General features: G+C 37.5%; 1 protein-coding gene across 1 annotated transcript; it reads left to right on the forward strand.

Moving 5' to 3' along the window:
* Window positions 1–19,166: 19,166 nt before the first annotated feature.
* Window positions 19,167–55,628, forward strand: IL1RL2 (interleukin 1 receptor like 2). Its single transcript, XM_078147377.1, is given in 13 exon segments — window positions 19,167–20,185; window positions 21,467–21,532; window positions 21,535–21,697; window positions 26,517–26,724; window positions 33,876–34,038; window positions 37,381–37,452; window positions 41,012–41,135; window positions 42,126–42,265; window positions 44,057–44,200; window positions 53,196–53,357; window positions 55,195–55,446; window positions 55,449–55,520; window positions 55,523–55,628. Coding segments are annotated over 13 exon segments (1,707 nt in total). The 5' UTR covers window positions 19,167–20,121; the 3' UTR covers window positions 55,600–55,628.
* Window positions 55,629–63,917: the final 8,289 nt, after the last annotated feature.

A 63,917-nucleotide genomic window follows, 5' to 3' on the forward strand; every position in this document is an offset into this window, starting at 1 on the left:
GAAGAAAGGGAATTGGCTCTCCAAAGAAGCTTCTCTTTCATTCATGACAGAAAAAGAGAGAAGAGAGAGAGAAAGAGAAGAGAAAAAGAAGATAATGATGACCATAAATTATGATCATAATGAAGAAAAGGTTGCATGATGTATCATAGAGATTCACTCTAGAAAAATGCTAATATTTCTAATACCTTCTGAGATTTCATCACAGAATGGAAAGAACATTGGAGGACTGTGATTAAAGAAATGGTTGACTCCAGTTTTAAAGCTAGGTCTGGGAGTCTGGTCAAGTAACATACCTTCTCTGGAACTTGGTTTGATCATCTGTGGGGCAATTAGATAATGGCTGAGTCCTTCCAAACTCTCTAAATCCGTGGTTCTAAAATATGCTTATATAGCTTTCATGGTTTATTTACATAGGAAATGTAATATGTCACAAACCAAGATGGCAATTAGATATTTCTTCCCTGAGATCATTTAGTGGATATTTAATAGAATTGATAGATATTTGATAAAGTTGTAAACTTGGTATCACGAAGACCTGAGTTAAAATCTTTCCTCAGTAACTTACTGGCTGTATAACTATGGAAAACTTTTTTCAGTCTTAGTTTCCTTATCTGTAAGTTGGGGATAATAATAGCACCAACAGAATTATTATAAGAATTAAATGAGATAATATGTGTAAAGCACTTGCAGACTTAAAATATCAGTCACTAGAGCTCTATTAAGATGACTCTCATAGAGTCACAATTAAATGGAATATTATTGGTCCAGCTATTAAGTCTATTACTAAATTGAACTTTTCCTGGTCGTTATATATTTTTTAAAAAAACATCATTGCCTTAACCCTTTTGAATAAATGCCTTTCAAATGCCTTTCAAATGTATCTCGGTGATGACATGTCATAAATACTGGTGATCAGATCTCCTTTTAGTGGTATGAAGTAATTTCTCTGAACATCATTCATTCATTTATTCTATAAGCATTTATTAAGTACCTACTTGAATATGAGGATAATAAAACATGTTCTGCAGTTACTCAGGAACATGAGAATGAAGTCACATAGGCTATGCGAAGTGTGTTGGAATGGACCCTGATGATCTGATTTCAAGTCACAATTACCACTTACTTGAAATATTCTTTTCACATGTATAGGTCCTAGCTTCCCTAATTGTAAAATGAAGGAATGACATACCCTAGTTGCAAAATGAGAGAATGACATTAGATAATGTCTATGGGCTCTTCTAGCTCTAACATTCTGTGAAGCCCAATGGATATTTTACATTTAAGGTATTAATAATATACTATCTATTTTGCATGATTAATAAAAAGCATTTTGCAAACCTAAAAACATTATTTCAACATATATTTTGTTTCTTCCTTTCTTTTCTTTCTCCCTTAGTTATCTCAATAGTCACATAAGATCAAAGATTATCACAATGAAAATTACTCCACAATTTATATATCCCTACCCTAATACTCTTTAATGGTAACAACTACATACTATGCAGTTCCATATGATTTCCCAAAAGGCATCTCAAATGAATCAGTTTTCAAAGGAACTCATTATATTGTCTCCAACTCTATCAATTTTCCAAACTTCCATATTTCTGTCACTAATACCAGCATCCTTTGCCTCCTGAGCTTTGTAAACGTAAAGACATATTTGATTCTTCCTTTTCTTAGATTCACAAATCCAGTCAATTACCAAATTTTGTCAGGTCTCTCTCCCAAAATATGTCACGTATGTCCTTTTCTTCCTTTCCCTCTGCACTGACGCTTGGCCAAGGCCTCATCCTTTCTCACCTGGATTGCTGCCATTGCCTCCTAATTGATTTCTGTGCCTCAGAATCTATCCTTCTTCATCTGTCCTCTGCATGGTGCCAAATTGATATTCCTGAAACTTGAATTTAACCCTATCTCCACTAACTTCATGTCATTGCCTCTGGGAATACAAAACCCTTAGTCTGGTATTCAAAACTATACATAATCTGGCACTCATCTACCCATCCAATCCCATTTCAAATTATTTCCCTTGACTGTTTTAGGCAAATGGTATTACTAACTAGTTAGGCTGCTCTTCAGAAATCATTCTTTGTTTATGGAAACTTATGAAACTTTATAGCATAGCAGGACCTGTAGTGGTGGTTATGCCACCACCGATGCGGAAAAGAGTTGTTTATAATTTTTTTTTTTACAACCCTCAATTTTTCAAATTCTTTTTATCCTTCTGACTTGATCGTTAAAACACAGGAGGTCCTTTTGCTTAGTATCTCCCTAAATTTTCTTCAAATTTTTTTATCTCTTCACTACTTCTTATTGTTATGTGAGGTGATGCTGCTCCTCACCTTGTTCCATAAGATGTTATAAATAAGTTTATATGATAAGCCAAAGTTGTCCTTATCTGCAGTATAATGTTAATTGGCAAGGAGATCTAGCATCTACAGACCAAAGTGAGTTTTAAGCTATTTTTGCCTCTTTGTATACATGGGTTAAACTTATCTGGTGGGGAAAAATCATAAAAATCTGAGCCTATGTTTATTCTTTTGTCCGTTCCTGTGTTTTTAGGCACTAAGAGCCCATTTAAACAGGTCATATTAAAGTCGTCTATATTTCATGCTACATCTTTTTTTTTCTCATAGTTTGATATTTATTTAAGCTTTCTTCTAAATAGATGTGAAATGATTCTCACATCGGAAACTGGTCATTTTCTGTCTGTTAAACTATAATCAACTTCATTAGTTGTTGTTCACTATATCCTTATTCTCTTCTTAAAGAATTTGTATAGTTTTATGGCTGCTGAATAGCCTATAGACTCAATATCTCATTTTTTTTATTCCTGATCCATGTTTCCCAACATATTTGTGCCACCTTCCTCAATGTCCATATTTACACTGAAGTTACTGAATATTAAAGCACCTGTTGATTTTATTGGAGGGTCTTATTCAGTTATTTGTAGAATTTTTCCACTTTCTCATCTTTTGCAACAGATATTGGTGCCTAAGTGGTAATAAACTTCCATGGTGATCTTTTTGCAAATGCATATATTTGTATATTAATGACAAAACCTTCTAGGAAGAGCTAGAAAGAGAAATTCCATTCAAAATAACTATAGAAGCTATAAAATATTTAGGAGTGTACCTGCCAAGATATTCCAATGAACTATATTAATCTATAAAACATTCATTATGGAAATTTAAACCAAAATAAATATTAATTGCTCATGAGTAGATCAAGCCAATCTATTTTTTAAAATTCATTCATCTATTTAGTGCCATACCCATCAAACTAACCCAAGGTTTGCTTTATAGAGCTAGAAAAATAACAGTAATAAAATTCCTAAAAAAGAAATAAAAGAATCTCAAAGACAATAATGGGGGAAAAAAGTAAGAAGAAAGAGTATCTAACAGTATTAGATTTCAGATCATATCATTGGAGCAGCTAGGTGGCACAGTGGATAAGAGCTCTAGCCTTGGAGTTAGGAGGACCTGAGTTCAAATCCGGCCTCAGACATTTGACACTAGCTGTGTGAGCCTGGGTAAGTCACTTAACCCTTACTGCCTACCAAAAAGAAAAAAAAAGTTATCATTAAAATGATTTGCTACTTGTTTAAAAAATTGGTTGATCGGCAAAATAGATTAGGCACATAACATATAGAAGCAAATGAATAAGTAGCATAGTGTTCAATTAATCCAAAGACCCCAGTGAATGAGGCAAGTACTCACTATTTGACAAAAATTACTGAATTCCAGGAAAGCTGTCTGGTAGAAATTAGGTATAGACCAAATCTCCCACCATAAACAAAGATAAACTCCAAATGAGTATATGATATAAAGGGCAACATCATGAGCAAATTAGGAGCAAAGAAATTACCATCCATATCTACAGACAAGGGAAAAGTTTGTGACCAAGCAAATAAAAAAGAGGATCGCATAAGATAAAATGGACACTTTTTATTATATAAAATTAAAACTTTTTCTACAAACAAAACTAATACAATGAAAATTAGAAGGGAAATAGGTACTGGGAGAAATCTTTGCAGCAAATTGCTCAGGTAAAGATTCCATATCTAAACTATATAAAGAACTGATTCAAATTTATAAGACTAAGAGCCATTTCCCCAATAGATAAATGGTCAAAAGATACAAATAGAGGTTTTGAAAGGAAAAAATTCAGGCTATCTAAAAACATATTAAAATGATGCTCCAAATCATTAATAATTACAGCAAAGCAACCTTGAGGTTCCATCTGATACCCATCAGATTGGCAAAGATGGGGAAAAAAAAGGAAAATGACAAACATTAGAGGGACTTTGGGAAAACAGACATACCAGTATACTGTTGATGGAATTACGAATTGGTATAGCCATTCGGGAATGTCATCTGAAATTATGCCCAAAAGGTTACTAAATTATTTATACCTTTCGACTCAGCAATAGTACTACCAGGCTTATACTTCAAAAGGATCAAAGAAAGAAAAAATATCAGTATATTAAGAAATATTTATAGTACCTCTTAGAAGTCAAAAAGTGAAAACTATGGTGCTGTCCATTGGGAATGACAGTATCAGTAAATTGTGGTCTTTAATATTATTGATGTGAGATATAGACATATGTATGTATACATACATGTGCATGCTATATAAATATTATTATGCCATAGGAAATGATATAAATGGACAGTTTCAGAGGAAACCTGGGAGAACTCCATGATATAGTGCAAAGTAAAGGAAGGAGAATAATTTATTCATGACAACATCATTATAGAGAAAAACAACTTAGAAACACTTGAGGACTCAATCAGTGAAATGATAAACTGTAATTCTGAAAGACTAAAGAAGAAATACACAACACATCTCCTGCCAGAGAGATTATGAATTTTACATTCAGAAGATAGATACATTTTTGAAGATGACCAACTTGGAAATTTGTTTTGCTTTACTGAGTATTTGTTACAAATGGATTTTTTCATTGTTCTGTTGGAGGAGGCAGTGGGAGAGAGAGATAATAAATGATGATAAAAATAGTTTTAAATTATTTTTAAAAGAAAAAAATTCATACTGTGACTGCAATATGGACTAACCAAATGTTTCTTGAAATTCTTGTTGCTCATGGGAATAAACCAACTCCACCAACTTCTTCATTGCCTCTCCACAGAAATCCTGGGTGTTATCCTTCCACTTAGCTGCAATTTGCTTTTTGTCTTCTGGTTTCATTTCCTCTTGCAGTCTACCAATTTATTTGGTCATTGGACAACAACATCACATTTACAGGGCCAACAATTAAGTTAGTGTTTTCAGATGTTCTACAAAGCATAATTTTCACTACCCTCTGCCCCTTTTTCTGACAATCTGTCAGCATCACTGCAAAGATAGAAGGGGTCCACACAGAACTAAGGGCTTTGTTTTGCTTTATGTCTTGTGTTGCCATAGCCAGTGAACTCATTACTGAAGAGACTCACCTACTAGTGATAAACCTCTCTGTACTTAACTAGGTATTATATCTTTCTTCAAAAAGAGATTGTCCTTTGTTGTAACCCTACACAAAGCTTTTCCAGCTTGGTGCGATCTAAGCTACCTTCAAGCACCCAGAATTACTTCATGTGGCAATGAGGCATTAAGGGAGAACTCTGTGTATCATTCATTAGCCAAGTAGAGTAAATAGACCCCTGTGCCTGTGATGAAGGAAAGCCATAGTAACTAGGTGACCCTTGGAGCTGGAGCCTTGGTGCTAAGCTCCCCAAGAACTCTAAAGTCCTTCATGCAAATGCCCTGTTAGTAAACATCTATGCCCACTGGGTTCCAGGCACTATGCTAAACTTTATTCACATTTTTATTCTAAGTTAATATTTAAATTGAGTTAGTTCTGCTCGAGCCTAAGGATAGAGCCAGCGTTAGATTAGTAGCAATTTCAATGGTTAAAGATTAGTGAGCAATATAAATAATTGTGTAAGAGGGAGGATAAAATTGGGGAGAGAATAACTGCAAACTAAACAAACTTCCCAAAGGGAAAGGAAAAGCAAAAAGGAAGGGAAGGGAACAAAAGGGAAGGGAAACATTCTAGCTAAGCCATCTTCAGCTCCAGATATGAAATGAAGGGGGTTATTTCTCAAACATTTATTGATCATCTGTTATGTGCTAGGTATGACCAAGTTGGGAGGGGGTGGGGAGGAAATATGAAGGTTGAAATGTAATACAGACAATAAGAAGCATGGATGCTACTCCCAAGGAGTTTACAGTTTAGCTGAAAAAAACAAAATTCTAAGCAGTTTTCTTATATTATTACCTAGAACAGATAATGATGCGTTTGGTTGACTAAAAATGGGAAGCCCAGGAATTGAGAGTGGCATCTGGAGTGACTGGTGTGAAGTGGTAGCTGGAACACAGGAGCATGGCTTAAAGAAAGTGCAACATTGCTATCTTGGGGAGGGAAAGGGGAGGAGGGGAGGGAGAAACTTTTGGAACTCAAAATTTTACAAAAGTGAATGTTGAAAACTATCTTTACATGTAATTGGGGGAAAATAAAATACTATTAAGGAAAAAAAGTGCTACAGAAATTTCAGATATTCATTATTACCTTAACATCCAGTCTAAGTTAATGTCAGCAGGAGAAAAAAATAGATTGGTGAGTTTTTTTTCCGTAATGTATGATTTGTATTTCTCTTGTGAAGATAAATCACTTTTTTCTCTTTAAAGACCTTTACCTTCATTAGCACCTTTCAGCAAATAATAAAAGCATAGTTCTAGCTACACAGTAAGTTTTCAATAATTATTTATTTAATTTAATTGAACTGCAAGTTTGACCTTCACAAAGACATGAATATGCTTCTTTGTGTGATAGAACTCTTCTTGAAAAGTTATTTGTTTAAAAGTTATTTACCTGCCCAATGCAGTCCACAAAAGACTGCTCAATTAATCTTCCTAAATCACTATTCTGATCACATTACTTTATTGTTCAAAAACCTATTATTCCCTGTTACTTAGTTAATGAAGTCTAAATTCCCTAACTTGACATTCAAGGCTCTCACCAACCTGGCTTCAATCCATTTTTCTGGCTTTATTTCACACTATTTCTTTTCTTGATGTTTTGGTCAGACTGGTTTACCTGTTATTCTCTAAGTATACTCCTATACTACTACACTATCCCACTTCTGTGCCCTAAATCACAGAGGCAGAGTAGTGCCACAGACAAGACTAGATTTGGATTTATACGGCCTGTGAATCCTCATTCTGCTTCTTCCTATTTGTGTGCTTTGGACAAGTCATTTAATCTCTCTGTTTCCTCATCTTTAAAATGAGTGATTTGGACTAGATGTCCTCTGATTCTCTTCCAGTTCTGTGGAGGATCTATAATACTAACAATCTGGATGACCGCTTTCTTCTTCACCATGAGTCAATATAGCACATGATGAACCAGGATATTACAAATCATGACCAGAAGGCACTGTTGTATTACAACTATTTCTGTTTTATCAACTTTATCCTGTTTGAAAAATAGAAGAAAACTTTACATGTACTACATGTGGGCTTCTGTTGGTCTCACATGGTCCTGATGCATGTTTTTTTTCTTCCTCTTAGGATCATAAATTTAGAGTTACAAGGAACGTCAGAGGCCATTTGGTCCAAAGATTTCACAAAAACTGTTGGGAAAAACGATCTGTCCGGCAGAAATTAAGAATAGAACGTTTCACATCCATACACCAAAAGAAGCTCCAAACAAATGTATAACTTAGAAATCAAATGTGACACCACAAGCTAATTAGGGAAGGAAGGAAGAAATCTCCTTTCCGATCTAAGGACAGAGGAAGAGTTCATAACCAAACAAGAAAGAGAGATGGTCACAAAAGGGAAAGTGAACAAAATTAAATTTAGTTGAAAATAAAAGAGAAACTGGGGGAAATCTTTGTAGCAAATTTCTCTGATACAGGTTTCACATCCAAGATATTTAAGGAACTGATTTAAGTTTATAAGATTAAGAGACACTCTACAATAGTTAAATGGTGAAAAGATATAAAAAGACAGTTTTCAAAGGAAGAAATCCGAACTAGCAACAATCATTTTAAAAATTCCAAATCATTAATAATTAGAGAGATGTAAATTAAAATAACTCTGAGATTCTACCTGGCAAAGATAACAGACTGGCATTAGACTGGCAAAGATAATAAAAAAAGAAAAATAACAAATGAAGGAGCTGTAGAAAAATGATTTTAGTGGGACTGTGGGTTTTTCCAATCATTCTGAAAAAGAATTTGTAATTATGCCCCCTAAGTCACTAAGCTATCCACATGCTATGTCAAATGGTTTTTTGTTAGCATAGGTGTACTAATAGTAGCAATACTACTACTAGGCTTATATCCTAACAGAGATCAAAGAGAGAGGAAAAAGATCCTTACATACAAAAATATTTTAAGTCATATGAACATTTTGGTCATTCCCTTCAAATAATTCCAAATTGCATTCCAGAATGGTTGTATCAATCTGTTGTTCGTCTTTCATTTTTTTTAAAGAGGATCAATATATCATGGGGTAATGTATTGACCTGTGCATGAATTGAATTTAAGTAAGGTCAAGTTGCACAAATTCCAGCAGCCTCATTCTTCTTTCCAGAATCATTGAAGTCCAGTGGCAAGACAAAAGTCAGGATGACTGGCAATTGCCCAGGATGCAATGGATGACCTTGGCTTCTTTGATGTCTGACAAAGCTCTAAGCTCACAGCACCTGCTTCAGCCACCTTCATGGCCATTGGAACAAACTGTTCTCATCTGCCTACTCTGCCAGAGGAAATCTTCACGTGCTTGGGGTAGACATCCCTCTAACTCACCAGTGAGTCTGAAGCCCATCGAATACCCTCAACCTGGTTTAGCCCATCTGAGCCACAGTTTTCCCAGGATGTAGCTATTGCATGTGCACCCACTTCTTGGAGCCATGGGTGAGAATACCAGTTTACAAGTTTCACCAACAATGCATTAGTATGCCAATTTTTCCAGAAGAAATATCTTTTGTCATTTTTGCTAATTTGCTGAGTGAAAGGTAAAACCTCAGGGTTGAATTGATTTACATTCCTCTTTTTATTTGTAATTTCACATTGTTAATAATAGTTTGCAATTTTTCTTTTGAAAGTTGTTTGTGTATGTCATTTGACCACTTATCTATTAGGGAATGCATTTTGGTCTTATATATTTCTATTAAGGATAGGGACTAGTTCTGTGATTTCTTTGGTATAGGAAATTGCATGGTGATAATAGAGGTTAGCACCTTCCCTGCAATTCATTATTTTAGAGAGATGCCAAGAACACTGAGATATTAAGTGACTCATCCAAGGTCACACAACCAGATGTCAGATGGAGGACTTGAACTCAGAGCTTTCTGATTTTGGAGCCAGCTCTCTATCCACAGATCCATGGCAACTTCCCAAAATTAGAAGTAAAAAATGGTGCCAACCTGCAATGGTAGAATAAATTTCTTCACCTGAGAATTATCTTTATCAATGAAAACACAGGTCTAGTCCATATCCCTAAGACTTTTAGTGTGCAAGCTATGTGTCCATTTTGAATTTACAGTAGAATATGACTTAAATTTAATTTCTCCTAGACTGCTTTCCAATTTTTCCAGCAGCTCTTATCAGATTCAGAGTTCTCTTCGAAGTAATTTATGTTTGGGGAGTTAATAAATATTATTATTAAGATCCATTATTTCTTGTCTTCACTTGTTTTGTCTGTTCCATTAATCCACCCTTCTAGTTTTTAACTAGTACCAAACGGCTTTGATTAAACAATCCACATTTATTTGTTGTTTGGTCATTTCATATGTGTCCAACTCTTCGTGACCTTACTTGGGGTTTTCCTGGCAAAGATACTGGAGTAGTTTGCCATTTCCTTTTCCAGCTCCTTTTACAGATGTGGAACTGAGCCAAACAGGGTTAAGTGATTTGCCCAAGGTCACACAGCTAGTAAGTGTCTGAGACTAGATTTGAATCCATGAAGATGAGTCTTCCAGACTCCAAGCCCTGTGTTCTATCCATTGTGCCACCTAGCTACATTTATTATATTAGTACAGTTGTATACTCTATGTCTGGGATAGGTTACCCAGCAAAACCATATATCCAAATACACACACCGCAGCATAGTGAATAGAGACCTGAGCCTGCAGTCAGGAAGACTCAGCTTCCTGAGTTCAAATCTGGTCTTAGGACTTACTAGCCATGTGACCCTGGGCAAATCACTTAACCTTATTTGTCTCAGTTTCCTCAGCTGTAAAATGAGCTTGAGAAGGAAATGGCAACCCAGTACTTTTGCCAAGAAAACCACAAATGAGGTCACAAAAAGTCAGAGACAACTGAAACAACTGAACAACCTCCATACTGTAAAACATATGACAATGCTTGTCCTAAGGCAGAGTACTAACATAGACAATACATTTATTAAATAATGATGCCAGGCAATGTGGAACAATAGTAAAAGCACTGGATTTAGACAGTTTAGATTCAAATCCTGGCTTTGTACTTATATGTCTTTGATGAAATCATTTAACTTTTCTCTGTGTGTAAAATAGGTTGAACTAGATTGGGCATTTTTAACCACAATCTAAGATTCTGTGGAAGAGATTTCAGTGGGGCCCATGAACTTGTGTGTTAAATAAATAAATAAATACAAATTTGTTTCACTCATCTCCAACCAAATTTAGTTTTTCCCTTTATTTATTTTTAAAAAGGTCATCATTCTGAGAGGGGTTCCATAGACTTCACCAATCTGCCAAAAGGGTCCATGACACCACTAAAGTATAGAACTGCTGGGCTAGGTAGTGTCTAAGGTCACTTCTGGTTCCCAGTTTTAAGTATGCCCCTGTTTCTGAACTGTGATCATTAACGCTTCTTACAACCATTAGTTTCAGAAAGACCAGGAGGTATGGTTAAAAAAAACCCTGCTGCTAAACTATTTACCAACTGATAAACTTTTTGTATACTATTTTTTTTTGACTTCTCCAAGAGGTCTTTCATCTCTTCCCTCCTTTTTTTTCTCTCATTGTTACCACCCCCAATCCAATTTTGGATTATTATAATAGTCTCCTAACCCATTTTCCTGCTCAGGCAAAGTAGCAATAATAAGTAGTAATTTCCCCTTATTCTGTTATTCCAATTCATCCTACTTCTAAAATAATCTTCCCAAAGCCACAGTTTTCATCACATTCTCCTGCCCCCAAGAATTCCAAAATCTATTGAATAAAGTCTAAATTCCTCTGTCTGACATTACAACCTGATTCTAACCTACCTTTTCAGACATATCACTGTATTTCATTCGGTAAATCCAATATTATTACAAGTTTAATTAACATTTATCATTTTCCTTTTTTATCATATCCAATGATAGGTGTGATGTGGTACCTCAGAGTTGTTTTAATTTGCATTTCTCTAATCAAGAGTGATTTAGAGTGTTTCTTCATATGCCTATAGATAACTTTGACTTCTTCATTTGAAAATGATCTCTTCATATCCTTTGACTGTTTATCAATTGGGGAATGGCTTGTATTCTTACGAATTTGGCTGTTTTCTATTTGAGAAATGAGGCCTTTATCAGACACTTGCTATAAAGATTGTTTCCCATCTTTCTGCTTTTCCTTTCCTATTCCATATCTTTAACTTGTATAATTCCCTAATTATATGTATCTAACAAAAACAGTTCTGGCAAATTCTATCTAGCTTAAGAAGCTTCAGTACAGGCCTGGTGGTGGGACTATTTGTCCCAGGACCTATCTAGCAGTTAGACAGTGGAAGCAGGCAACAGTCATTTATTAAGTTCTTACACTGTGCTAAACATTGGAGAGATAAATTCAAGTCAAAAGAAAGAATCTTTTTTTATTTTTAATAGTATTTTATTTATATGTCAAGACAATTTTTAACATTCATTTTTAAAAGATTTTGAGTTCCAAATTTTTCTCCCTCCCTCCCTCCCTCTCTCTCTCCATTACCTGTTCCAAAATGGTAGGCAATTTTATAGCAGTTATACATGCACTATCATGTAAAACGTATTTCCATATTAGTCATTGTTTTGAAAGAAGAAACAGATCAAAAGGAAAAAATCCATGAAAAAGAATAAAGTGAGTGAAAAAAAAAACATGCTTCAATCTGCACTCAGAGTCCATCAGTTCTTTATCTTGATGTGGATAACATTTTCCTTCATGAGTCCTTTATACTTGTCTTGTGTGTTGCTGAGAAGAGCTGAGTATTTGTAGTTAGTCATCACACAATGTTGCTGATGCTGTGTACAATGTTTTCCTGGTTCTGCTCATTTCACTTTGCATCAATTCATACAAGTCCTTCTAGATTTTCTGAAATCTGTCTGTTTACCATTTCTTATTGCAAAATAGTATTACATTACATTCATATACCACAGTTTGTTCAGCCATTCCCTTCTCTATAAGCATCCTCTCAATTTCCAATATTTTGCCAACATGAAAAGGGCTGCTATAAATATTTTTGCATATGTAGGTCCTGTCCCCTTTTTTATGATCTCTGGGATACAGATCTAGTAGTGATATTGCTAGATCAAAGGGTATGCCTAGTTTAGTTGCCTTTTGGGCATAGTTCCCAATTGCTTTCCAGAATGGTTAGACCACTTCGCAACTCCACCAACAGTGCATTAGTGTCACAATTTTCCCACATCCTTTCCAACATTTATGATTTTCCTTTTTTATAATATTATCCAATCTGATAAGTGTGATATGGTACCTCAGGATTGTTTTAATTTGTACTTCTGTAATCAAAAGTGACTTAGAGCACTTCTTCTTATGCTTATAGATAACTTCGGTCTCTTCATCTGAAAATTGCCTGTTTATATATTTTGACCATTCATCGATTGGGAAATGGCTTCTATTCTTATAAATTTGACTCAGTTCTCTATTTGAGAAATGAGGCCTTTATCAGAGACACTTGCTATAAAGATTGTTTCCCATCTTCCTGTTTTCCTTGTACTCTTGGTTGCATTGGTTTTGTTTGCACAAAAGCTTTTTGTTTTAATATAAGCAAAATTATCTATTTTACATTTTGTAATGCTCTCTATCTCTTGTTTGGTCATGAATTCTTCCCTTCCCCATAGATCTGACAATAGACTAGTCCTTGTTTTTCAAATTTGCTTATGGTGTCACCTTTTATGTCTAAATCATGCACTCATTTTGACCTTATCTTGTTAAATAGTGTGAAATGTTGGTCCATACCTAGTTTGTGTCCTGTTGTTTTCCAGTTTTCTTAGCAATTTTTGTCAAATAATGGGTTTTTATCCAAAAGGCTAGGGTTTTTGGGTTTATCAAACACTAGGTTATTTTGGTCATTTACTATGTCTTGTGTACCTAATCTATTCCACTGATCCACCTCTCTATTTCTTAGCCAGTACCAAATAGTTTTGGTGATTACTGCTTTATAATATAGTTTGAGATCTGGTATTAATAGTCCACTTTCTTTTGTATTTTTTTCATTAATTCTCTTGATATTCTTGACCTTTTGTTCTTCTAGATGAATTTTATTATTTTTTTCTAGCTCTATCAAATGATTTTTGGTAATTTCATTGGTATGGCCCTGAATAAGTAAATTAGTTTAAGCAGAATTATCATTTTTATTATATTGGCTTGGCCTACCCAAGAGCAATCAATATTTTTCTAATTCTTTAGATCTCACTTTATTTGTGTGAAAAGTGTTTTGTAATTGTGTTCATATAGTTCTTGGATTTCTCTTGGTAGGTAGACTCCCAAGTATTTTATATTATTTACAGTTATTTTAAATGGATTTTCTCTTTCTATCTCTTGCTGCTGGGCTTTGTTGGTCATATAAAGAAATGCAGATGACTTAAATGAGTTTATCTTATCTTATTTCAAGTAGGGGTTTTTTTGTGTTTTTTTTTTTAGTAAATTCTCTAGGGTTTTTAAGTATACCATCATATCATCTGTGAAGGGTGATAGTTTTGTTTCCTTATTGCCCAGTCTAATTACTTCAATTTCTTTTTTTCTTACTGCTATAGCTAACATTTTTAGTACTATATTGAATAATAGTAGTGATAATGGGCATCATTGCTTCACTCCTGATCTTATTGGGAAGGCTTCTAGTTTATCCCCATTACAATGTTTGCTGATGGTTTTAGATAGATACTGTTTATCACTTTAAGGAACACTCCCTTTAGTACAATGCTCTCTATTGTTTTTAACAGGAATGGGTGTTATATTTTGTCATAAGCCTTTTCAGCATCTGTTGATATAATCATATGATTTCTGTTGATTTTGTTATTGATATAGTCAATTATGTTGATAGCTTTCTTAATATTTAACTAACCCTGCATCCCTGGTATTAAATCCCACATGGTCATGGTATATAGTCCTTGTGATACATTGCTGTAATTGCCTTGCTAGTATTTTATTTAAACTTTTTGCATCTATATTCATTAGGGAAATTGGTCTATAATTTTCTTTGTTTTAGCTCTTCCTGGTTTAGGTATCAGGCCATATTTATGTCATAAAGGAGTTTGGTAGGATTCCTTCTTTGCCTAGTTTTCCAAATAGTTTATATAGTATTGAAATTAATTGTTCTTTAAATGTTTGGTAGAATTCACTTGTGAGCCCATCTGGCCCTGGGGATTTTTTTCTTAGGGAGTAAGTTAATGGCTTGTTCAATTTTTTTTAAAGATGGGGTTATTTAGGCATTCTATTTCCTGATATGTTAATTTTGGCAAATTATATTTTCATAAACATTCATTGATTTTACTCAGTTTGTCAGATTAATTGGCATATAACTGGGCAAAATATTTCCTGATTGTTTTAATTTTTTTCTTCATTGGTGGTGATTTCCCCTTTTTCATTTTTGATACTGAATATTTGGTTTTCTTCTTTTTTAAAAAAATCATATTAACCAATGGCTTGTTTATATTATTGAGTTTTTCATAAAAGTAGGCCCTGTATTTATTTACTAACTCAATAGTTTTTTTAATGTTCAATTTTATTAATTTTACCTTTAATTTTCAAGGTTTCCAATTTGTTGCTCAATTGGGGATTTTTATTTGTTCTTTTTCTAGTTTTTTTTTGTTGTTGTTGCATGCCCAATTCATTGATCTGTTCTTTTTTCTATTTTGTTGATGCAAGAATTTAGAGAAATAACTTTCTCCTAAGTAATGCTTTGGCTGCATCCCGTAAATTTTTGTATGTTGTTGCATTGTTGTCATTCTCTTTAATGAATTTATTGATTGTTTCTATGATCTATTCTTTGACCCATTTATGCTTTAGGATTAGATTATTTAGTCTCCAACTAATTTTTAATATATCTTTCCATTGCCCTTTGTTGGATGTAATTTTTATTGTATTATGATCCAGAAAGAATACAGTTAGTATTTCTGCCACTTGATTTTGAGGCATTTATGCTCTAATACATGGTCAGTTTTTGTGTGGGTGCCATGTGCTGCTGAGAAAAAGGTATATTCTTTTCTGTTCCCATTCAGTTTTCTCCAAAGATCTGTCATATCTAAGTTTTCTAATATTCTATTTCCCCACTTAGTTTCTTTAGGTTGATTTTTTGGTTGGATTTATCATGTTCTGAGAGGGGACAGTTGAGGTTCCCCAGTAGTATAGTTTTGCTGTCTATTTCTTTCTGTAACTCACTAAACTTCTTCAAGAATTTGGATGCTATGCCACTTGGTGCATATATGTTTAGTATTGGCATTGCTTCATTGGGTATGGTACCTTTTAGCAAGATGTAGTTTCCTTCCTTATCCCTTTTAATTAGGACTATTTTTGCTTTTACTTTATCTGAGATCAAGATTGCTACTCCTGTTTTTTTTTTTTACTTCAGCTGAAGCATAATAGATTCTGCTCCAGCTCCTTACCTTTTACTCTGTGTGTGTCTCTCTGTACCAAGTATGCTTCTTGTAAACAACATATTCTAGGATTCTGGTTTTTTATCTACTCTGCTAACATTTTATGGAAGAATTCATCCCATTCACATTCATAGTTATGATTACTATGTATTTCCTTCCATCCTATTTTTTCTCCTGTTTGTCTTCTCCTTTCACCCCTTCCCTCCTCACCAGTGTTTTGCTTCTGGATACCACCTCCCTGATTTCCCTCCCTTCTGTCAGTTCCACCCCACACCTTTATTTAGTCTCCTCCCCTCTTACTTCCTTGTCGGGTAACATAGATTTCTATATTCAACTGATTGTATATATTATTCCATCTTTGAGACAATATTGATGACAGTAAGGTTCAAATGAACCCCATTGTCCACCCTCCCATCTTCCCCTCCACTGTAATAGGTCTTTCTTGTCTATTCATGAGAAATAATTTAGCCCATTCTATCTCTCCCTTCCTTCTGAATTTCTCATCCCTTAATTATTTTTATATCATTCCCTCAAATTCACCTTATGCCCATACCCTTTGCTTATGTATATTCCTTCTAGCTGTACTATTAGTGATACAATTTTTAGGAATTACAAGTATTATCTTCCGTATAGGAATGTAAATAGTTTAGCTCTTTCGAATATCTTATGTTTTCTTTTCCTTTTTTTTAACCTGTTTATGCTTCTCTTGGATCTTGATATTAGAGATCAACTTTTTAGTTTAATTTTGGTCTCATTATGAAGGCTTAGAATCCTTCTGTTTCATTGAATAACCACTTTTTCCCTTGATGTATTATGCCTAATTTCACCAGGTAAGTGATTCTTGGTTGTAGTCCTAGCTCCTTTGCCTTCTGGAACATGCCTATCACTCCTATGACCTCCAGTCTTTTAATGTTGCAGCTGCTAAGTCCTGTGTCATCCTGATTGCGGTTCCCTGATATTTGATTTCTTCCTGGACACTTGCAGTATCTTTTCTTGACCTGATGGTTCTGAAGTTAGGCTATAATGTCTGTTGGAGTTTTTATTTTGGGATCTCTTTTCTGAGGTGATTGGTGGATTCTTTCAATGCCTATTTTGCCCTCTAGTTTCAGGATATCAGGGCAGTTTTCCTTGATAATTTCTTGTAAGATGCTGTCCAGGTCCTCCTTTTGATTATGGCTTTCAGGTAGTCCAATGATTCTGATATTGTCTCTCCTGGATCTATTTTCCAGGTCAGTTGTTTTTCTCATGAGGTATTAAACATTTTCTTCTATTTTTTCATTCTTTTGAATTTGTTTGAGTGATTGCTGATGTCTCATAGACTCATTAACTTTCACTTGCACAATTCTAACTTTTAAGGGTTGTTTTCCTCTGTTAAGTTTTATATTTTCCTTTTCCATTTGGCCAATTCTACTTTTTAAGCAATTGTTTTCTTTTTTCAAGCTGTTGACTCTTTTTTCATAATTCTCTTGCATCACTCTCATTTCTTTTCCCAATTTTTCTTTCTTATATGATTTTAAGCTCCTTTTTAAGCTCTTCCATTAGTTCTTTCTGGGCTTGAGACTAACGTTGCCCTGAGGCCCATGGGGGACCCTCGTATCTGATGCTGTGCTAAGACGGGTGGAATAGGGGGTGGTTGGTGCTGCTGGAGGCCATAGGGGTCTGGCAACTTACCTAATGCTGAGCTGGGATCCTAGCAGTGCTGTCTGGCATGTGCTGAGGCAAGTGCAGTGTTTCTGCCTGGGGACACTCTGAAGCAGGTGGAGATATGGCCACTGGCTCAAATATTATTTCACCCTATCTTTTTGCTGTTTCTGCTATTCCAGGATTTGTTTTAGGGTGCTATTTTATGGGTTATTTGGAGGTGGATATGAGATTTACTACTTACTTCACCATCTTGGCTACCAGAAGTCCCATGCTTCTCAGTCTTTTTTTTTTCTTCCAAAAGTGCAGTGGGCAGAATGTGGGAGTTAGAGGCAGGAAGATCTGAGTTTGAATCCTGCCTTCACATTCTCATACCTAGTTTCCTCATTTGTAAAATGGGGACAATAACAGTACCTCCCTTACAGGACTATTGTGGGGCTCCAAGGAGGTAACATGGAAAGTTTCTGGCAGGGAGTCCAGCTTGGTAGTTGAGAGAGCAAGAGCAGAGCAAGAGTGAGAGCGAGAGAGAGAGAGAGAGAGAGAGAGAGAGAGAGAGAGAGAGAGAGAGAGCGCATCCATTTTATCTCTCTCAAGGCTTGGGGTGACACTGTAGGTGTGAATTCTGCTCACATCTCTTGGAGGGACTGGAAACTCCAGGCCTTGGTGCAAGGCCAGGGAGGGGTGTTTGTGTCATTCTTGTTTGGGTGGGACATCTATTGGATCTAAAAAGGATGGATCCCTTAGGCTTTGCAAATCATAGTTTAGTTGTTCAGTCATGTCTGACTCTTCATGACACCTTTTGGGGTTTTCTTGGCAAAGATACTGAATGTTTTGCCATTTCATTCTCCTGCTCATTTTACAGATAAGGAAACTGAGACCAACAGGGTTAAGTGACTTGCCAAGGGTCACACAACTAGTAAGTGTCTGAAGTCACATTTGAACTCAGGAAGATTAGTCTTCTTGGCTCCAGGCCCAGTACTCTATCCACTGTGCCACCTACTTGCCCTCGAAAATCATTAAAGTGCCATAAAAATGCTATCTCCCTACTAATTGAGCTCATGAAGCATCATAACTAGGTTGGGAGCCCTGGGTTCAATTTTTGCTCCATTGCAACTCACCCAGTCTAGCTACCAACCCATAGAGGGTCCAGGAACCTGGAGGGGGGGATGGGGTGAAGGCATTGGTGTAGAATACACACCAATGAAATTACAGCTGCTCCAAAACAGTGTGGTACCTTGGAAAGAGTGCTGAACTTGGATCCTGAGAACTTGAGTTCAAATCCCGATCTTCCCCTTGCTGCCTGCGTGGCCTTGGCCAAGTCACTTCACAGTTCCAGGGCTGTTTTCTCATCTGTAAGACGAGGGGGCTGGACTAGATGCCCTGTAAGGTCTGCCTTCCAGCTCTAAATCTATAATGCTATACTGTAAATTGTTTGGGGGCTCCTAGACTGGGGATAGGTGATTAACTTTTAGGGAAGAAGTGTGGAGAATAATCCGAGGAATATTTCATCCCTTAGCCTCTCTTCTTTGTCCTGGTAGATCCTTCAGTGACTGAGGAGCTCTCGTTTAAGCCTGACAAGGTGATCTGAGCTCCGAAATGTGCTCCTCAGGTACCTCCCACCTTGTCTAGTCACGCCGAGCTAAATGAGGACACTGGAGAGGGCCGGGCGCCTCCTCTATTGGCGACAAATGAGGAAGCAGCCGTAAGAAGGTTGGGAAGCTCTCATCCAAAGATCTGCTGCTTGCCCCCTGGACACCTGGGATGGAAGGAAGCGGTGCGGGCTTCCTCCAGTGTGCTCAGGGAGCAGGTGCCCGGGGGCTGGCCAGTGGGTGAGGAGGGGACTTGGCGCTGGAGGTAGCAGGTGGAGGTGGGGCGTCGGGAGGGCTCTAGCACGGCCATCCTCCGGTGGTGTATGGACCTTTCTATGGAAGCACTTTCTTCCGAGCTCCGGAGATCCTGGCTGTACTGGGGGTGCAAGTGAGGTGCTCCCTAGAGTAAGAAACAAAAATCCGAGGAAGGTACACGCCCGGGCGCGCGCAGCTCACCTCCCCTCACCCACAGCATTGATTCTATTTCTGTGGGAGCTGGAACGATGGGAAGCTGTAGGGGACGCTCTGGGGTGAATCCTATCCATATCTCTTGGGGAACGAGAAATGCCAGGACCTGAAGCGAAGCGAGGAGGGAGGAGGGATGTTACAGAGCCATTTTTCGCTTGGGTGGGGCATTTAGTAGCCCGACCCTTACCTCTGTACTCTCGGGAGGGCGGGGTGAGATAGGGAAGCGAAGAGAGAGAAAACCTCCTATGCGGAACCTTTTTGTTTGTTTTGAGAGGAAGCTTGTGGGAACTGCTAGGGACTTAAGGTGGAAACACTGCTAACATTTATGCCCAACGCACAATGCAGCGTCTTGGACCTAGAGTTCCCTAAGAGAGGGCCACTCAGAATCTAGCTTTGCCTGCACATCTTTTCTCCAACAACGCAGAGGCGCTCTTCCAGCTGCAAACATTGTCACCCCTGGTTAGCTCTCTGGGACCCCACCCTTTGGCTCCGGCTTCTTCAAGGATATCTAAAGCCGGAAAAGCTGGGTGACTCTCGGCTGCTATAGTTGATTCTTAAGCACACCCTGCCCTCTCTGTAGCCAAGTATGGTGATTTTGTCCTGGCTTCTTTCCGGTTTCATCTTGGCTTTTCTTCACTTTGCCAGATCAGGTGAGTTTAACTTAGCAAATAGGCATTAAGGATTTGCCTTATATACTATGTCTTTCAGAATCTCTCCACCTCTTTGAACTCTAAGATTGTCCCAAGAGAGAGGTCTCCATCAATTAGAACTGTGAAGAGAGGACCACAATGGCCAAAAATCTGTGTGGTTGTAGGATCTGAAGTTAGAAGACACTTTAAAAATAGTTTAATCCAAGCACTTCATTTTACTGATTAGGAAACTGAGGCCTAGAGATCCTGGGAGACTTGTCTTGAGTCACATAAGAAGTAAATAATGAAGCAAAAATTTAAACCCAGGTTTTCTGGTCCTCCAATCAGGACTACATTCTACCCTGAATTGGGTTCCTCATATTGTAGACCCACCCTTAATGAAATGGAAAGAACCTGAATTTGGAGTCAGAGAACCTGGGTTTGAATTCTTGCATATTAAAGAAAGTATGCTTAATATTAGAGTTCTGTAATTACGAATTATTTTATTCACTCGCCAAAATGAACAGATCTTGTATCTGGATACAATGAGGTTAATTATTATATTATTAATATGTACTATGTGAGCTACTTGAGATCATATGTTGAAAGGGGTAGCTTGAGATTTATAATATACTTGGGAAAACAGAAATAAAAATACTCTCCTACTATGTCAGACCTTATAAGAGGTTAAGTGAAATGAATACATTTGTGATCTTGAGGAAAGTTAAAGGAAGTATAAAATAGAAGTGGTTAGTTTCAAGAAATTAAGGAATTTACAAAAATGACCTTTAAAATGTGCTGGTGTATGAGGGAGTCCATTTTGTCAGAAAACAAAACAAAAAGAAACGTTAGAATTGAACACAACAAAGTACTCAATTGTGAGGAAGGGCATAGAAAAATAGATTGCTTGAAAGATGGTGTGGTTGATGAGTAGATTTGAGCAAGATTTGAAGAACGTCAGAGACTTAGCCTGGCAATATGGAAGGCAACAGGGAGGTAATGATACGTGTGGAAGTGAGAGGAAGTAATTGGTGTATATCTGATCTCATGCAACTAACTGAAACTTCTTCTACAAATCTGATATACTGTCCTTATTTTCCAACATTCACTTTAAATTTAACTTTAACTCTGAATGATCATAGACCAAATAACACACAATTTCAGCTTCCCAGAGAACCTGTGAATTGACTAAAGGGTCAAGGAAAGGCACCTAAGGTTGTTGAATACTTATAGAATGAATAAAAGAAAGAATGGAGAATTGTCTTTGTTGCTCACCCTTCCTTTTCCCCCCTTTTCCAATAGAGAAATGCAAAGTCAGCACAGAAAGTCAACATTTTGTAGCAGGTCAGCCTTTTGCTCTTTCTTACACAATCATAGAAGTAAGAACAATCATGGGAATGTGACTTGCTATAAAAATTCAAGTGAAACTCCAATAACTCTGGACAGAAATTCCAGAGTCCACCAGTATCTGGGTTGGATTTTATTTCTTCCTTTGACATTGGAAGACTCAGGAATATATCAATTTGTCGTAAGGTAAGTTGGCAGTTTAAAAGAAAGAAATACACACAAAAGATGCTGTGTTTGTCTTATTGTAGGAAAACTCTACCTAAGTAGAGAAAATGAGATGATGAATTGAATGTTGTATTCTTGTTCTTATTGTGATATGGTTGAGTTGAGATCATAAGATCTAGATCTGGAAGACCTGAAAGAGTTCAACCCCTAATTTACAAACTGGTTATGTATCTTCTTGTTTGTCAGTTTGGCAATTACAACATGCTTTCTGTAGAATCAATGCCATAAATATTGATGAGATTCCAATGCAGACCATCCCAAAAGCCAATTTAACCAATAATATAGCTGTACTTTGTTGCTAATAGTCAATGAATCAATAAATATTTATTAAGTACCTACTCTGTGCCAGGTACTGTGCTAAGTGCTGGGGACACAAAAAGAATCAAAAGGTAATCCCTGTCCTCAAAACGCTTACAGTCTAATGAGGGGGACAACAAACAAACAAGCTATATGCAGGATAAATAGAAAGTAACTGAAGGGAGGAACTAGAATTAAGAGTGATTTTAAAAGGCTTCCTGTAGAAGATAGGATTTTAGTTGGGACTGAAGGAAGCCAGAGAAACCAGTAGGCAGGGATGAGTAAGGAGAGAATTCCAGGCTTGGGGGAGAGCCAGAGAAAATGCCCAAAGCTGAGAAATGGAGTCTCATTCATGAACTATCAAAGCAGCTAGTGTCACTAAATCAAAGAACACTTGGTGGACAATAAAGTGTAGGAAGATGTGAACAGTAGAAGGGGAGTAGGTTATGAAGCAGAAGATCTTATGTTTGATCCTAAAGTCATTAGGGAGCCAGTAAAATTTATTTTGTTTGTGTGTGTGTGTGTGTGTGTGTGTGTGTGTGTGTGTGTGTGTGTGTGTAACATGGTTGAACCTGTACTTAAAGAAAATCACTTTAGTGGCTGAATGGAGGATGGATTAGAAAGACCTGAGGCAGGTAGACCTAGCAACTGGCAAATGCTGTAGACCAGATATGAGGTGATAAGAGCCTGTCTCAGACTGGAGGAGAAAAGGGAGCATATTGGGGAGATGTTGCAAAGATGAAATTGACAGGTCTTGGGAACATTGGATATGGGTGGTGAGAAATATTGAGGATTCAAGGATGACTCCTAGATTTCCAGCCTGAAGGACTGGGAGGATGGTTTCGCCTTCTACAGTAATGGGGAAGGTCAAAGGGAAGAGAGGTTTTGGGGGGCTAGAATAATGAATTCTGTTTTGGACTTGCTGAATTTGTCTGCTGGACATCCATTTCAAGATGTCCACAAGGCAGTTGGAGATGCGAGATTGGAGGTCAGCAGAGAATCTGGGGCAGGGTAGGTAGATTTGAAAATTAGCAAGAGATGGTAATTACATCCATGTGATCTGATGAGATCGTCAAGTAAAGACAAATAAAGACAAAAGAGCCAAGGACAAACCCTGTGTGACACCTGTAGTTAAAAGAGGTGATGTGTATCCATCACAAGAGACAGAGAAGGAGCAGTTGGGCATATAGGAGAAGAACAAGGAGAGAGTCCCAAAAACCTAGAGAGAAAAAGAGTATCAATTTTCTCAGTTTTGAAATCTAGGTACTGGGAATATGTTTTCCTCTTGTTAAAGCCGAGGCTTTGGAAGTAGGGATTCAATCCCTGCCTCTCATGTTCAGGCTTCTGAAGTAGTGACAGTGGTATTAACAGTAAGGGGAAAGGAGATAAAAGGATTCTATGGTTGGGAAGAGGTTCCCCTAACAGTAGTCTTTCACAAATAGACTAATTTTAAGGACTTCCTAGGTCCATAAAAGTACTTTCAATTCCAGCTCAGGAAAATGAGTCTCCAAATTTTGAAACTTTTCCCACCAAGTGAGTCTTAACCTTATTCTTGTTTCAGAACTATTTTATCAATAAACTGACTGTCACACAATCACAAGGGTTAGATATTCATTTGATTAACAACTATGAGAGTATTAGCTCTGCTGAGATTGTAGAGGCAGGATTAGGCTTCTAACATGGTCATCCTACCATGTAAAACTGGAGTCAGAAACAGGAGTAAGACTGATTCGTTTTCCACTTGAATACAGAAGACTGGGGATTGCTGTACACCCTATCAGGAATTCACAAAATAAGAAGAGTTTTAAAAAACCACAAATCATGATCGGTTACTGAAGAGCTAATTAACTTTCTAATAGCAATGATGTTTAAACTCACCCTCAGAATCTATTAAATTTGTTTCTATTATTTTTTCATCTCATCCATCATATTAATGCCCTGTTTCTTCTCTTTTCTTTCTTTTTGTCTATATTTTCATCCTTCTTCCTCTACTTCCCTTTTTTCCTTTTCCCCTTTCTTTTTTTCTCTATGTATTTTTCTCTTCCTTTTTCCTCTTATTTATTTTTCCTTTCACATTTCCCTTTCACTATCTCCCTTAAATATATACAAAATGTAAGAAGTATATTTTATAACTTTATCTTTTGAATACCATTTTAATCATGTCATTAATTTTTTAAATAGAGTTTGAACATTTTGTTATTTTAAAAACAAATTCCTTGATTGAGATTTTTTTTTCAAATATATAGCCCCCAAATGATTTCTTTGTCTCACCCCCAAGTTATAGACTGGTTGCAATCTGTATTGGTGGAGGGAGTTAATAAACCATAAGTTCTGACACTGATGGAATGATAGGCCTTCATTGCTATATTGATACCTGAAGCAACGTGATCGGCTCTTGGTGACACCCAAGGAAGAAGGAGGAGGAGCATAGGAGGAGGAATTTTGCATCCTTCATATATACATACATGGATGTGTATATACGTATACACACATACATATACAAATGTGTATATTATACATATATATAATATGTATGTATACATACATCTTCTTATTTCTATCCTTTCTTTTTTCCTCTCTTTCTCAGTATCTTATCTATCTCAGTTGCTGACTAACACAAAGGACAACACACACAAGAGAAATATAGATACATGGAAATTGGGGGCAGGGGAAGAAGTAGCAGCTGTGGGATCTGAAAAGATTTCATGTAGGAAGTGGTTCTTGACCTGAAGCTTGAAGGAGACTCTGGATTCTCAGGGGGAAAAAAAGTGCATTCCAGGTATGATGGTCAGCCACAGCAAAATCACAGACCCAGCAAAGTTATTCTTTTTAAAAAATAAAATTGATTTTAATCAATCCAGCTATGTTTAATTTGCAAAATCAAATCCACAGTTTTCCTAATCTAGTTTCCCTAATACATATGGCCCAATTGTTTCTTTCGGGCAGCTAGGTAGTGCAACAGATAGAATGCCAGGCCTGGTGTCAGGAAGACTCATTTCCCTCAATTCAAATCTGGCCTCAGACATGTGACCTTGGTTTGCTTCAGTTTCCTCATCTATAAAATGAGCTAGAGAAGGAAATGGCAACCGCTCTAGTATCTTTGCCAAGAAAACTCCAAATGGGGTCACAGAGAGTCAGACACAACTGAAAAATGGCACAACAAACAGTCATTGTTTCTTTAATGCCCTTTATCTTGGTAAGACAAGAAAATATGAGATAGGTATAAAGAAGAGTTGAAAGGACAATTTCACTGGACTGGCATGTCCATGAAGAGGAGTAGTATTTAATAGCACTGGAAAAGGAAGTTGGGGACAGATTGTGAGGGACTTTAAATGTCAAATAGAGGAACAATTGGAGTTGATTGAATGAGAGCCTGACACACACCTGTGCTTTAGGAAAATCCTTTTGGCAGCTTTGAGGAGGAATTATTGGAGAGAGAAGAGGCTTGAGGCAGAGGGACCAATTAGGCCACCTTTGCAATAGTTTAGAGGAGAGGTGCTCAAGACCCCAAATGGGTGTATGTGACCAGAGAGAAACAAATGTGAGAGAACATGTGGAAGCAAAAATTATAATACTCAGCAACTGACAGGCCATGAGGGGTAAAGGAGAGTGAGGAGTTGATGGTGATACCAACAGTTTGCAAACCTGAGAGACTGGAAGGATAGTGGTTCCCTGGACAGAAATAGGAGAGTTCAGAGGAAGTGTTAGTAGAAGGAGTGAGACGATGAGTTCTGTTTTGGAATTGCAGAGTTTGAATTACCTGTGATCCAGTTCAAAGTGTCCAGTGGCTGGTTGGTGATGTGGAACTGTAGCTCAGGAGAAAACTAGGGCTGGATATATAGATTTGGAGTCATCGGCACAGATGTAAAATTACCAGAAAGAGCAAGTGTAGAGAGAGAATAGAAGCTGACCCAGGAGAGAGTCATTGGGTTTACTCATAGTTCGAGGCCTGATCTTGATGATGATTCTGCAAAAGAGATTGATAAAGACTCCGACTGGTAGGAAGAGAATCAAGAAAAAACAATTTCTTGAAAAACCCAGAGAGAAGAGAGTATTTAGGAGGAGAGGATGGTCAAACATTTCACACGCTGCAACAAGGTCAAGAAATATGAGGACTGGGGGCAGAGGGTAAGCCATCAGATTTGACAGTTAAGTGATCGTTAGTATTTTTGGAGAAGGTAGTTTAGTTGAGTGATGAGGTCAGAAACCAGACTAGGTTTCTATTAGTTAAAGACTTCTTTGTTACAGAAGACAACTGAACATGAGTTTTTAAATATATTTTAACTATGACAAGTATGGTGCTCCTCACAGTCATTTGGACAAAAATTATGCTGGATGGCAGAGATGGCCCTGGTGATCTGTGAGATCTTTTAAAATTGCAGTGTTTTCTGTGTGCTAGGTACTCAATAATTATTGATTGATTGATTGGCCCTTACGACTCTGACTCAAGAATTGTGTAATAACTCTGATGTTTTACTTACAGGGATTTAGGTAGCTGTCAGAAAATCTTCGTGAACCTAACTGTTCAAAATAGGAGTAGTGGTTGGTGTGGTGATTCCAGCAAAGACCTAGCAGGGCTGGCAGACAATCACAACCAACAAACATTATATTTGGGGACAACTAGCATCCTTGTATGCCATATAGTTACCCTTCCAAACAGTACTTTAAGCCCAACAACACAGTGGTATAAGGTAAGCACCAATATTCTTATTGCTTTCTCCCTTCCACTATGTCTACTCTACCCTCTTTCCTAGTACGAAATTTAAGTTTTGAGATAAAATTGCTGGGGAGATTGATTTAAAACTATAGGAGCACAACAGATATCAAATAACTGAGACCCATGTCATATAAAGGAATTCCACTTTTACTTATGGTGACCATTGGTAAGACATTAAGCATTTAAGATCGCCCCTCATTTAAGACTATTCCTAACATGTAAGAGATAACACATGGGAAAATTTCAACAAAATTATTTTAAAGAAAGTTGAACCCAACAAGTGCTCGTTTAACAGATGAATTAATGTTGTATAAAAATCATATTTTTCTTCCTCAGAAATTTAAGCAGTTCAAAGCAGTGAAAAGAACACTGCTCTTTGAGTCAAGAAACTTGGGTTTGAATCTTGACATTAACACTTGGGAGCTGTGGGATCCTGGTCAACTCACTTAACCTCTCTGAGTTTCAGCTTCTCCATCTATAAACTGTGGTTAATAATACCTGCACCACTACCTTTCAAAGTTGTTGAAAGGTAAACACTTTGTTACCCTTATATTACTATGTAAATATGGGTAGCCAAAATAATTTTATCCTTTTGTTGTTCAGTAGTTTTTCAGTGGTGTCTGACTCTTTGTGACCTCATTTGGGGTTTTCTTGGCAAAGATACTGGAGTGGTTTGCCATTTCCTTTTCCAGCTAATTTTACAGATGAAGAAATTGAGGCAAACAAGGTTAAGTGACTTGCCCAGGGTCACACAGCTAGTAAGTGTTACATGTCTGAAGCTGGATTTGAACTCAGGTCCTCCTGAATCCAGGGCCAGTGCTCTATCCTCTGCGCCACCTAGCTGCCCCTCAGCGAGTACATTTCTGAGGCTAGATTTGAACTCAGTTCTTCCTGATTCTAGGCCTGGCTCTCTATCCACTGTACCACCTAGCTGTCTATTTTATCATACTTATGTGGGGAAAAAAAATGGCTTTTATCCAGTATTCTACCCCCCTTTCCTTCTTCCACATATTACCACTGAACAAGAATATTTTCTTACTTTAATATGTCAGTGGATCTGCCACCTTCTTGATGTAGATGTTTGCTTAAATGACACAGATTGCATTGATCTTTACCCATCTTTTCCATGGAACTCTTGTTCAGGTCCTATCTACAAATCCATAACAAACATTGCACCAAATGTGCTAATGGCCTTCCCCCTCTTGTCTCTTGACATTGCATGGAGGCTAATTGGTACCCAGGCTATCCATCACTTCCAATGTGTGATCAACCCTTTTTTCCACCCCCAATCATATATTATAATCATGACATCATTTATGTCACATTTTCTGTGGAATTGCTCATTTAAATTTGTTGTGGTCTTCTCTGACCCACTATTCATGTCTCCATTAACTTTTGGGTGATCTTCAACCTCAGTTCTTTGGAAAATTTGTATTCTTTGTCTTACAGCCTAAAATATCACCATACGATTACTAATGTTAAAACATATGGTCCCTTTTTCATGGAGTGTTGAGGTCATTAAAAGAACTTGGTACAGTTTCCTAGGTTGTGCCTAGGTGGTGCAGCGGATCGAATGCTGGGTCTGGAGTCAGGAAGACTTGTCTTCCTAAGTTGAAATCAGCCTCAGACACTTAATAACTGTGTGACCCTAGGCAACTCACTTAACCCTGTTTGCCTCAGTTTCCTCATCTGTAAAATGAGCTAGAGAAGGAAAAGGCAAAGCACTCCAGTATCTTTGCTAAGAAAACTCCAAATAGGGTCACATAGAGTCAGACAACTGAAACAACTGAACAACAGCAACAACAAATTTCCTAGAATAGCCTACCCTTCTCTCTTCCTGCCCTGTAGTTCTGATTTCACCTCATTGTCTATATGTCCAAGGTATTTGCATTGATGGACAAGTACTATGAGCTGTGTTTTTAAGTGTACAATACAATCTGGATGAAAGTCACTTCTTCCATAGGATTTTTCCTATGTGATTAGTTAAACCAAACTCTTTTGGGTGATTATAGATTCCATGTAGGAGACTCATAATTTCAAGGCCTGATGCAATTGACACAATGTCATCTGTAAACAAGACCATTTAGAAGACATCTCTAGGGAATTTCATTGATTTGGACTCTGTCTACACATCGTCCATGATAGTGGCAGACACTTTGACTGAACAATTAAAGATAATTTTGATTGATGATACTTTAATTGTTAAAATCAAGCCTAGTATAAATAGAGGGTTATTGACTAGGATTACCTTTGGTAAATCTTTTTTTTCTTTTTTCTTATTTTATTAATTTATTTTGATTTATCAATAATCACTTCCATATGTTTTTGAGTTTAAAATTTTTCTACCCCTTCCTCCCTACCACTGTCCCCAAGACAGCAAGCAATCTGATATAGGCTATACATTTACATTCCTATTAAACATATTTTCACATTAGTGATGTTGTCAGTAAAAATTAAAGCCAATAGGAGGAACCATCAGAAAGAGGAAACAAAACTCAGAAGAGAAAAAAAAATAGCAATTCAACTTCCATAGTTCTTTCTTTGAATGTGAACAGCATTTTCCATCATGAGGCCTCTGGAGATGTCTTAGATGGAAGGGTTAAGTTTATCAATATTAGTCATCACACAACGTGGCTGTTATTGTGTACAATGTTCCCTTAGTTCTACTCACTTCACTCAGCATCAGACCATACAAGTCTTTCCAGGGTTTTCTGAAGTCAGTGTGTTCATCATTTCTTATAGCACAATAGCATTCCATTACATTCATATACCACAACTTGCTCAGCCATTCCCCAACTGATGGGCATCCTCTCAATTTCCAATTCTTTGCCACCACAAGAAGAGCTGCTATGAATATTTTTGTACATGTGGGTCCTTTTCCCATTTGTGTGATCTCTTTGGGATATAGCCCTAGAAGTGCTATTGCTGGGTCAAATGGTGTGCATATTTTTATAGCCCTTTGAGCATAGTTCCAAATTGTTCTCCAAAATGATTGGATCATTTCACAACTCCACCAACAATGCATTAGTGTTCCAATTTTCCCACATCTTCTCCAACATTTATCATTTTCCTGTTTGGTCATGTTGGCCAGTCTGAAGGTGTGACATGGTTCCTCACTCAGACTTGTTTTGATTTGCATTTTTCTTATCAATAGTGATTTAGAGCATTTTTTCATGTGACTATAGATGGCTTTAATTTCTTCATCTGAGAACTGTCTGTTCATATCCTTTGACCATTTATCAATTGGGGAATGGTTTGTATTCTTATAAATTTGACTTAATTCTCTATATATTTTAGAAATGAGGCCCTTATCAGAGAGACTGGTTGTAAAAATTCTTTCCCAATTTTCTACCTTCCTTCTAATCTTAGTTGCATTGGCTTTGTTTGTGCAAAAACTTTTCAATTTATGTAATCAAAAGTTATCCATTTTGTTTTTCATAATGTTCTCTATCTCCTGTTTGGTCACGAATTCTTCTGTTCTCCATAGATCTGATAGGTAAACTATTCCTTGCTCTCCCAGTTTGCTTATAGTATCAGCCTTTACATCTAAATCATAAATCCATTTTGACTTTATTTTGATATATGGTGTGAGATTTGGGTCTATGCCTCGTTTCTGCCATACTCCTTTCCAGTTTTCCCAGCAGTTTTTTTTCAAAGAGTGCGCTCTTATCCCGGAAGCTGGGGTCTTTGGGTTTATCAAATAATAGATTACTATAGTCATTGACTACTGTGTCTTGCATATTTAACCTATTCCACTGATCCACCACTCTATTTCTTAGCCAGTACCAAGCAGTTTTGATGATTGCTGCTTTATAATACAATTTAAGATCTGGAATTGCTAGGCCACCTTCCCTGCATTTCTTTTCATTAGTTCCTTGATATTCTGGATTTTGTTTTCCAAATGAATCTTGTTATTATTTTTTCTAACTCTATAAAATAATTTTTTGGTAGTTTGATTGGTATGGCACTGAATAAGTAAATTAGCTTAGGTAGAATTGTCATTTTATTATATTACCTTGGCCTACCCATGAGCAACTGATGTTTTTCCAGTTATTTAGATCTGATTTTATTTGTGTGAAAAGTGTTTTGTGATTGTGTTCATAGAGTTCCTGGGTTTGTTTCTGTAGGTAGACTTAAATATTTTATAATGTCTACAGTAAGTTTAAATGGAATTTCTCTTTCTATCTCTTGCTATTGGGCTTTGTTGGTAATATATAGAAATGCCAATGATTTATGTGGGTTTATTTTATAGCCTGCAACTTTTTCAAGTAGTTTTTTACTTGATTCTCTAGGATTCTCTAAGTATATCATCATGTCATCTGCAAAGAGTGATAGCTTTGTTTCTTCTTTGCCTATTCTAATACCTTCAATTTCTTTTTCTTCTCTTATTGCTAAAGCTAATGTTTCCAGTACGATATTGAATAACAGTGGTGTCCTCTTCAGAATTTCTATCTTAACTTCACTCTTCTCATAATATGAATCTATGGTATGTTTCTTTCTACTCATGGTGTTTTGTTATTCCCTGGCCTTTAAAGAGATTGAGCTGTCCTGCTGGGGAGCAGAGGGCACTGACCCAAGCTTCTTGTGTTGGGAACCTAGGTCTTGGTCACTTGCTTTGTGTACTGGGGCCTCTTACATTGGCAATTGGAGGCTATAGGGTTCTGGCAGCTTACCTGGTGTTGGGCTAGAATCAGCAAGGTTGGAGCTTTCAGGAAATTTTAGGTTGCCTGCTTTTCATTTCCTTTAGCTTTCTTCAGCTTCTTTTAGATGGGTGCTATGGGGTGTTTATCTGCCTGGGGCCCCTTGCAATGCTGCTTCCCTTAGTTCTTCTGAGGTACTGGGAGACTCCTTTGCTGTAGAATGCTGAGGTACCTGGTGGTTTTCTGAGCTGGTTTCCACTGGTTTCCCTGTCCTCACTGAGGCACTCGGAGATCCAGGTGTTGGTGTTTGCTTGCTCTACCACCCGGGCTTCAGGATCTCTTCCTGGTTGGCAGTTGGAGGCTGTAGGGTTCTGACAGCTTTCCTGGTGTTGGGCTGGAATCAGCAAGGCTGAGACTTTAGGGCAACTTTAGGTTGCTTTCTTTAGCTCTTTTCAGATGAATGCTGCAGGGTGCTTCTCCGCCTGGGGCCCTTTGGAGTGCTGCTTCCCTTATTTTTGCTGAGGCACTGGGAGTCCCGTTTGCTGTAGAATGCTGAGGTACCAGGATCTCCTCCTGGTGTGCTAAAGTATGTCTTTCCATTGGCTGGCTGGGGCCCCTCCTGTTCTGTACTGCTCCCCTTCCCCCAGGGTAAGAGGGGCTTTTCCTGTTAATCCCTCAAGTTACCTGGGCTACTGCACTGCTGCTCCCTGTCTTTCTTCTGGTTCAGCTGTTCCAGAGTTTTTTCTGAGCTGATATTTTCTGGGTTTTCAGAGATTGATAGAGGAGGGTGAGAGTGACTACCTTTTTACTCCACCATCTTGGCTCCCAGAAGCGGAAGTCCTGGTAAATCTTTCAAAGAATTTTTTATAATTTTGGTAGGTGCATCGGAGATACCTTGATGGAAGGGAACCTTTAAGATGTTGATTTACTCTACAAATCAAATACTTATATATAGTTGATAAACAGTAAATACAGTGAGCTTGTAATCTTTATGCTCTTAGCTAATTGTGACTGTAAAGATGTGGTCTCCTTTTGTGAAAATCTGTGTGTTCCCTTCTCAAGCTTTCATTAAAGTTTCCTTGGTTATCCTCATTAAAATGTGGTAGAGATTCAAAAGTAGGTATGTGCATCAGTACTTATTCATATTCTCTCAGTCCATCTTTTTGGGCAGTAATTTTTCCTATGTTTTTATTATCCTCCTTTCTCTTAATGACCTTGAGAATGAATCCTTTAACATCCTCAAAACTGTCTACTCTCCAGCACTAGTGTCCTATAAGCATACTTGGTCTAATCCAGCCCCTTTTTCCTTTGTTTTCTTTGGTGCCATTTTCACTTTCTCACATAGCACACAGGGGACTGTGATATTGGATTCCAGCTGCCATTGATAGTGAAGGGAGCATGCAACAAAAATTCCCGCAGATGTTTCCTATTTTTCATCTTTCATGCCCTACCAGTTTCAATCTGAAATGTCCTAGGGATAACTTGGCATAACTGGTCCTTTTGCCAAGCTTTCTTGATTTCTTTTTCCTTCCAATGCCTCTCATTGTTTTATGACATGCTCCTTTTTCCACTACCTTCCTCCATAAAATTTTGACAAAATAGTTCACATTCTAAACCTTTGCTTTTGACTACTGTATGTTTCTCCTTGGCAAGGATGTTGTTTATAGGGTCTTTGATTCTCAGTATGGCAAGTGATTTCCACTGGTAAAAATATCTTTAGGAAATTATTGTAATCGATGTTGATGTCTGTTATTCCATCTACTTTCCTTTTTTTTTTTAATTTGCAAATTGATTAATATAGAAAAACCCTCTCCCCCTGTCGTTTGCACAGGTAAATAGCTCTAAACTCTACTGATTGTCTTCACAAATGATGGTATCATCTTCATTTTACAGACAAGGGAACTGAAGTTCAGAGAAATTAACTTGACCAAATTCATACAGCTAAGCCATAAATCCTTCTTTTGATTCCAAACCTAAGGCTCTTTCCAATTCCTTGGCACCTTTATTTCAATCTGCCTGTTTCTTTTTAACTATTATAGAGTCATAGATTTGCAAAGTAGGAAGTGACCCCAGATTATCCAGCTCGGTCCTGTCTTAGTGGTGGGTATGGAGCACAGTCTTATGACTTCAGTTCCTTTTCTCCTTCCTTTTCTACTAGGGGCTACTGATTGCATGAAATGAGCTTGAATCTCCGTTTTCTTTTCTAAGCTTCACTCCTGTCCTGGCTTCTGATTCTATGAGCACCTCCCTCATCAGAAGCAACATGCAGTTCCTTCTGGGGCTTATACCAGCACCTCTGTCTTAAGGAGCCTAGAATTCCTTTCTTCTCGGTACTGACTGTCCAGTCTTATGCATGACTGCTCCTTTTGGTCAGGAATACTATGTCTTACACATCCTTTATGTCACCCATAATCACTACTATAATACTAATATTGGTAGTTCCTCAATAAATACTTTCTGACCCAAAATGAATTTTTGTATTTAGGAATGTAAGCCTATTGGAGACAACAAGAAATTTATTTCAAGGCAATTTGCTCTCTATATAGAAAATACATCAACTGAGGATGCAGCACAGTATTTATGCAGAACAAAGCTAACATACATGGGAAAACATTATGACATTTTAAATAGAATTTCTACAACTCTATGTAAGTATGATATAATATGACCATCATTTTCTTAGAGTATTTGGAAATGCTTCTAGAACTTAGGCTTTCCATTTAGCTTTATGTGAATGCCAGGGTATTTGTGTGGTGTTATTTGCCAAAACTTCTTTTCCTCAGATCGCCACCAAGGTTCAGAAATTTTCTTTGCCAAACAAAAGTCATGAAAATAATGGGAAGAAGCATTGGAGAGTGGAAGAGGAAAGGAATCACAGAATCACAGAATTTAGGAATTGGAGGGGACATCAGCAGTCCATTCCATACACAAAAGCAATCATCACTGTAACATACCTCAGAACTGGTCACCTAGTCCCTCTACCTGAAGACCTACAAGGAGGAAGTTCCCACAACCTCTTGAGGCAGCTTAAGTTGGAAATGGCTTTAATTGTTAGCAAGTTTTTCCTTATGTCAAGCCTTAATCAGCCTCTTTCCAACTTCCACTCATTGTTATTGGTACTCTGGGGACAACCGGAAAAAAAAATGTAGTCTCTTTTTCACATAATAGACCTTTAAATACTTGAAGACAACTTCGTCCTGAGTCTTCTTTGCTCCTGGCTAAACATGGCCATTTCCTTCAACCAACCTTCATATGATAGGGCTCTTTATCAACCCGATTATCCTCATCTAGACACTCTTTAACTTATCTACGTCCTGCAGCTAGAACTCAACACAGTAAGCCATATGAGGTCTAATAGGGCAAAGTACAGTATGACTATCCTGTCCTTATTCTTGGAAGTCATGACCTTCTTAATACAAAGATTATATTAACTTTTTAGCTGCCATATCACATTGCTGACTCAATATGAGATAACAGCCCACAAAAAACCTAAGTTGGTTTTTTTAGAACTGTCTTCTGTCAATGTCCCTCCAATATTATAATTTGTAGATGATTTTTTTTGCACCCAAGTCTAAAACTTTTATTTATTCATATTGAACATGTTATTAGAGTCAATCTAATAACCTACCCTATCAAGATCCCTTTGGATTTTTACTGTGTCATCCAATGTGTTAGCTAATCCTACTAGCTTTATGTCATTTGCAAACTTGATGAACCCACCATCAATGCCTTTATCAAAGTCAGCAATAAAAATATTTTTTAAAATATGGAGCCAAGCATAGATTCCTAATGTACTGTAGTGAAGATCTCCCACCATGTTGACACTGAACCATGAATAGCTAGTCTTTGAGGTTGGTCTTCCAATCAATTCTGTATCCATTTTATTATATTAATTATATTATTATATTAATCTTCTTCACAAAAATACTATGATATATTTTGCATAAAGGTTTGCTAAAATAGAATCAAACTATATCCATAGCATTTCTCTCATCTACTTTAACAGGTAAATGAGGTTTGTTTGGCAGTACCTATCCTTCAATGAACCATGTTGGTTCTATATAATCACATCTTTCCATATGTTCTCCAATCCTCTTTTTACTGATCCATTCTAGAAATAGTGAGTCTCTGGAATTTCCCAACTCACAGATGTACTAGCAGAGTGTAGCCGGCTTGCTACATCTTCCCCTTCAGGGTCCTAGAGGTACCTCTGAGAGACAGTGGCAGAGCACCCATTCCAGTGTGTTACCTCCAATATCAGTTTCTTGTCCAAGACTTCATAAGTATTGGCAACACTTTTTTAGGTTCTTATGTACCTGTGAATCACTAGAAGGTTTTTTTTTAGTTTTGTCTGGGATCTACCTCCTTCGAAAGCAACAGAACTCTTAATTGTGAAGAGTACATATGGTCCTGTAATCATCTTCAATTAACCTTTACTGTTGTATTCAGGTCTTTTGAGAGCAGCTTTGAAACTGATTGTAGGAGTCTGAGGGCTGTCTCAGGGGACTGGCCCTCCTGACCATCTCTGCAGAGCCAAGAAGTTGACCACTTTCTTATTCATCTGTGGACAAGAAGGAAATTTAGCCTCAGCAATGCTTTTGCATTAATCTTTGGCTATCTTTGCATATTTGTGGTGTGTGTGTGTGTGGGTGTGGGTGTGTGTGGGTGTGGGGGTGTGTGTGTCTGAATGTGTATATACAGAGAAAGAGAAAGAGAGAGGAAATTAATATTGGATTGTACTATTTATAACCAATATTTCTCTATGAATCCATTCAGACCCCACCTCTGAAGGTCAGGCAGTTTCTGAAAATCTTAATGGAGTAAGGTAATTACTCCCAGCCCTCAAGTCTTCTACCTGGGCAGGGACCTTTGCTTTTGTTTACCCCATAAATAGAAGCCAGCTTGAGCTAATACCACCTTCTCTCTCCTGTGTGTCCTTGCCTGTCCTAAACAAAGTTTAGGGTGATCTACTAAAAAAAGGGGAGGGAGACAAAACCAATGAAAAACCTAATTCAAATGGTTTATGTTTTTCTAGCCAACATTGCTAAAGACAGTTGGGTCCACAAGGCAGCTGGCATTTTTTGAGTGTTAGAGAGGGGCACAATCAGCCACATCTGAAAGCCAGCTGTCTTTCCCTAGCTGCAGATTGATCCTGAGGATTTGTCCTGCTCCCTGAGGAAGTAATAGGGAGGAACTGAGAACTATTAACCCACTTCCTCCTTAAAATATCCACCACTCAAGGTTGCCTTACATTTGTCAGGGGAGGGCCAAATGGTACACTGTCAGGCCAATCAGAAGGAAAATACACCTAGGTTTAAAAGACATTGTTGACCTTCAGTCTAGGTCTTTGCCACAAACAGAGACTAGCCATAAAGACCCCTTTGTTACCAGGCTGCATGCCTGGTAACGCTAATAAAAGATTCTCACTCAGAAATTGCCTCAGTCTGTCCTCTGTTAAATTCTAGCCAGGACAACATGTATGGATACATATGTACATATTTATGACATATATGTGCAATATTCATATATGCTTGTGTATACACAACCTGTACATGCATAAATGTAACACATTGGTGTAAATGTTAGGGCTCATTTGTAGAATTTATTAACCATTTTTCTTACAGAGATCATTATAATTAAATCCTGTTGTGGCTTTATTGTAATGCTTTTTTTTTAAACCAGTTTTCCCACTTTGATTGCTTTCTCCGCCTCTCCAGTTTCCTTAGACATAAAGCTCACTTCACATGAGAAGGCCAATTATAACCCCTTCTCTCTTCGTGATGCCAAAATGATTCTTTGCCTTAACTTTTTAATGTATCCAAGTCTTATATTCTGACAAGGGTCATGGTGATTTGGGAGGTACTAGAAGCTGAAATGTGAATTTATGGGTTGGGATTTTTGAGATTTTGAGTTTTCTTTAAAGTTTTTCGGCATGGATAATTTTTTTTTAATTTCCAACAAGATAGGTATGTGTGTATGTTTCTTTCCAGTAAAAAAAATAGAAGGAAGGAAAGAACCTGAAATTGTCTATCCAAGAAATAATTCCATTGAAGTACAACTTGGTAAGTAGAATGAAAAACCACTAAATCATCAACTATAGAGACTTTGTAAAAAAAAATGGTGCTGATAACATGCTGCTATGATGGTGTTATGACAGATTTGGAATTCTAATCATGCTGTGTTAGAAGTGCAATTATAATATAATGTCCTTGAGGAACTAAAACTCAAGATCTAGTAAAATGAGGACCTAGGAAAAGAGTAGGGCCCCTAACTGGTACAGTGGAGAGAATGCTGGGCCTGTAGTCAAGAAGACTCATTTTCCTGAGTTTAAATCCAACCTAAGACACTTAGCTGTGTGACCCTGGGCAAGCCACTTAACCCTGCTTGCCTCAGTTTCCTCATCTGTAAAATAAGCTGGAAAAGGAAATGGCAAATCATTACAGTATCTTTGCCAAGAAAATCCCAAATGGTGTCACAAAGAATCAGGCAAACTGAAACAAAATGAAGAACAAAAACAACCGAAAAGAGTTCTGTGGAGATAAGGAGAGAAGTGTTGCATAAAGACAATCTTCCCTACCATTGACATAAAGCTGTGTCTGCTGAAATGCATTTCATTCAGCAGCAGTTAAAAATTTTCTGTACACATTGTTGGTTCATCATTGCTTATGTTTGAATAAAAATAGATACCAAGTTCTTCAGAAACTGCTTGTTCGGTACTATAGTAACTGCTTTTAAAAGGACCTTTTATCCTGAAAGGTCTCGGTTGAAAAAATAAGAAGGCATATGGCCTAGTAGCAACTTTTTTTTGAAGTCTAGATACATTGTCCCAGTTCAGTTGGACATGAAGGTGCTGTGGTCTTTGAATCTCTTAAATTCACAATAGATCCCCTGAAAAAGGAATTTATCCTCATTCTCATGAATGAAAAATATTCTCTCTTCAGCAAGGTGTACTGAGCAAATACTTATCCTGCTTAGGGGAAAAAAATGCTAGCTATGATAGTTTGAGTTTCTACATAATCTTATAACCTGATAATTCTCACAACTAAAAGCATGGAAATGAAAGGAATGGTCATGACAAAAGAATATTTATTAAACATTCGCATAAAGGTTTATAAATTCAAAGGTCTTAAGACTGGAAGGTACTGTAGAGAGTTGCTTGCTCTCTTAAAACCTAAATTCTCAAACAGATTTAGTGGCACTGATATGTAAACGAGCCAAGACCTGTAGAGGCAGAATAAATCATGGAGGAATAAAGTAAATAAATAGTGTAGCCATAATGATAATACTTAATATCCACAGAGTGCTTTAAGATTTGAAAAGCATGTTTCCCCCAACAGCCCTGTGAGATAACTAGTATAAAATGTATGAGTGTGTGTCATAAGAAATGTTAACTATGTTTCAAACAGTACTGGAATTTTCCTTTCAAAAAATCATAAACAATTTGAAAGAAATCCATACAAAATTCTTCAAGATTAAATCTGTCATATATTTGTTGCAAATGAAATCCCAACCTAATGGACATAAATTGAGCAGAGAGAAAGTAGTGTGTTGAGTTTAATTGTGGGAAAGCATAAGTCAGTATGTTTTGGGAATTTTTAAAAAATTCTTCAGACCATTAGTAATTGGAGAAATACAAATTAAAACAATTCTGATTTCCACTTCATGCCCATTAGGTTGACAAAGATGCCAAAAGAGGAAAACAGCAAATATTGAAAGGGACTTGGGAAAATAGACACATTTGTGCATTGTTAGTGGAAATGGTCCAGCTATTCCAGAAAACAATTTGAAACTAGGCTCCAAAATTACTAATCTGTACATAACTCTTGGTTATTAAGCCTATACCCCAAAGAGATCAAAGAAAAAAGAAAAGAACCCATATGTACAAACATATTTATAACAAGTCTTTCTGTCTTAGCCCCAAAGTGGAAACAAAGGGGTGCTCACCTAGTGGGGAGCGGCTAAACAGATTGTGGTATATGAATGGAATTATTGAGCCATAGTAAATTACATAATGGACAGCTTCTGAGGAAATTAGAGGAACCTCTATGAACTGATCAAGAGTGAAGCAAGCAGAACTAGGAAAATAATGCCTAGAATGATAAAACCATCATAGAGAAAAAGTTTTGAAAGACTTTAGAATTTTGATCAATGCAATGAGAAACCTATAAATCTAGAGGACAGAATGTGAAACATTACTCATTTTCTGCCTAGAAGTTATGTACTTAAAATGTAGAGACAGATGTGCATTTTCAGGCATGGTCAATGTGGATATTTGTTTTGCTGGATTATGTATAATGGTTTTTTGTTTGTTTTTTAATTGTTTAATGGGGGTAGTGGGAGGGAGTGATTATAAATGTTTGTAAAAAACATTTTTAAGTGACCTTAAGTTTTGCTTGCACAATGACACATTCTGATTTGTGGCCTTTTGATCTACTATACTATTTCAAGAAAAATAGCCAACAATATTCTGGGCATCACCAGAGATGAAATTAGAAATCAAAGTCAATCATAATGTTTCACCTTTCTAGAAAATCATGATCTTTCTGAACTTGGAATGGTGTTTGCCCTTCTAGATAATTCATTGTAAGGAAAGCATAGTAAAGCTGGCTAAAGTCCAGAGAACAGCAACTAAAATAAGGGATTAGCATTGATGTGAGAATAGATCTCCTTTTGGATATCTTAGCAGTGGAAAGATCAAGTTTAAGCAAGTATTATGATTGAGGCTTTTAAAATCATGAAAGTGCAGATTGGATCAGGATGAACTTATTGACTAAATTTTAAATTTCCAGAGTAAGGGGTCTACATTGAAAACTTGGAGGAAAAAGCTTAAAGACAAATAAAAGGAAAGTATCCTTTATTCAACAAGTAGAAAATAGGTGAATCTTGTGACCTCAATGGTGAGGAGGTGGTAGACTAAAAAACATGAGTAGATACAGGTCGGTTTAAGAAGGGTTTGTATGATCATGGGTTTGGTGATAGAAATAGAAGTCCATCTTCCCCTGCCCCTAATTTTATAGATTATGAAACAGGTGTAGCAGCCTGGGGCATCCCTTAGTACATACCTGCTGATTGGATCCCAGAGGATGACTAATCCAAGTTCAATATACTTTTGGGGCTCCATACTCCTAAAACTATAGCTTACAAGTTCCCACTTATGTGATGTATCATTAGACCATAGATTTCGATCGGGAATGGACCTTAGATGTTATCTAGTTCAACCCCTACATTTTACAATGAGGAAACCAAAGCACAGAGCATTTAAGTGATTTGCTCAAGGTCACAGAGGTAGTAAATGAAAGAGTTTGGATTCAGACCTAAATCCTCTAAATTCAACTATAGTGCTTTCCCCACTGTACCAGTTTACTTGTTCAATCTTAACTTTTTGAGGTTTATGATGGAAAGGGAAATACATTCCTTGGTGCCACTGTCTGATATATAGTCTTGGGTTAGGTTAGGCCATTGATATTGGGGTATTGAAAGATACTTTAAGTAAAAGGAAAATAAAATGGCTAAGTGAAAATCCAACAGACTCATGAATCTCTTGGACCTGGCCCTTTTGTCTCATCTGCTTTTAATTTGCAGAATTTTAAATATTTACTCTTGGTCAATCTTGCTTTGTAGGTTCTCCTCTTATTGTAGACTGCAATATAAAAGATGGGAAAGAGAATTTAAATCATAGAAGTTGGAGTGTCAATGGCACTTTTGTGGACTTTCTCAATAACACCCGAATTAAAGAAGGAATTGAGTAAGTATTCATAGTCTTAAAGAAACTCAGGGATCTTCTAGGGCAGTGCTTCTAAATATCTCCAAAAAAATGGTGTCTAGCCTCTGTTTGAAGACTTGTAGTGATGAGGAAGTCATTTGCTGATGTGACATTTCTTTTTCATACAACTCTAATTGTTGAGAGGCAGCAAGATCTACACAGATTCAGTGATAAGTAGTCTTTGTGACCCTGGGCAAGTCACTTAACCCCTTCATGCTCTTGTGTAGATAACTCTCTGAGACTCTGAGTTGCAGGGAAGGTGTAGATATGAATTGGGAATGGAGCATAAACTCTGGAAGGTCCTATGAGATTGTCTTCCAGTACAGGGCAGGTGATATATGTTCCTCATCTGAAGACCCTTCTAGCTGAAAGGTTGATCACCAGGTTGGTTTTAAGCAGTGGTGAATGGTTAGTGACATTCTCTCTGGAAGAAAATATGTATGCGTATCACACTTTTAAGCTTAATCTGTATTAACATTTTCTCCATCACTTTCCTAAGTCTAGATAATCAACAAAACAATAAATAAAGCCTTGATTTGTAACATTTGCTGATTTCTAAGGTGAAAATAGTCACACTGAAAATTTAACAATTGCCTCTAATGAGCCAGTGTGATGTGGTTCCAGCACAGCCTTGGTTCTTGGGTATTGAATTTTCCAGTCAAAGCAATTTTCTAAAACCATCTGCTAAATGCATAGAATCATAAGATCGGAGCCCTTGAGCGACGGTGCACCTCTGAAGCCCTGAAGACAGATGACTTGGCCAAGGTCATACAGGTAGCTAGGGTAAGAGGTAGGTTCTCTGACTCAAGGATCAGTGCTCTTTTCCCTGCGGAATATGATCTGCAACAAGGTAGGGTTCACCCTGACCAATAAAGTCACTTATTTGCAAGTATTGTAATGCAAATATACAAAGGATAATGTTTCCTAAATTACACAAATGTTTAAAATATAATTTGTTCTATCCTTTCACAGATCAAAGGTTTCTTGTGGGGAAAAATACTATTTCTATACTGTAAATATCAGCTTCTTAGAGGTGAGACAAGAAGATTATAACCGTCCCTTTATTTGTATGTCTGGATCATCAGCAGCATTTATTATGTTCAAGCACCCAGGTAATGCACCAAAATGATAGGTGCAGTTTAGAATGTGCAGAATTAAATTTTAAAACGGGAATTGATGTGAGAGAAGTGATTGAATTTTTCAAATTGCATTTTTAAAAATAATCTTTGTTTTATTTTTAATTTCTAAAATTAAACAAATATTTCCATAACATAATAGAATAAAAAAAGATGATTGTACATGAAACATATCTGTTATGTACAACTTGCTATTCCTTTTAAATATATAATAAAGTTACATGTAAATTTTTTTTCTTTTTTTCTTCTTCCCTCCCTCCCCCCCTACCCTGCCCTAGAGGTGGCTACCATTAGACACAAATATTAACAGTGTAAGAAGTAATAAAAGCTGAGGTTAGTCTCTGACAGGGCTTCTGGATTCTGTCATAATAATTGATGTGTGTTTTTTAAAAGAATTCAGGTTAGTGTAAATATTTGCTCATTACTATGAATTGCATCTAGTACCTACATGTAGCCTATGATATGATTCACTTTTGGTTTGCGATAATTTGTTTTTTCAGTTAGTGATAAGAGTCATTAGAATCTGTGCTCAAATTCTCTACAGCATAACTATTCAAAAAATTTCCCGTAGCTGGTTGGCTCATTTGGTTGAGTTTTCCTGGTCTGTGTTTGTTCCCAGACTATCCTTCAACCCATCTATGTCTATATGTACAGCACCTTTCTTGGTTCTCCTCTTTCATAGAATCACAGATTGTTAAAGCTGGACGGAATCCTGGAGATCTAACTTTTATTGATGAAGAAAGTGAGATCATGAGAGATTAAGTAATTTGTCTCTCCTTCTCCCCTCTCCTTCCCTCCCTTCTCCTCTTCTCCTTTCGTTCCTTCCTTCCCCTTCAGTCACCTCCCCTTTCCCTTTCTGTCCTCTCTGTATATACCAAGAGGCAGCCAGGTGGTACAGTAGATAGAGTTCTGGGCCTGGAGGCAGGAAAACTCATCTTCCTGAGTTCAAATCTGGCCTCAGACACTTACTAGCTGTGTGACTCTGGCAAGCCACTTATTCCTGTTTGCCTCAGTTTCCTCATCTCTAAAAGGAGTCAGAGAAGGAAATGGCAAACCACTCCATATTCTTTGCCAAGAAAACCCCAAATGAGTCATGAAAAGTCAGACAAGACTGAACAACAACTATATATGCCAAACACAAGTATTTATTAAGTATTTACAATATGCTAGATAATTTCCTTGTGTTTGACGGGAGTCTTGACAACCAATTTTTATTGTCTTTATTGGTAACAGTAACCTTTTAAATCAAATAGGTATTTTCAGACATATGATTCTTCCTAGACTATTGTTAAGGACAAGTTAATGACATGAGGGAGATAGTGTGGTATAGAAAGTCAGTTTTAGAGTCAGGAAGCCCTGAATATGATTTTTTTTAAAAAAGATTTTGTAGGTAATGAGGTTTTGTTTGATATATAATATTTGCTCTTTCTTATGAACTCCTTGACTAAGCCTCTGGGAAATATTTTCATTATTGGTACTTGATTCTGACTGTTGGGGAAGAAATTAAAGCCACTGTAGTAGAAGTTGACCATGACCAGCTTTTCTCTTCTGCCTCCAGTCCCCCAAGATGCCTCTTTCAAGGGTAGGGAATAGTTTTCCAAAGTGTTTTTCAAGAACCTGATGCAATTTCTTGGTTTCATATTTTAAAAATACTTGGAACATAATACTTATCATCCAACAGACTTTAAGGAGCCATAATTTGTGATTTGTTGGTGATCCCTTCTAAATAAATTCTACAATTATTTTTGTCTTTTTCTTGTTGTTCAGCTCCAGATGTTCAAGGATACCTGATAGGAGGGCCCATTGTTGTGTTGTGTGTGATTATGTTTGTTATGTGCACATACCACATTGTCAAGGTTGACATTGTGCTTTGGTATCGCAGCACTTTTCATTCTACTTTGAGTAAAGAAGGTAAGTTTGGGTGGTTAAAGGAAAATTGTCTTGTCATCGTCTTTTTTTTCAGTCTGGACCTATGATTTCATTGGTAGGGAATTACCAGTGAGGAAATTCCCTTCAGATTGAGAACTTCTGGAACTTACAGTCTTAAGAGCTACCTAAAGCACAGAGAAATTAAGTGACTTATTCAATTACACAGCCAGTCTATGTCAAAGGCAGGCCTTGAACCAAGGTCATCTTGGTTCTGAGGCAACTCTACCCAATATGGCATAATTAGTAATTGGATCATCCATCAATGTATCCATTTAACCATTCTCCATCTTAGTAGAAGGCAAAGGCAATTAGGTGTCACAGTGAATAGGGTCTTGGAGCCATGAAGTTGTTGTTCATTTGTTTAGTTGTGCCCGACTCTTGGTGACCCCGTGGACCATCGCACGCCAGGCCCTTCTATCCTCCACTATCTCCTAAAGTCTGTCCAAGATTATGTTGACACTATCCATGACACTATCTATCCACTGCATCCTCTACTGCCTCCTTCTCCTTTTGCCTTCAGTCTTTTCCAGCATCAGAACTTGTTCTAATGAGTCCTGTCTTCTCATTATATGGTCAAATTATTTAAGCTTCAGTTTCAGTATTTGTCCTTCCAATGAGTAGTCTGAATCATTTCTTTACATATTGAATGGTTTGATCTCCCTGCTATCCAAGGGACTCTCAAAAGTCTTCCCTACCACCATAATTCAAAAGCATCTGTTCTGTGGTGCTCAGCTTTCCTTATAGTTGAACTCTCACAGCCATAGACGAGTTCAAATCTGAACTCAGACAATAGCTCTCAGTGTGATTGTAGGCAAGTTATTTAACCTGTGTTTCCCTCAGTTTCCTCAACTGTAAAATGGAGATAACAGCACCTACCTCACAGAGTTATATTTAGAACAGTTCCTGGCACATAGTAGGTGCTATACAAATGCTTATTCCTTCCCTTCTTCCTAAGTAGGTGTACTTGGATAAGCTTTTTCCCTTGACTAAATGACATACTTGACTCAACTGTTTCACTAGAGAGACTCAGAACAATGTGATCTACCAAAGGCTTTTATTTCTTTAAATCTTCAATCCCATTACTCTTTCATCTCTTCTTTTTTCCCTACCACTCACCTTTCTCCTCTTTCTTCCTCATGGTCTTTGAGCCTTTTGAGCTATGGAGATTATTAATAGAGGGTGCCATTGGGGCAGCTAGGTGGTGCAGGTGGCCCTGGATTCAGGAGGACCTGAGTTCAAATCCTGCCTCTGACATATAACACTTATTAGCTGTGTGACACTGGGCAAGTCACTTCACTGCCTAGCCCCCCCAAAAAGAGAGAAAGGGAATTAGGTTAGCTATCTTCAGTATAATTTGAGTTGGGAAGTACTGGTCTAGAGCAGTAGAGACAAACTAAAATAGAAATGAAGGCTGCTAAACCCTACATGAGGCAGGTAGGTATGCAGTGAATAGAGTCCTGCAGTCAGGAAGATTTATCTTCCTAAGTTCAAATCTGGCCTCTGACACTTACTAGCTGTGGGATCCTGGGCAAATTGTTTAACCCTCTTTGCCTCAATTTCCTCATCTGTAAAATGAACTTGTGAAGGAAATGGCAAACTACTCCAATATCTTTGCCAAAAAACCCAAAAAGGGGGTCACAAAGAGTCAGACACTGAAAACGACTTAAGAACAACAAACCCTACATAAGGATCCCTGCAGGTTGCTTGTTGACTTAGAAAATCACACATTAACATGTATTTTCATTTATTTTATTAAATATTTCCCAATTACATTAATCTAGTTCCTGCTTCTCTCTGTGGTACAGACCACAATTAGCATTTTGACTGTTATGGTCCAGAGGATTATGTTGAAGAGGAATGGAGGGGGACCCTCCTGAGTACTTAGTTATGTTTCAGAAAAGCAATAAACAGCTTATTCATGATCAATATTAGCCTATTTCAAGAGTGTGCTAGAATCGGCTCACACTGGCTCATGAAAGCTGATTGTTAAATTTTAAGTATGATCATTTACACCTTGGAAATCAGCAAATTACAAATTAAAGCTTGATTTATTTTGTTAATTTCTAGACTTAAGAAAATTGTAGAGAAAATCTTAATTTAAGGCAGATAAAACTTGGTTGTCTGTACTTTTTTTTTTTTCCTGAAGAGCTGGTTTTTAAACTTTTACTAGTACCCTTCTGCCTATGGGGCACTAAAGTCTCAGTTTATGTTTAGTAAGCCCAAAAGCAAAAATTATGTAATTGGGTCCCAGAAGGAGCCTAGCTGCTTACTAAAGGCTTAGCTACAATAAGTCATTTAATCTCTCTAGGCTTCAGCTTTGTTATTGTTCAGTCATGTCTGAATCCATTTGGGATTTTCTTGGCAAAGATACTGGAGTGATTTACCATTTCCTTCCCCATTTCATTTTATAGATGAGGACACTGAGGCAAACAGAGTTAAGTGACTTGCCTAGGGTCACACAGCTAGTAAGTGTCTGAGGCCAGATTTGAACTCAGGAAGAGGAGTCTTCTTGTCTCCAGGCCCAACACTCCATCCATTGCACTACCTAGCTGCTCTAGGCTTCAGTTTTCTCACCTAGGAAATGAAGTGGTTGGACTTCATGACCTTCCTGCCAGCTCCACACCTATAATCCTATAACAATCTTATCCTCTGGTGTTTGTAAAATAAAGCATATCTTCAGTGCTTTCCTTTTGAGTAAGTACCAGTGGTTAAGGGAGTATTTAGTCCACTTTTTATATATATGGAAAGATAAAAAGAAGTAATTAGCAACGGCCACTCTTGTCCTAATTCCTGCAGGGTTTTATATTTAAATGTTTTGTTATATGAAGCTTTAGAGATCACTGGGAAATTTCTGCAAATATCTGTGATTAAGTTAGCAGATGTTGGAGTAAATAGCACCCAAAGGTGCTGCCTCCATCTCTCTGCACCAGCCTTCATCTCCTCATATAATTTCTGGGCCTCATAACTACAGATGCTGCTTAAATAATAGCTATAACTAAGATTAATCTTCATCATAATTTCTTTCATTTTGAGCATCTCTCACTTTTTCATTCTTATTTTATTGTAAAAGTAAAAATTTAACTTGTCAGTGGCAAAGAATAGATCACAAAGGCTGAAGTTTCAATAAAACCTGAATGATTTGCTTTAATTGAGCAGACAGGTCAGATTTGATTTAAAAAAAAAGATTTAATGATATAGAATAAAAATTAAAACTCAATACTTTTGAGTGCTTAGAGTCATACTTTTTTTTAATATGAAAAAGGGGGAAAGGAGTTAGATACCTAGAAAATTTTGTTATATGCTTAAGAAATAGAAAAGAATAATTTATGAGTACATTCATCATTTATTTGTAGAATCTGTTGTTGTAATGATCCTTCAAGTGCTTAAAAATTTCTTAGCTTTTTTCCCTATAAATTACCTTTCTTTCTGCTCTGCTATATCTTCTGTGTATGCAGATATTTAATTTGTCTTCCCCGTTAGTATGTAAGCTCCCTGAGGTCATGACTGGTTTTGCATTTCTTTGTATCCCAAGCTCTTACACACCTCATCTGACACAGAATAGAATGGGATTAGAGACCGAACCCATAATGTCATTGGCATAGGGGAGGAAATTACCTTTATCTTTGTAGATCAGCACTTTCTCTTCAATTTAGTGATTTAGAGAGTTGCCTAGAGGGCAAGAAGAGATTAAGTAACTTGCCCAGGGTGACAGTATATGTCAGAGGTAGGCTTTGAACCCATGCCTTCCTAGCTTCTAGGCTGGCTTTTAAATCCACTAAACAATGCTATCTTAATAAACGCATATTTATTCTCTGGTTGACTGTTACCCTAAAATGGACTACACACCCCACCCCACCCCACCCCCACCCTGCGCTCTTGCCTCTTCCACCCCTTAGCTCTTAGTTCCTTCTCCCTGACCCACGGAGAGTCACAGAGAAAGGTTGTGAAGCACCTATAAGGAGTATCTGCAGAAAATTTGCATTGGGAAACATTAGTCTGGAGGATTAAATGGAAGAGGAGTGGAAAAGGAATTTGTCTAATCCTATTAATTTGAGTAGGATGCTGTGTTTTCATGGAAGCTGTGGAATCATACAATCATAGAGTTCAAACTGGAAGAGACCTTAGAAATCTTTCCATCTAACCTTATCATTTTAAACATGAGGAAAAAGGAAGCCCCAGAGACCTAAAGTCTCTTTGCTCATGTTCTCCCCAGGTCCCATAGGCAGAGCTATGATTTGAACCCTGGTCTTCTGATTTCAACACTTTTTCCATTGCACCACGAGGGAAACATTAGCTTAGTATGTCTGAATTATTGCAAATTCAAAATTAATGATGTTTGATTTAATGAGATTTTGTTACTTGGGCAGAAACTTGACTTATGCTGTTTCATCAACCAATAAACATTTATTAAGCCAACCATGTTCTAGGCAGTGGGGGTGCTAAGACAAAAGTGAAATATGAAAGATTACATGCAGGTTGTGGATCTTGGTAAAGCACTTTGCAAACCTTAAAGCACTATACAAAAGCTAGATGTTGTTGTCGTTGTTTGTTGTTGTAATGACAATTTCAGAGACTACTTACTGGCCAGTGCCTAGCTCAAGTTCTGAGCTCCTGCAATAAAACATGCTTTGTGATTAGGTCTCCTTGACATCAGCTGTTTAAGAAGGGAAAAATTCAATCCATTGGTTAGCATGCCTGTTTTTAAAAGCTGAGCTGATCAGTTGTTTTGTCATGACAGCCCATGTGGTAATTCAGTGAACTTTGTTCAGTGGAATTTAATCACTTCCTCCCACTACATCAGACTCAAGGATAGTTAATGCAAAGGTGACTCATTTGTGTTTTGCAAGGGAGCGTATGTCAGAAACTTGGCAGTGGAAGTAAGGTTTTGCAGATGGAACAAAGAGGGTGTGGAGGTGCAGCTCCTTCAAGCCAGTATGATTCTAATAGTTTAGAGCAGGGGTGGGATTTAGAGTATCATTCAAGCACATTCCTCTCCCCCACACCACACACACACACACACACACACACACACACACACACACACACACGCTTTTATATAATTCTAGTCTATGTTCAGATTGGGCTACATCCAAAAGGCGATGGGAGTTCAGTTTTGAGATGATTTCCTAATACCATGATTAGGAAAGTTGCTTTGATAATTCAGGGACCAGCATAATATAGTACAGTAGTTCTTAACCTGGAGTACATGGGCCACCTAAAAGTCTGTGACTAGATTCTAGGGGCTCATAATGTCAGTTAGGAAAAAAAAAAGTTGCATCTTTATTTTCACTAACCTCTAAGTGAAATTTAGCCTTTCCTTCAGTTTTGAATTTTAAAAAACCACATTATTCTAAAAAGGGGTCTATAGACTTCACCAGACTGCCAAAGATGTCCATGCCACACAAAAACAATTAAGAACCCCTTTCGTAGTAGAACTGTTCTGGAGGCACCTAGAGTTTGACTTTTGCAGGAAACAATTGTTTTCAGCTCAAGGATATAACCAAGTCAGTAAGCATTTATTAATTACTAATCGTGTGCTGGGGCAGTTAGATGGCACAGTAGATAGAACACCAAGCCTGGAGTGAGAAAGACTCATTTTCTGAGTTCAGATCTGACCTCAGATCTGGCTGTGTGATCCTGGGCAAGTCACTTAACCTTGTTGGCGTCAGTTCCTCATCTGTAAAATGTGCTGCAGAAGGAAATGGCAAACCACTTCAGTATCTCTACCAAGAAAACCCCAAAGAGGGTCATGAAGAGTTGGATATAGCTGAAAAATGTGTGTCAACACTGTGCTGAGTACTGGGTGTAATAATACAAAGAAAAAGACGGTCCCTGCCTTCAAGGAGCTTACATTCTAATGGGAGAAGACAAGCTGAAAGGGGGCAAAGAAAGTAGTGATAATCACAGTAATACTATGCTATAATTAATACTCCAGGTGACATATAAAGTAGCCCCTTTAAAACCTTAAAATGTATTTTATTTGTTTAGAGCATGCTTAGTAATAAACAGGAGCCTTCTGAAGACAGATGAGTAATAAGAGGAAACAGTGCTGTCTTTTGAAGTATTTACGTTGTACAGATAAGTCAGAGTCTATAGTGCTAACAATAGTTGCATTTATGCAGCTTGGGTTAATTAAGAGTAAGTATTGCCATGGCTATTGGAAAACGTGAGCCCTGACTTCTTTTTCTATCAAGTTATAGATATATTTTTAGTTCTTTTGATATAGATAGATACATACATACATATGGATATGTATCTATACATATATGTTATACATAATTCATTTCATGGAGATATATTGAAGTTAAGATCCCTGTGTCTCCACAAAAGTCCCAGTGAAGTGCTTGGTAATGGCTTACAAATGACTCTGGATTTTCAAAAGCTGTGCCAGAAAAACATAGTAACAATAGCTAGCATTTATTTAACACCTACTATATGCCAGGCACTGTGCTAAGTGCTTTACAAATATTATCTTATTTGATCCTCACTGGAACCCTGGGAAGTAGTGCTATTATTATCTCCATTTTACAGTTGAGAAAACCTATTTTAAAGGTTCAGGAATACTGTGAAAAGAGACAGAGTAGCAGCCAAAGGAGACTGTAGCGTTTCTGTCTACAAGAGAGGAGACAGTATTTAATAGAAGGGGGTCAACAACAGTGTCATGTTATTTAGAGATGTCAAGGAGGACAAGAACCAAAGGACGATCGAATGTAGCAATTAGGAAGGCACAAGTGTCTTTTGAGAGATTGCAGTAAGGAGTCCAAGCAAAATCCAGAATGCAAGTGTTAGAGGAGGAAGTAGAGCCATCAAGTATAGAAAATTCAACATGCTACCTTTATGTAGTTATCTTTTTATGTCTACACCCAGTTCCCTCCACTAGATTCTAAACATCTAGTACCATGGAAAGAACATTGATTGGACTGAGACTTAGCGAAGCTGGGTTTGAATCTCAGCCCTGCCACTTACTGTCTGTGTGACTTTGGGCAAGTCACTAAAACTACGGGCCTGAGATTCCTCATCTGTAAAATAAGAAGGTGGGACTAGATCTCCTGCCAGGTCTTGTGCATGGGGGCCATTATAATTATCTTCAAGAATTTGAAGGGTTGACCCAAAAGAGAAAGGTTAGGCTTGCACTGCTTGGTCTTAGAAAGCAGAACCAGGAGCAATGGAGAGAAGAAACAAATTTTGGCTCCCTAACAATTAAAGCTGCCTTAATATAGAATCAGGACAACTAGGTGGCCCAGTGCCTAGAGCACTAGTCTTGGAATCAGGAAAACTCTTCTTCCTGAGTTCTAGCCTCAGACACTTACTAGCTGTGTGACCCTGGGCAAGTCACTTCACCCTGTTTGCCTCAGTTTCCTCATCTGTAAAATGAGCTGGAGAAGGAAATGGCAAACCACTCCAGTATCTTTGCCAAGAAAACCCCCAAATGGGGTCACAAAGAGTCGGACACGACTGGAAAAAAAATGACTAAAGTGGAATGAGCTGCTTCAGGGTTCTCTCTCAAAAGAGATCTTGAAGGAGAAGCTAGGTATGATTTGCTGGTTGATCTGAGATTCTTCTTTAAGTATAGGTTGAGTTAGATGTTGAGATTCTTTTTGACTCTGAACTACTGGGATTTGGTGATTCTGGTTGTGCGAATTGTAGAGCAGTGAACATGGATCACATATGGTGATCGGAAGAGGTGTTCAGCCTGACCATATCTGATATGTGTATCTAGACCACAGAGAGTCAACATGGAATAGTGGAAAGAGAGCCAACCTAGCAATCAGGAAGAACTGGATTCAAGATCCACTCCTGACGCTTACTGTTTATATGACCCTACACAAGACATAATGTCTCAGGGCACCCCCGCAACTACTTAAGACAATGAGTTAGAGACCAGGTACTGGTCTGCATTAGTGGAAGGAGTTACCTCATTGAGAGTTTACTATACCTGTGAAATCACAGGTCTGGTCCAAATTACCAACAACAACAACAACAAAACTTCAGTTAGGCAGCTGATAATTCAGCTCTACCATCTTATTGTGTTTCATTGTTCTCTGACTTTATGAACTAAATTTGTAGCTAAAAGACTTCTCACTGAGTCTGTCCAAGCACTCAGAACCATGGCTTAAGCCTGAGGTATTAGTAGCACATACAACATATCCCCATCCTTACTCTTTCTGAAATATAGCATAATAGGAATGTGGGGTGCTGAAAAAACAAGTTCTACTTTAAAGTCAAATGAAATGATGTGTCTCATAGGCTAGTTTTGTAAGAACATAAAGGGTTCATCATCCCCAGAGGTTGATTGCAAGGTGATTGACATTTTTAAAGATGCAACAACTCATGAAAATGGTCCATGAAGACATTCAGGGTTGTAATCTACCATTATCCCATAGTAGATCATAGCTCTAGAGCTGGAGACACCTCACAGTCTATCTAATTGAACCTTATCGTTTTATAGATGCAGAAACTGAGGGAGGTTAAATGTGTTTCACTGGATGGACTGTTCCCATGGATGAAATCATGGATCCTCAAAGCATTAAATATCATGGACAATAAAAAGAATGCCATCTTGACTACAGGGTTAATATGTTTCCTGTCTATTTTCATTCTATTAGTGCATCTCAAAGAACTGACAAGTTTCAATTGAGTACCATACAGGGATAATGAAAATTTTTCTTCTGATGAATCTCATCTTTGGTATAGGAGAAAACATTTATAATCCAAGTTCTGAGGCTCCCATCAATTAATTGATCAACCTTGGGCAAGGAGCTCCCCCTCTCTAGCTCTTAAAATAATCATATTGGTTTTAATAATTTCTGAAAACCTTCCTGACTCTAAAGGTTTATGATTCATTCCTTCTCCTTCCTCTGCTCCAACTGCCCTTTGAAGTTGGTGAATTAAACTAAAAAATCATAGTGATGCAACATTTTTACTATCTCCTTTACTAAAAGAAGAGATACTATGAGTGTGTCCATTTGATTTTCAGATGGCAAGCTCTATGATGCTTATGTTTTGTATCCAAAACCTAAAACTGAAAGCCAGAACCAAGACATGAACATTTTGGTACTGAAGATCCTACCTGAAGTCTTGGAAAGACAGTGTGGATACAGACTGTTTATATTTGGAAGGGATGACTTACCAGGACAAGGTATGTGTGAAATGATTTTAATCAGAGAACCCCTCCTGCCTATTTTTTTCTAAAGAGTATTTTCCCTTCGTTGCCTTTGCAAAATCTATTGACTCTGCTTCCATTCTCCTTGAAACTTGAGAAAGCTCATAGAACACAGCATCTAGTTGATATGAAGTCTGGATTTGATTCCAAGCTCATGTTAAGATCGTTCTGAAAACGCGCAATTTCAGTTTCAAGGCTTCCTTGTGGAAGTAATGTGAATCTAGTTTTGGAGGTAAGGACTGGATTAACCATTTGGACTAAGGATTGGAACTTAACAGAGCTCTTACAAGAAAACTTATGAAAAAGAAAATGGTAACCATTTGTCTTATTGTGTTTACCAGCGCACACACACACACACACACACACACATATATGTGTGTGTGTGTGTGCGTGTGTGTGTGTGTGTTTACCATGTATATATATACATATATATGCTGGTAAACATATATACACATATGTTCACTGTGTATATATATATAATGTATATATACATATATATGTATATGTGTGTAGATATATATACACATGTATATGTGTATGTGTGTGTGTGTGTGTGTGTATCTACAACATATCACAGAGTTGGTGTGGTATAGTGGAAAGTGAATTGGTTCTGGAGCTGTTTAGGTCCAGAGTTGAAATCCTGTCCCTGATGTTTACTCATTGTGTGTCCTTGGGCAAGTCTGGGCCTCAGTTTCCTCATCTGTAAAATGGTGGGGTTAGAAAAAAACGGCCTCTGAGGTCCCTTCCAGCTCTTGGTCTATAATCCTATGACTCGGTTCAGGTTACAGTTTAAATATTCAAAGCTGATTCCTGTTTTGAAGTAGTGTTGCAAACAGGTTAACATATATGACTCATCCTCTAATCCCCTTACAGTTTTCTCCCCCTTAACCCCACCCTTTCACATGGAAAATGGCTCACTCAAATGACTGGAAATACTTTTATTTTCATAGTCAGATGTAACAGATGTTCTCATTCATTTTTGATTTGTGAGTTTTGACCGCTTCCAGGTTTGTGTTAAAATATGCTTAGGTTTTCTTTGGTACCCCATTCATAATGTGGAATTTTATTGTGGATGTCAAGGTCAACAGACTCCTTCAAGTGCTTTAAACTGTGAAATCATTTTCTTCAAAGATATAGGAATTAAACCAAGTGTTTATCCCTTGCCTCATTAGCAAACTTGTATAATCATCATGTATTTGAAAACCATGTGGATGTCTCCATTTTATTATTGTGGTCTTAGTACGAAGTAATTATAAAGCAAGAAGCTTCTGAGTTGAGAGATTTGGGGAGCAGGTTTTCTTTTCTTTTTCGTATGTGTCTATCCCTACCTCTGCCTTATGAATTGTCTCTGTATCCTCAGAGCCTCACATATAGTAGGCATTCAATAAATATTTGTTGAATTAATTAAGAATACTTCAAAGGTCAGCTAATGTAGTAGATTTTTTTGATCCATAAGGCAAAAGAAAATAGATGTAGAAGGATGAAAAATTTCATTTGAAAGTAAAATTGTAATATCTGCTTGCAATTATTTGGATTTCCTCTCACAGGAGGTCTTTAAGAAGAAACTGGATATGGTGTTTTAGATGGCATTCATATTTAGGTACAGGTTGGACTAGTTGACTTATGACATCCCTTCCAGCCCTAAGATGGATTTCATGCTTTATTACAAATGGATTGCAAGTGCCAGTCATTTGGCCTTCCTTCTCATACTTGATTTCAATCCACGCAGTAGAACTGCAACCAGAAAAAGACAGGCAGTATCTTTTAGTTGAAAGATTCCAAATGTCCACTTAACTTCTTCCATTATTTTCAGCTGTGGTCAATGTTATTGATGAAAATATTAAGCTAAGCAGAAGACTGATAATCATTTTGGTCTCAGAATCTTCAAGTTATGGTCTATTAAAGAACATGTCTGAAGAACAGATCACTATCTACAATGCCCTCATCCACGATGGAATGAAAGTCATTCTCATTGAATTGGAGAAAATCCTAGATTATACAGACATGCCAGAATCAATTAAATACCTTAAGCAGAAACATGGGGTGTTGCAATGGAGAGGGGCTACACAGAGGGATTACAGTCTGCAAAGACAAAGTTCTGGAAAACTGTAAGATACCACATGCCCCCTAAACGGTACCCATCTTCACTAGACAGCTGCTGATGTCAGCACCCTGTAACCACTCTGTGAACCGGAAGGAAATAAATATTGGGCTCTAGGCTGAGCGATATACAGCCTACTTCTATGACTTTGTTGTCAGTGGTGACTATGTGCCATCAAAGTTTGGAATTGAAAAAAGTATTTCACCTGGGTCGACCTGTCCCACGGATAACTCTCTTATAGGTTTGCCAGGGTGGGGACCAAAAATTCATCACACTCACTGCCATGGATTTTTATGATGTCTCAAATGTTCCAGTTAGAGGTTGGGTGACTTGCTTGAGGATATACAGGTAGTAGATGTCCATGTTTTATGTGATTTATCACATTGCTTGCCTCCTCAGTATGTGGGGCAAAAAAAGGGAGAGAAGGAGAGAATTCAGAGCTCAAAAAAATTTTTTTTAATTTAGTATTAAAGAAAAAAGATAGTTCCAGTTAAAAGACAAATGGATTACCTTGGAAGATATAACACAGTTCACTAGTACCCATTGCACAAATTAACAGAATTTGCTTGTCTGATTGTATGTCTTTGACTAAAACTTCCTGATGGAGTAGGAAAGGACAGATAAGTTTTGGGTAAGAAGTTGAAAGAAAGAAAAACCTGTAATGTGGGATAGATGAAACAGCAGTTGTCTCCCTGACAACATGGCTTCCTGAGCTGCCAGTATGATACTATCTGGATACTGGGTGTCTAGCAAGGAAGAATATTGGCTGGAGGAGAGGCTGGGGTTTAGAGCACCACATTTTGCTTGCTTTGTATGTTTCAGTAAGTCATTTACTGAGCTGTTCTGACATGCCTTAATTTGAGTATGATCCTTTTGCCTAATGCTTTAGCTAACCTGGTTTTATTTGAATTAACAGCAGGAATGAATATAAAGAGAATCTTGGGCTGTTAGAGCAGGCAGGAGTCTTAAAGATGATCTAAGCTGGTGTTCCTCATACTCTACTTTGGAGTTCCTGGGAAGATATCTCAGATATTCTACAAATAAAATTGTGGCAAGTGTGAAGTATTAGATAATTTGTTGGGTTTCTCTTCTCTAATTTTTAGGAAGGGGGAGGGTACATAGGATAGTATGCATGACTGGGAATCAGGAAGACCTGGGTTCATATCCTGTCTCTGAGACATACTCAGTATGTGACTGTGGCCAGGTCTCTTAACTTCTCAATGTTCAAAGGTAGATTTCAAAGACTAAGTTACCAATATGAATCAGTAGGGGAAATGGGGGAAAGGGGTAAAAGGAAATCTAAACTGGAAGTTCCCTACACTGATGAAATTACAGGTTTGTACTCCCCTTTTCCTATCTTCTCCCCTGACTCTGCCAAGAGAGATAAGGACATACAGGGCATCTACCCACTCTTTCATCTCTGTGGGTTATCCATGGTGAATGGGCATAGGCTCAGCTAAAGTGGAGATCCATTAAATACTGGTCAAAATATTAGATTCTTATTTGTTGAGAATATTTTTAAAAACCTAATTATACATAACAGAGTAAGTTATTGAGGATATCTCAGAAGAATGAACATAAAATAAAATGTCCATTTGTATTTTTAACTTTTTACAATAATTTTTATAATAATTCTCTTCATTGATAACAAGATAACATCAGAAAGACTGACAGTGGAACAGATTCCCTGAAACTAGTTCAAATAACCAAATCCTAAATAGAAAAGAAAAGCAAATAATGGGACAATAGATAGTTCTGATTTAGGTTTACTCTTGGCACTCCTGGTGTCCAACATGTGTTTAGCTGTTAAATTTTCAAGAGTTTCCCAATTCTGAAAGATTCTGAAAGACGCAAATCAATCACAATTAACTTAAAAACAAAACTCTTGGCTTTTTCATGTAAAGATGTGATGAACTGAAATCATCCCTCTATATTTTTTAAAAATAAAAATCTTGGGGGCAGCTAGGTGGAACAGTGGATAGAGCTCTGGCCTTGGAGTCAGGAGGACCTGAGTTCAAATCCGGCCCCAGACACTTGACCTTACTAGCTGTGTGACCCTGGGCAAGTCACTTAATCCTGATTGCCTCACCAAAAAAGCAAAAAAAAAAAACCCCTTTGCTTATATATAAAATAAAAGCGGGGAGAAAATTATTTTATTATGTCATCCAATGTTGTTCCTGATGGTAAAATAGTTATTGAGCACAAAGAATCCTGTCTTATCTAAGTACAGAATTTGTCCAGTCAGAGTTTGTTGTATTGCAAATAACAATACTTTACTGATGCCTTGTTTTTCTATCACAGTCTTTTTAGGGTATCAATTCCTTTCAGGAGATCACAAATCATCCTTTGTAGAAAAGAAAAATGGTGACACAATGACAACTTACACAGTGACCTCAGCTGACAATATGTGCAGCATTATAACCCCTAGAGTCCTCTGCCTAACTACCTAGAGCAGAGAAGCATGTTTCATTTGTTCTCTGGATCCAAATAATTATTATGATTTCTTGGAGTTCAGCTTCCTTTTGGTGTTCTTTTCACTTACATTATTGTAATTATTTTCTACATTATTCTTTGGGCTCTTTATTTCCTCTCTATATCTATATCAGTTATAGGTATCTATATTAGAATGCCATAAGGCCAATTCATATAGCCACAGACCTAAGTACTAACCTGGATGGATAGTGAAGTAAAGATACAGATTATATTGGCCATCAGCATACCCAGGCTATCTGGGTACATAAGACACTGTGTAGCTACTGATGATGAGGAAAATGTAGTTCTATATCAGTTCATACAAATCTTCCATTGTTTCTTTAAATTCTTCATACTTGTAATTATACTTCATTATAAGCATCATTCTACAATTTGCTTAGCAATATTCCTTGGGCCTAGAACTAACCCTATATCCTTCTGATTGTACTCATGTATCCTTCCGAGGCTACCTGGGTGGAGTTATTCAGTTTATACAGGGCTGCTTCCCCTGACATTGGAGCATCACAAGAGCCTAGATTTCAGGTGGAAGGGACCTTATGGTCATTAAGACTAAGTCTCTCATTTAACAGGTGAGAAAATTGAGGTCTATTAAGATTCGTTGAATTGCCTAGTCACAAAGTTAGCAAGTTTCCAAGTTGGGATTCAAACCAAGGTCTTCTTGAATTTAAGGTCAATACTTGAGCCAGTAGAGTAGGCCCCATTCTCTCCCATGGTAGAACAGGAATACTTCCAAGAAAGCAGGATAGATGGAGGGAAGCCAAGCACTACCTCCATGAGAATTGCAGTACACCGAGAAGAGGAAAATTTATAGACTCTACTACATGTGTGCTGATGGCCAATATAGTCTGCATCTTTACTTCACTATCCATCCAGGTTAGTGTTTTGGTCTGTGGCTGTATGAATTGGCCTTATGACATTCTAATTTTAGACCAGAGCAGACTTTTAAAGAGGTAGAAAAACCCAGCTTTAATTCAGTGAGCATTTATTAAGCTTCTACTATGTTCCAGTCATTGTACTAGGTCCTGTATAAATTAAAAAGGAAAAAAAAACCAGTCCTTATTCTCAAGGAACTTATATTCTATGGAGGGAAAAGTATACAAGGATAAGCAATTATGAAATATATACAAAGTAAAAATAAAAGTGGGCAGCTAGGTGGCACAGTGGGTAGAGCACTGGGCCTGGAGTTAGGAAGACTTATGGCCTCTGACACTTACTAGCTGTGTGACCCTGGGCAGGTCACTTAACCCTGCTTGCCTCAGTTTCTTCATCTGTAAAATGAGCTGGAGAAGAAATGGCAAACCACTCCTGTATCTTTGTCAAAAAAAAAAACCCTAAATGAGGTCATAGAGTCAGATACGATTGAAAATGACTAAACAACAACATATAAGAGTAATGTAGAGGATATGATGGGTATGAAGAACTGAAGATGTTTGTTAGGGGATCAGGGAAGACCTTTTGTAGGAGGTGGCACTTGAGCCTAATTTTAGAAGTGAGAAGAGAAAACATTTTGGGCATGAGGTAGATTGAGGAAACCTATGCAAAAGTTTGGTTATGGGAGATGGAATGGGTTTAGGGAATAGTAAATAAGTCAGCTGAGAAGGAAGAATGTGTGAGAGAAAGTAACATAAAATCAGTCTGTGAAAATCGGTTGGAGAAATATCATAAAGGACTTTAAATTACCCTTAACTTTTCCCAGAAGCACGAGGTGGTACAGACAGTGCTGGACTTAGAGTCAGGAAGACCCAAGTTTGAATCAGCCTCAGTCACTTACTAACTGTATGATCACGGTCAAGACACTTAACCTCTGTCTGCCTGGCTTTCTTCAACTATAAAATGGGGATAATAACTGCACCTGTCTTCTAAGAGTTTTTATGAGTGTCAAATGAGATATTTGTAAAGCACCTAGCACAGTACCTAGCACATGGTAGAAACATAATACATGCTTCTTTCCTCCTTCCCTCTTTCCTTCCTCCCTTCCTTTCTTCCTGCTTCTCTGACCAAGGGACACTTGCCCTCTCCCTCTAGCGATTTTCACTGCTCTGGTGCACACATATGAGCTGGGTTCAGTCCTAGGGGGCCTGGCCCTAAAAAGAGAGGGACTTTGGCTCTTTTTCCCCCCTCACACCGGTCCTTTTTATACCCCTATCCAGGGGTGTGCTAGTAAATATTTAACAACTGGCTCTCTGAAACCACTGCGGGGTGGGTGTGGGGGGCCCATGCAACACACACTTTTAAGTTTAACCTACATTATTAGTGTATTCTCCATCACTTTCTTAAGTCTAAAAATCAATAAAACAATAAATCAATCCCTGATTTGTAGAGTCTGATGATTTGGAAAGTATAAATGTTTACACTGAATATTTAACAATTGGTTCTCTCAAATTGGTTCAAGCTGGCTACAGCATACTCCTGCTCCTGTTTTAAAACCTAGAGAAAATTATATAAAGTTTAAATTTGGCACATCTAAGGTCTTTCCAAAAGTCTTGAATAGAAAAACATTCAGTGTACAAAGTATATCAGTTATAGGACAGCTATTTTTCCTATGTAGAAAAGAAAGGCTTAAATCACAGAAGACTGACGAGCTTGCATTGATAAAAACAAACAAATTAAACAAAAATAATAACATAATTACTATTATACTCTCCAAAAAGAATTATGTTTAAAACATCAAATCACAAAATATTTTCGGGGAGAGTTGGGGGTGGTGGTGGCTATCATATAGCCATTTTAACTTCAGTTCTGCACTATCCAACAACTTGTTTAAGGTCCACGTCTTCTGATACTCCAGGCTGTGACTTAGGCTCTTCTTCCTGTTGGTGGCCATCTTCTACTTCAAGAAAAAAACTGTAGTAGAGGTAGGGACCATCTCCTGTATTGTGGTTAGCACAAACTGAAGAAACCAGTAGCTCCTGTACTATCAAACTTCCCAAAGTTGCCCCCAAAGCTAGAAACTCCCATTTCAGGACCTTTGGTGACCTATATAGAGAGAAGAAACACAAAGAAAAAAAAAAGCCCAGGCTCAAGCTCACTTATGAATTTGTAGTCTAGCAACCATGTGCCAGCAGTTTGCTATTTTTGCCTAGGTAGAAGGGCCCCAGTCCCTCCCTGCAATCCCTCACCCAGTGCCATAAGAAATCCAAAGGTAGAGACAATTGTTACACATTCCAGAGATGGGAAATAACAGGGTGGAGTCACTTCTTTTAAAGTCTACTGAATGAGTGGTGTTTTCTGATTTAGTGGCCCATTCTCTCTGAGGCAACTTCCATACAGCCTTCCCCCAGCCTACCTTGGACTACAAAGTGGGGGATGGGGGTGGAAGGGACTACCTGGAGTTTGCCATGTTGCATCATTCTAAAGCACCAAGAGCTTCAGTGATGAGCCACATGAATCCCTGAAAGCTGCCAGGGGAGCTTATTTTATATATGATAGGTATATTAGAATAATTCTGTACAGAAAAAAATACAAAATAAATAAAAATAGTTAAATTAGGTAGCTAGGAAAAGTACTAGCTGTTGGAGGAAACGGAAAAGGATGAGTATAGAAGACAATACTTGGGCAGTGTTTTAAGAAAGAGATTCTGTGGAGCAGAGGCAAGGAGGAAATCCATTCCAGGCATAGGAGATAGGCTATGCAAAGGCATGAAAGATGGAGTTCTGTGGATAAGGATCAGAGAGATGACCAGATTAGCAGCATTGTCATGTGGGAAGAGGAGTAATATATAATGAAAATTGAAAGATAGGTTGCAACAGGTTATGAAGGATTTTTAAAACTAAGCAGAAGAGTTTGCATTTGGAGAGGCACTGAAATTTGATGAGTAAGGAGGCAATGTTGTCAGATCTGGATTTAAGAAAAATCACTTTGACCCATATATGTGTCATGACATATGACAAGGTAGAATTTAGATGGGAAGACCAATTAGCAGGCCACTTTGAAAGTCTAAGTGAAAGGTGATGAGACATGAACTAAAATGGCTGTGTAAGTAGAGGAGTTGGATACGAGAGATATTTTGGAGGGGAAAATGTCAAGCTTTGAAAACTGATTACATGTCTGGGGTGAGAGATTGTGAGGAATCACAGCTAATGTCAAGGTTATGGATCTGGGAGCCCAAAAAAAATAGTAGTGCCTTCAGTAGAAACAGGGAAGTTTAGAAAAGGGAGGGCTTAGTTCTGATTTAGTCACATTAAGTTTGAGATGTCATTAAGTCTACTGTGTGTCACTAAAATCTACTGAATGAGTAGCTTTTTCTGGGTTAAGACCTGTTGGTTGCAGCTTTTCCCCAGCTATTATGAACTAGAACTTCCAGTTTGTAATATCCAATTGGCAATTGGTGCTAGAAGATTGAAGCTCAGAGGAGATATTAGAGTTGGATAAAGCTCTGAAAGTTAACTCTATAGAGCTAATAATTAAACTTATTGGAGCTGATGACTATTGTGTCATATTGATGATGAAAGAGAAGATCCCAGAGAATCTTGGGAAGTATGAACTGATACAGAGGAAAGTGGGCAGAACCAAGAGAACAATTTATATGATGATTCTTGAACCCAAGCAGGGATCTACAGTGGTTCTCTTGGTTGGATTAGACAAAGGGGGAAAGAAAGGGAAAAGAGAAATAGAGGTTACATTAAACCTCTCTTGCCACTTCCTTGGGTTGGAGCTCTGCAACGCCAGTTTAAGTATAAATGGTACTAGAAGAAAGGAAGAGAGAACTGTAGGAACTGCACTGACAGAAATGTACCTCACTGTTCCCATGCCCTTCTCATGAATATGGTTATTAGCCAGACTGCATTTTTAGAAGCTGTTGCAACATATAATATTTACTACTTGACTTATATAAACATATATAATGTTATCAACATGAATAATATGCAATCTTTTTTTTCATTCTTTTTTTTTTTAATCATTTACTTGTTTTGCTTTTACTCACACTCTAGGGCCTGGGGATCTTGAAGGACAAAATGTTCCAATTTATTGATTTTGAAATCTTCCTTTTTCCCATCATTTTTCTCTTCACAACTCTATCCAAGCACGATTTTTTTATTATTGTCCACTTAGATTCTACTAATTTTTAAATAATTTTATTGATTTTTAGTTTTTGCATTTTCCAGTGTAACCTGGTCCTTCCCCCTCTCATAGAGCCATTTTTTATGACAAAGAATAAAAAAGGGAAAAAATAAAATCAGGCAAAACTAATCAAAATATTGAAAAGGCCTGAAATTATATGCAGCCTTCCCACTCTCCCCATAGTCCTCAACTTATACAAAGGAGTGGAGTTGGAGGGAAGAAAGGATTTGGGCAAATTACTTAACTTTTCTGGGCCTCAGTTTCCTCAACTATAATATTAGAGGGCTGTCATTATCTGATATGGTTTTAGAAATGCTAGCAATAGGGGGCAGCTAGGTGGCACAGTGGATAGAGCTCTGGCCTTGGTGTCAGGAGGACCTGAGTTCAAATCCACCCTCAGACACTTGACACTTACTAGCTGTGTGACCCTGGGCAAGTCATTTAACTTCAATTGCCTCACCAAAAAGCAAAAAAACAAAAACAAGCAAACAAACAAAACTAGCAATAGCACTAAGACAAAAGAAATCAAAACTGTAAAGACAGGTAAATAGGAGATAAAAACTATCCTTGTTTCCGGGTGGCATGATAGTTTGCTTAGAAAATTCTAGGAATCAGGAAAAATTCTAATTGAGATAATTAACAGCTTCCATAAAGCTGCAGGCTATAAAACAAACCCCCAAACATTCAAAGCATTTTTATATAATAACAACAAAATAAAAGAGGCAATAATAGGAAGGGAAACCTCATTTCAAAGAATTATAAAATCCAAAAATAAAATAAAGGAGCCAGATTAAATGACTTCTGAGATACCTTCTAGCTATATCTAGAACTCTATAAAATGTTCTTAAATGGGGCAGCTAGGTGGTACAGTGGATAGAGCA

This window comes from Phascolarctos cinereus, unplaced genomic scaffold (assembly GCF_003287225.1).
Source record: "Phascolarctos cinereus isolate Bilbo 61053 unplaced genomic scaffold, phaCin_HiC Scaffold_7;HRSCAF=346, whole genome shotgun sequence".
NCBI lineage: Eukaryota > Metazoa > Chordata > Mammalia > Diprotodontia > Phascolarctidae > Phascolarctos > Phascolarctos cinereus.